At 50.2% G+C, this 72,089-nt stretch overlaps 1 protein-coding gene and 2 long non-coding RNA genes across 3 annotated transcripts; 2 read left to right on the top strand and 1 right to left on the bottom strand.

Moving 5' to 3' along the window:
- Positions 1-4,966: 4,966 nt before the first annotated feature.
- Positions 4,967-8,527, top strand: LOC142302394 (uncharacterized). Its single transcript, XR_012752953.1, has 6 exons — positions 4,967-5,046; positions 6,366-6,467; positions 6,809-6,886; positions 7,455-7,561; positions 7,896-7,959; positions 8,069-8,527. It is a non-coding gene; the product is annotated as an uncharacterized LOC142302394 (long non-coding RNA).
- Positions 8,528-27,418: 18,891 nt separating this feature from the next.
- LOC142302401 (uncharacterized) lies at positions 27,419-31,274 on the top strand. Its single transcript, XR_012752954.1, has 7 exons — positions 27,419-27,647; positions 27,774-27,858; positions 29,118-29,219; positions 29,561-29,638; positions 30,207-30,313; positions 30,648-30,711; positions 30,819-31,274. It is a non-coding gene; the product is annotated as an uncharacterized LOC142302401 (long non-coding RNA).
- Positions 31,275-37,427: 6,153 nt separating this feature from the next.
- On the bottom strand, positions 37,428-46,929 carry LOC142257351 (uncharacterized). The gene is made up of 3 exons (XM_075329476.1): positions 46,873-46,929; positions 39,582-41,615; positions 37,428-37,508 (listed from the first exon to the last, which is right to left on the bottom strand). The coding sequence occupies exons 2-3, from the start codon at positions 41,607-41,609 to the stop codon at positions 37,428-37,430; spliced, it is 2,109 nt and encodes a 702-aa protein (XP_075185591.1). The 5' UTR covers positions 41,610-41,615; positions 46,873-46,929.
- Between the last annotated feature and the right edge of the window lie 25,160 nt (positions 46,930-72,089).

A 72,089-nucleotide genomic window follows, 5' to 3' on the forward strand; every position in this document is an offset into this window, starting at 1 on the left:
CCGGACACCGCCGGCGGGGAACACAAAGCGCACTTCTACCAGCCGATAGAACGGTAAGATCCTGTTTGTGACACCAAGTTGTCGCGGGCGGGGGGTGCGCTGCGCTCGCACTGAACGCTCGGGTCCGGCGCTGCTGCTCGGTGGCTCGAGCGGTGGGCCGGATCCGGGGGACTCGAGCGGCGCTCCTCGCCCGTGAGTGAAAGGGGGTAGTTTGGTTTGGGGATTTGAGTCCGTGACGCCACCCACGGTTTGTGGTGAAGGTGGGCACCACCGCTGCTGGTGACGGGGATACCGAGAGCGTTGTTAGGGAGCAGCTGGGATGTTTTCCCCCTCCGTGGGTAGGGGTTGGTGGACCCGGGGCCCAGTGAGGTGTCAGGGAGGCAGGGCTGGCGAGGTGCATGTCGCGGGGACAGCACGGCGCGGTGCCGGATGGCATTGGTGTACTCACTCAGCAACAGATACACGCAAAGTCTCTGGTAAACCAAACGGCTGGATGGACGGGTCCCGCAGCCGGCTGCTGTGGCTTTCCCGGACAGTTGATGGCGGCTCTCTTTCCCTGCACCTGTTTATGTGTTCGGCTCCGATGGCTTCCCACCGGTAACCCGCTCCCCAGCGTATAGGTGCCGTAGGAGCCCTTTTGCCTGCAGGCTCTGGCCCTTGGAACTCTAGCTGTGGCGGTAGCTGTATTTACTTTTCTGGTCGGACAGTTGCCTTCTATCGGGTCTTTGCTGCTAGGAAACCCCTGGGGTTCCGGTCACTGACGGATTCGACCTTTAACGGCGGCTCCAAGCCTGGTCAGGATCCGCAGGCCCTGCCTGTGCGTGCTGGCTTCACTTCGCTCCCCGGTTCGGTACCGGCGGGCCACCGCCCGTCCCCGGTCCAACGGTTCCGCGTTGATCCACCTCTCCTGCAGACGGCCACCACCGTCTGCCAACCTTGCTGTATGTGCCCGGGCCAAGCACCCGGACACGGTCAGTTTGCTCCTCCACTACCACTTCACTCCTTCACTTCCCTCACTGAACTCTCAACTCCACTGCCTTCCTTTTCCCGCCTCCAGGACTGTGAACTCCTCAGTGGGTGGGGCCAACCGCCTGGCTCCACCCCACCTGGTGTGGACATCAGCCCCTGGAGGGAGGCAACAAGGATTTTGTGTGTGGCTGATGTGCCTGTCTCAGGGTGGGGGTGTGTGTTGCAGTACCTGTGACGACCTGGCTAGTCCAGGGCGCCACACCCAGTTTATTGTGAAGGGTTGCAGGGAGCAGTCTTTAGGAGGCAGGAAATAGGGAACTTACAGTTGGTAGTTGAGGTGCTGGATGAGGCTGTACTGATGTGGAGGGTCAGTAAACACAGAGTCCTTTTGTAAACCAAACTGCCAGTGTCCGGGAGCCGTGGGCGAGTAGTGTCCGGGTTCCACACACGGTGCAATGAGCAGGGGCCCCTTCGTAGTCTGCTTAACTTCTCTGGTTGGAGCGGGGAGTCCACTCCCTTACACTAGTCCGGGTTCCCGATCACGATGCCGGCGGGCCACTACCCTGCCCCGGTCCACTTCGGGTCCTTCCTAATGCCGAACTTGTTCCCGCAGTCCTGGGGCGCCAACCCCTGACCGCTCTGCTCCTTTCTCTGCAGACTCCTCTGACACACAGCTTGCTCTTTTTCTTTCTCTCCAGCAGCCCGGGAGACACACACCTCACTGCTCTGCCTCTCTCCTACAACTGAACTCAACTCCTCCCCTCCCGATCTCTTCACTTCCTACCCTAGGGGGGGAAGGGCGGCTGCTCATATGCACCATGCGGGGGGGGGGGGGGGGGGGGTGGAATTACCAAGGAGGATGCACTCTTCTGTGACAACATGGCTAGGCCAGGGCGTCACACCTACAGCTCCCTATACACAGTATAATGGGCCCACAGCTCCTCTATACACAGTAAATGGGCCTACAGCTCCTCTATACACAATATATATTTATTTTATTTTATTTATATTTACATTATTTTATTTATTATATATATTTATTTTATATTGATCATTCTCAGCAATAATTTAATAATACTTTTTTATACATATATATATATATATATACACACACACACACGCATATATACACTGTATATATACAGTATATCTATATATATATATATATATATCTCTACATATATATATATATATATATATATATATATATATATATATATATATATATTTATAGCTTAAATACATTGAATATATCCGATAGGTATCAATCCCTTTCACATTACTGAATGTTTTAGGGAATTTAAGCTATGACTGTTTAATATGTGAAAATTATAAATTAGCTGCAAAACATATTTATATTGGCGTAGCTATCCCTTTAAAGGGGTCATTAGTGCAATCTTACACAAACTATTTAGTAATATAAAATGAATAAATTCTGTGTAAAGAGGAAAAATGATTTGGGTCACTTTCTTTTTAAAAGTGCAATATGCATAAAAAAAATAAATATTCAATATATTAAGTGCCTAAGTCCTGTGCAAAGGGAAAGTTGCATATTGTGGCATATTGAGGTCGCTATCCCTTTAAGAAGACTGTTCATGTAATTTCATACAATTAAACCACTTAATCTATCCAATGATTAAATTATATCCAAAAAACATGTATTAGGATATTGTACCAATCAAATAAAAAGCTGGAGTTTTCCCAAAGGTTTATTTAAAAATACATATTTTATTGGGAGTTGTAGAAATCGATAAAAAAATATAATTATTGTCATTTTTGTATATTTCATAAAATTTCCATATATTTTCTTTTGTTATAAGCCGAAGTTTCAAAAAATGATTTGGATTGTTTAAAAAAATAAAAATGTGAGGTCTCTTCACCATGATCACAACATCAGCCATTAGCAGCTGGGCCTGGGGCTGTGATGTCACAATCTAATGGAACTCTGATGTCACCTTCCACTCTATGACATCACAATGGGATTATTCTATGTAAAGCCTGAGCGCAGGGCCAGAGCTGTCTTTTGTGACTCCCTGTTGTTGGTTTCACACAGCTACAGGAATACGAAGGAAAAATAAATCAACGCTACTTCAGCGCGATTTCAACGCTATTTCAAAGCTATTTCAAAGCGATTTCAACGCGATCATGAGGATGTATAGGCGTCCACATTATGGCCAGCGGCTGCTGGTCAAGGCTCTCTCATCCTGCATGTCAATTGGCTCCAAAATTGTGACCCAATTCAAGAAATCCTATCGCAAGAGGACAACACTGATGGGAAATTTCTTCCTGGCCATGAAATCCGCCACCGTTCCAGCGATCAGGAGCTTCAGGTTGGTTGCAAGAAAAAGACGTGACGACAACGTCATCAGCCAAGACAGAGGTGAGAAGAGCCCAACCTACACAGTAGGTGATACTGGATCCACTTCCAGCATTACAGAAAGTGGAGAGAATCCTGCACATCCAGAATGTGCTGGAGATACACACGAGAGGCTGCCAGAAGAAAGACCCCGGGACAGTCTGAAAAGAAAAGCATCAACATCCGAGGACACTCAGTCCGAGATGCTGCCACCGGCAAAAAGAGCCGCTACAGAAAACTTTACGGATCTATGTAGAGAAGGATCCCCGGACCAGAAGACTCCACCAGTCGAGATGACTAATTTCAGGAATCAGGAGGACAACCTGTCTCCAGAGCAATTACTCATCATTAGGAGCAGAGGCCCGGCGGGCATGCTGGATGATGACATCATTAGCATGGCCCAGGAGCTGCTGCAGAATCAGTTTGAGGGTTTTGATAGCCTGCATCCCCCGGCTGTTGTTTTAGTGCCAGGGTGCAGCGTACTGAAGAATGCCGTACAGATCCACTATGATGAGGAAAGGGTGCACTGGCTGACTACCTGCTTCAAAGATGGCAAAATCTTGGTGGCCGACAGCATCAATACTAGAAGACTGTCTCCATCCATCCGTCAGCAGATTATAAACATGTACAATGAAGTGCTCAAGGAGCCCCTAAAACATCTGAGCTTTCTCCTACAGCATTTGCCTACGAGTTTTTGGCAAATGGCGGTGACCCCACAGCTCAGTTCCAGCATCAGAAGATAAGAGCTCATCTACTATCCTGCCTGCAGAACGGCAGGATCAGTGAATTTCCAAAAAAGGTCAGGAAATGACTCCATGTCTATAAACGACATGTAGAGTCTATGACGGTCCAAAAGACCGCCCGACCTTCAACCGGGCATAACCCTGGGCCCAGAGACAAGTCTGCACGGGTAAGTAGCCATGGAATTTCCATTCTGCCTCAATATAGTGAATGTAGAAATATAGTGGCTGTGGGGGGGACTGCATTTATTGGGGGAATCTGATCGTCATTGTTTTTACTTTTTATTAGAAAAAGAGCACAAAGTGAGTAAATTCGCCATCTTGGAGGCCCAGAGATGGATCACAATGGACGCCGCTTCAATACTAGAAAACTGTCAATATCTATCCGTCAGCAGATTATCAACATGTACAATGAAGTGGCCGACGAGCCCCTGAAACATCTGAGCTTTCTCAATGTGGATCAACAGAAAAATTGCTACGACTGTGGGGTGTTTGCTACAGCGTTTGCCTACTAGTTTTTGGCAAATGGCGGTGACCCCACAGCTCAGTTCCAGCATGAGAAGATAAGAGCTCATCTACTATCCTGCCTGCCGAACGGCAGGGTCAGTGAATTTCTAAAACAGGTCAGGAAATGACTCCACGTCTATAAACGACATGTAGAGTCTATCAGAAATGACTCCTGTCTATAAACGACATGTAGAGTCTATGACTGTCCAAAAGACCGCCCCGACCTTTACATAGGAACAACCCTGGGCCCAAAGACAAGTCTGCACGGGTAAGTAACCATGGAATTTCCATTATGCCTCAATATAGTGAATGTAGAAATATGGTAGCTGGGGGGGGGGTGCTGCCATTATTGGGGGCATCTGATCGTCATTGTTTTTACTTTTTATTAGAAAAAGAACACAAAGCGAGTAAATTCGCCATCTTGGAGGCCCAGAGATGGATCACAATGGACACCCTCAGCAAACCCTAAATCACGTAAGTTCCTTCTTACAGGATTAATAATTTGTAGTCTCATATCTTCTCATTATATTTAACTTTCCAGTAAAAGGGGATTTTTCCTTCATTATTTACAAAAAGTCCCAGATTCCTTTGCTGGGAACATATCAGGGACAATCAGAGGACAGGGGTCACATCAGGGGCAGAACTATATAACACCAGGATGGGGGTCATGTAATACCAGGATAGGGGCCATGTAATACCAGGATGGGGGCCATATAATACCAGGATGGGGGCCATGTAATACAAGGATGGGGGCCACGTAATACCAGGATGGGGGTCATGTAATACCAGGATGAGGGCCATGTAATACCAGGATGGGAGCCATAAAATAATAGGATGGGGCCATGAAACAACCGGATAGGTCCACGTAATACTAGGATGGGGGGGCCATATAATACCAACATGGGGGCCATATCATACCAGAATGGGACCAAGTAATACCAGGAGGGAGGCTATGTAATATCAGGATTGGGGCCATGCAATACCAGGATGGGGGCCATGTAATAACAGGATGTGGACACATATACAAAGATGGGGGACAAAGATACAAGCATGGGATGGGAAAGCTGATTGTTGAGGGAAAGAGGGTCTTTCCTTCCTCACCCAGATTTCTATGCTCTGCTCTACCTCTTTCTATCAGAACCCAGCTTTCCATACTCTGCTATACATCTTTCTCTCAGAACCCAGCTTTCCATACTCTGCTATACTTCTTTCTCTCAGAACCCAGCTTTCCCATACTATGATATCATGGGAAAGCTGGGTGTTGAGGGAAAGATGTATAGCAGAGCATGGAAAAGCTGGGTGATGAGGTAAAGATGCATATCAGAGCATGGGAAAGTTGGGTGCTAAAGGAAAGATGTATAGCAGAGCATGAGAAAGCCGGCTCCTGAAGGAAAGATATATAGCAGAGCATGGAAAACCTTAGTGTTGAGGGAATGATGTATAACAGAGCATGGGAAAGCTGGGTTGTGAGGGAACGATGCATAACACAACATAGGAAAACCAGGTGGTGAGGGAAAGATGCATAGTGGAACATAGGAAAGTTGGGGGGGGGGCCTAGGTCCAAATATTGCATTAGGGTCCATCAAACTGTAGTTACGCCACTGGGTCACATCCATGAAAAAGCCTTAAATATCTCTGGTGGAATGAAAGCTGCATTCTGATTGGTTGCTATGTATACGGCCAGGTTTCCTGTCAGATATGTTTGAGCGTCTGTCTCATTGTATCCTCATTGTATACTGATGTTCTGTCACTTTTTGTATAAATATATTTTTGTGTTTTCTGTTTCACCAAAGTAATGGACAAAGCGAGGCGCAGAGTCCGACCCTCACCTGATCTCAGCAGTGACTCCCGACCAGAGACGGATCACATCATGCGACCACAAAACCTTATATAAGGTAAGATCACCAGTGTGTAATGTGAGTAATGACAGGAGCTGATAAAAACAGCGGCCATGACGCCACATTGTGTTGACACAGAGTAGTGAAGATTCTCCTGGAAGATGAGAGGAGAAGTAACCATTAGTAATCTGCATGCAGCCACCACTAGGGGGAGCTCCCATTCACCACAATACACAGCCTCCACTGCTAATCCTAGTGGCATGCAGATTTTTGACCAGTGACAGAGAGCAGAGAATTTGGAGCTGTTTGTCAGAAAAACTGAGCTCCAGCTCCGAAAAATATAGTATGAGATTAATAAATGCAGAATTATAAAGTGATGTCTGTTATTCTGTACACAGGGATGTGAACAAGAACAACTTCAAAGACGCGGCTATAATAAATGTCGGAGTGTCACCATAGACCCAAATATAATCCAGGTAAGAAGAATATAATAACTGGAAGAGTATGGGAGTAGGAGGAGTAGCCAACACTAGAGAGGAAAGAGAGCGGATTCAAAAGGATCTAGACTTACTAGAACAATGGGCTGAGGAGGACAGAATGGGGTTTACCAGGGAAAAATGCAAAGTCCTACATCTGGGAAAAAAAAATGTAAAAAGCAAATATAGTATGGGAGGAATAGAACTAGGTGATAGCATCGGGGAAAGGACTGGGGCAAAATAGTAGATCCCAAATTCAACATGAATCTGGGATGTACAGTCCATCAGGACTGGGAAAATATCAGGGACAATCAGAGGACCGTAGTCACATCCATGAAAAGACACTAGGCCTCATTTATCAACACTGTCCATAGCAACCAATCAGAGCTCAGCTTGCATACCTTAAACATCTCTGTTAGAATGAAAGCTGCGTTCTAATTGGTTGCTATGTGTAAGGACATGTTTCCTGTCAGATATGTTGGAGCATCTGTCTCCTTGTATCCTCATTGTATATTGATGTTCTGTCACTTTCTGTATAAATATATTTATGTGTTTTCTGTATCACTAGAGTCTGTAATAGACAAAGCGAGGCGCAGAGACGACCCTCTCCTGGTCTCAGCGGTGACTTTCGACCAGAGACGGGTCACATCGAGCGACCACAATACATAACATAAGGTAAGATCATCAGTGTGTAATGTGATTAATGACAGGAGCTGATAATAACAGCGGCCATGACGCCACATTGTGCTGACACAGAATAGTGAAGATTCTCCTGGAAGACGAGAGGAGAAGTGACCATTAGTAATGTGCGTGCAGCCACCACTAGGGGGAGCTCCCATTCACCACAATGCACAGGCTCCACTGCTCCCCCTAGTGGTACCCAGATTTATGACCAGTGACAGAGAATTCAGAGCTGTGTATCAGAAAAACTGAGCTCTAGCTCCGAAAAATATAGTATGAGATTAATCAATGCATAATTATAAAGCGTATTCTGTTATTTTGTACACAGGGGTGTGAACAAGAACAAGAACAACCCCCAAGACGCGGGACCCATGGACCCCAATATATTCCAGGTAAGATGAATATAATAACTGGTGGTGACCAGATGGGGGTAAATCGTGTGCCCCTCTCTGATGTGTAATATTCGGCTACTCCATTACCAGTTCTGTTTCTTCTTCCTAGAGATCACTGCTCCGGAGCGGGGGGGTCCGCTATGCCCCCACAATGAAGATGGGGTACGGCCAGGGAAGACGACTATGACAAGTCAATGATGTGGCAGCCGCCATGTCAGGAGCAGATGACGCTCCTCAGTACAGGGCAGATTCCGGGCTCGGTCTCTGTTCTCATTACTTTCCGCAGTCAGATGTAATCACAGAGTAAGTGACTCTTCTGCTGCGTCCACCACGATCGACGGCACATGCTGCCATTATCCAGCACATGGGCGGCACGGTGGCTCAGTGGTTAGCACTGCAGTCTTGCTGGTGTCCTGGGTTCAAATCCCACCAAGGACAACATCTGCAAGGAGTTTGTATGTTCTCCCCGTGTTTGCGTGGGTTTCCTCCGGGGTCTCCGGTTTCCTCCCACACTCCAAAGACATTACTGATAGGATGTAAAGCGCTGAGGAATTAATGGCGCTATATGAGTGAATAAATATTATTATTATTATTATAACCGGCCGTGTACGAGTCTCCTTCATCTGCATATTTAGTATGGAAGGTGGTGACCCCAGGATATTTTGGGGTGCAGTATTGTAATAGTGTTACTGTCTTTTATATATGTAACCGCGCTTGTTCCCAGCTGCCATACACATGTTCTGTATACAGAGTAGACGCCTCATAATATATTGTATATACTGATCAGAGGGTTTCTGGTCGGCCATGATTTTCTTCCCTCAGAATGAGTTTATGGCTCCTGCCTGATAACAATAATCAGATTCCTCCCATCAGAGAAGCAGACTTATTTCCCTCCAAGCTTCTGCCTACAAAACACCCTAGAATTAGTTTTTATTGTGACGCCCCTGGACTATCAGGTTGTCACAGGGTACTGCACAAGCTGCCCTTCCGAGCAGTATCCACCTCCCTCTTGGTTCTGGGTCCCAGTCTTATGGTGTTGCCTCCAACAGCAAATCAAATCCTAGAGACACCTTGCACCACACCCACCAGACACACCAGTGGACGGCTTGAGTGGAATAGAGTCGCCCACCTGGGGGAGTCAGGGAGGGAAGTTCAGGAGTGTAGCCTGTCAGTTAGTAGTGAGTGGAGTGAGTAGAAGCCCTCGAGCTGTGAGGAGCTCAGAGGAGGTTGGGAGTAGTGGCCCCAAAGAGAAACTGTCTAGGTTGCAGACGATGGTCTGGACCTAGAGGAGTCGGACCCCCGGTCGCAGGGGATTGCGGCTAGGTGCCTCGACCTGTCAAGGAGGACGGTCAGCAGCCTGGCACTATCACCGGAACGGGACCGAAGGCATGGCGGGGTACACGGACCCTAGGTCGGACAGAAGATTCAGGCAACCCAGCAATTAACCTGGGGAGAACGGAGCCTTTATGATCTGTTTCCACTCACTCCAGAATCGGGGCACTAGCCTAACGAGGGGGTTAGGGCCTTCCAAACAAACGGTACAGAAAATCCCAAGCGTGAGCCCTGAGAGTAGGCTCCTACACAGAGGGGAGTGGGGGCCGGCAAGTTTCAGACTACTGGGCCACCACGTTGAAGTTAAACTTAGTGCCAGGAGGCAGGTCACGGATCACCAGGCAACACCATAGGGGACGGGACCCGAACGAGCTCCCATCAAGCGACAGCGATACCTGGAGATTTGGATTACCCAGTTGTCAGCGTCTACTTATTGACTGAGTGAGTACCTGAGTGACCCCTGCATCCCACGGCATCCCACCGAGCCCTGGGGCCTTCCCCTGCCCGTGGAGGGTGACGACATCTAGCTGCCCCACTCCATCACACTGGGTACCCCCAACAGCAGCGGCAGTACTCCCAATTACCGTACACCACGGGTGGCATCAAAAACTATATCTCCACTGTAAATACTCCCCCTGTCCATTTGAGTGTGGCCCCTAGCCCCCGGGTCCGGAGACCCTTAAGCCACGAATAACCACCCCCCGGATCCGAGCGGTTCGACCGCTGAAGGGGTGGCACATTATCACAGGCAGAAATGGCCAGAAACCACTTATCAATGTCTTTCCAGCATTAGGAGGTCTCAAGTGGAGGACTACTGCATGACATCCATATTACACAGTAACATATGGGCAGAGCTTGTCTTCATGGTGAACATTACCTGTCTGGTAGATCATCCATAGAAGTGTAAAGGCCCCGTCACACACAACGAGATCATTAATGAGATCGTTACTGCGTTACTATTTCCGTGACGTAGCAGCGATCTCCTTATCTGTGACACCTACCAGCGATCAGGCCCCTGCTGTGAGATCGCTAGTCGTTGCTGAATGGTTGGGACCATATTCTTCAAAGGCGACGTCCTGCTGGGCAGGACGCATCGCTGTGTTTGACGCCTACCAACGACTTCCTAACACAGTCCCAGCGCCCGCCGAGATCGTTATACAGGTCGCTGATCGTTACTGTGTCGTTGGTAAGATCTGACTGTGTGACATCTCACCAGCGACCTCCCAGCGACTTACCAGCGATCCTTATCAGGTCACATCGTTTTTGGGATCGCTGGTAAGTCGTTAAATGTGACGGGGGCTTAACTGGTGGAGGCTCAAATTCCCGATCCCCATCACTGCTGAGAATAAGAGGCCGCATGAAAGCTCCCTGCGCTTCTCACTATTCCTGTAGACCAGGGGACTCCCATCTGCGGCTCCCAGGCCAGCCATGTGGGGCTCGTGGCTGTCAACAACATTCTATGAAGAGCAGGTCTTCAAATAATAACTTTTGTGAGCAGCCTCGCACAGAAAAGCAGATCTGGATGTTTAACTGGCAGAATCCTTCCATCCCAACATGAGGAGTGCATAAAACTGGATGTAATAGTGCGGTGGGTGAGAGAATACTGAAGATAACTGAGGATCAGTGCAGGATAAGTAATGTAATGTAATAGGGTGACCAGTACCCTACCGCCCCCAGGCTGATGTGGTGACCAAGAGTACTGCAATTGTTAATCTTAACTGTATTGTTCTGATATGTTTTGCTGCATTGTATTTGATGCATGTGTGGCGCCCTGGACAAGCCAGGGGCCACAGGTAACAACACACACACACCTCCCCACCCCCAGCAGGTCACAGCAGTCATCTCCAGTGAGACCTGATTTCCTCCCTCGGGTTCAGACAGACACACCAGGTGGGCGGAGACGGGCAGATGGACATGCCCACCGAGGGGTCTAGCTGGTCTGAGGCAGGAAACAACGCAGACAAGTCCAGGCAGAGGAAGGGAGAGGAGGTGTGCAGAGTGGCAGAAGCATTCAGGGGCCTAGGTTGGAGCCTAGGACCCTCTTGAAGTCAGTCGGGCAGGCGGTAGTGGCCGTCTGCAGGGGCCGGGAAGACAGTCATGGTGGAACCGTAGGTAGCCGGGACAGGGTGGTAGCCCGTCCGGTACTGAACCGAAGAGCCGACTGGAAACCGGAGCACAGGAGGAGCATACAAAGAAAGTGCAGGAAAGGACGCACACTATTAGCCTGGAGTCAGGGGAGAAACTACAGCAGCCAGCTGCGGGACCCGTCCATCCAGCCGTTTATTTTACCAGAGACTCCGTGTACGTTACTGGCTGAGTGAATACCACCGTGCCGTCTGGCACTGCGCTGGCCCTCACGACCCTGCACCTCGCCAAGCCCCGCAATCCACCTCCCAGTTGCCATCACCGGGCCCCGGGACCACCAAACCCCCCTACCCACGGAGGGGAGAGAAACATCTCAGCTGCTCCCTGTCATCGCTCCCGGGATCCCAGTCCAGAGCAGCGGTGGTGTCCCATTATCACCATAAACCGTGGGTGGCGTCACGGACTACATCCCCAAACAAAACCACCGCTTTCACTCACGGGCGAGGAGCGCCGCTTGAGTCCCCGGATCCGGCCCCCCGCTCGAGCCACCGAGCAGCAGCAGCAGCCGGCACCGAGCCGCAAGCGCGGTCGAGTAGCGCACCCCCCGCCCGCGGCACATGAGTTTTCCTGTATAACATATCCGGCTCTGCCACTAGGTGTCACTAGGGCCTTTAAGGTGAGGGAATGTTGAGGGAGTGACAGGAGCTAAGTGAGGGGAGGTGGGTCCCCAGCACAGGAGAAGACATAGGAGAAGGAACCTCTGGTTACAAGGCAGATAGGGAGATGCTGTTGTAGTGTGCAGAACACAAGAAAGAAAGGAGCGGAAGGGTCAGAAGAGCAGAGTGGAGTGAACAGGGTGGAGGTGGCTGAAGCAGGACAGAGACAGGACAGAAAGGAAAAGGAGAAGAAAGCAGTAAAGATATTTCAAGGGGTCTCATCTGCAGTGGAGTGTAAGTCCAGTGTGTCATGGAGACATAAAAGGAGAAGTTGGGGCGCCTCTACCTTACGCTAGCATCTGCCAGTACCTGCGGGAAAGCAGTTGCAGCGGGAGGGCAAGTGCATCCATCCATCTGTGAGCCGAGCTGAACAAATCACCATCATGCTAGGGGAGTGGGGTTGAAGCGGGAGGATAAGTCGCCCCATTATGGCCGTCCCTGTAGAGTGGAGCCGGTTGCAGAAACAATTGTATATGAAGAATGATGATGATGACGTCTCTGTCCTAAGAAAATGGAAAGTAAATGTAAAGCACTTGCTCAGTAAAATCGTTTAAGTTTTACCTGGTGTTTGTCTGCTTATTGAGCGTATGGAGTGTGAGGCCCATGGAAGTGAATGGGAGCTAGCTGAAGATACAGAAGCGCAGTAGTCAGCAGGTACCACCTCCACCCCTACCACATACACACCACTATGCTCCCCCCTGTGTCTGTGTAACGCCCTGGACTAGTCAGGGTGTCACAGGAAACTGCACTCCTGCCCTTATAGTGCAGAACCCACCCTCCATGGTTCTGGGATCCTAATCTTTGGTGTTGCTTCTATCAGCATTCAAATCCTAGTCACCTCACACCACACCCTGTCAGGCACACCAGTGGGTGGTCTAGCTGGCATAGGACCACCCGCCTAGGGGTCAGGCAGACTGGTGAGAGGGACTTAGGTCAGTTCAGTGTCAGCTTTCAGTGAGAGAGGAGCTGAAGTGGCAACTCCTGGGGAGCTGGGAGAGGAGTTGAGTGGTAGCCCTCGGAAAGTGAGGGGCTAGAAGCGGGAGGAGAGGGAGAGTTGGAGCTCCCTGGGAGACATTGGCTAGGTCGCAAACGGTGGTCTGGGACAAGGAGGAGTCGGAGACCCGGTCGCAGGGTATTGGAGAAAGGAGCCAGGCTTAGTTTTGGAGAACGGTCGGCATCAGAGTATATAGTAACCGGATTGGTACTGACCACGGCGGGGTACTGGACCCTAGATCAGGGAGTAGCTTCCTGCAACCTGATAATTAACTTGTGAAGGATAGTCTCTCTATGAACTGTCCCCAAGAGCTCAGAGATCGAAGGCACCAACACAAAGAGGGGGATAGGGCTTTGCAACCCACGCAGCCCACTGAAATCCCAAGTGTCAGCCATCGAGCGCACACCTCCCCTACCTAAGCATAGGGAGTGGGACCCTGAAAGCTTCAAGCTGAGGGGTCACTCAGAACATCTATAAATAGTGCAGGGAGGCAGGTCAAGACCACCAGCAACATCCAAGGGAGTGGAATCCCGGACGAGCTCCCCCCCGGAGAGGCAGCGGTGCCCAGAGACTTGGTTTACTATTGTGTCGGAGTTTGATCCTGAGTGAGTATGCTGCATTGCCCCCACTGCGTCCGGCTCGCTGCGCGGCCTGCACCCCCCATGTCTGCACCACCACCACCAGAGTCCCGGGGCCTTCCCCTACCCGTGGAGGGAACGTCATCTGGCTGCCCCGCTCTATCTCCTCCAGGTACTCCCATTGGCAATGGCGGTACTCCCATTTACCGCGAACCACGGGTGGGGTCACAAATTCTTATCCCCTGTAAAATGCCTCGCTTTTCATTTGAAGTGGCCGTGAGCCCCCGGGTCTGGAGACCCTCGAGCCGTAGCAACCCCCGGAACCGAGCGGTTCGACCGCTGCAAGGGCAGCCCATGTGTACTGTGCCGGGGGGAGGGGGGTTTGAGGTCTGCCATGACCCATGCCTACGACTGCCCCTCTCCGGAAATTTACAGTAATGTATGTTCACAGTGACTGCACCAGCAGAATAGTGAGTGCAGCTCTGGAGTATAATACAGGATGTAACTCAGGATCAGTAATGTAATAAAGCCAAAAGAAAAAGAAAAACCAGCTCACGTGCAAGACGTGTACGGATCAAAAAAACCAACAGGGAACAATCAAAAAGGGAAAGGATCCAGCACTGAAAATTAACTCATTTAATGCATATTAAAATACCAATTGTGAACATGGAGGAGACAAAAAACACCCCTAAATCTGGTTTACATGCTCCGAGGAACAACATCTTATTCATAGCCAATGATTAGGTTATGATTAAGAGGTTGTGCTGGATCCGGTGGTGTAGCTAGTGGTTCAGCTCAGTGGGGGCGACATCTGAATGGGCCCCTAACCTGGTAACAACTATAGTATCACGCCTTAATAATGGGTATAGAGGAACCTCAGCAGATGACCGCGCTGTTACTGAAAATAAATCTACACAAAGGCCAACGCTGATATTACCGCCATATGGTGACCATATAGTGGTAGATATCAGTGCTGCAGTACATGTGAGAGATTATAGTACAGTTATAGGTGGTGACTTACAGCTAATGTTCTTTCACATTCACTTTTCTCATCTTTTCTTTCCGGCCCAGCCCGACATGACGACTTCTCCAGCCAGGGCTTGTCTGCAGAAATTACAACACAGACTCATCTGGCTTCTCACATTTCCAGCCCCGACCCCATCTATTCCAGACCTGCACAAACCCCTCATCCTCCTGATACCCCAATACTGAGCCACTGCTATCATATGTGCCCCTATTACTGCATCTGTCGCGGGTGGGGAGGGCGCAGCCACTTGCGCTCTCGCTCGCGCTCGGGTCCGGCGCTGCTGCTGCTGCCTGCTGCTCGGTGGCTCGAGCGGTGGGCCGGATCCGGGGACTCGAGCGGCGCTCCTCGCCCGTGAGTGAAAGGGGTAGCTTGGTTTGGGGATTTAGTCCATGACGCCACCCACAGGTTGTGGTGAGGTTAGGGCACCACTGCTGCTGGTGACGGGGATCCCGGGAGCGATGGTAGGGAGCAGCTGGGATGTTGTTTTCCCCCTCCGTGGGTAGGGGTTGGTGGTCCCGGGGCCCGGTGAGGTGACGGGGAGGCAGGGTTGGTGAGGTGCAGAGTCGCGGGGACAGCGCAGCGCAGTGCCGGATGGCACGGTTGTACTCACTCAGCCACAAATGTACACAAAGTCTCTGGTAAACCAAACGGCTGGATGGACGGGTCCCGCAGCCGGCTGCTGTAGCTTCTCCCGGACGGTTGGTGGGGGCTGCCTTTCCCTGCACCTGTGTGTATGTTCGGTCCCGATGGATTCTCACCGGGAACCCGCTCCCCAGCGTATATATGTGCCGGAGGAGCCCTTTTGCCCGCAAGCTCTGGCCCTTGGAACTCTAGCTGTGGCGGTAGCTGTATTTCCTTTTGCTGGTCGGACGGTTGCCTTCAATCGGGTCTTGGCTGTTAGGAAACCCCTGGGGTTCCGGTAAATGACGGATTTGACCTCTAATGGCGACTCCAAGCCTGGTCGGGGTCCGTAGGCCCTGCCTGTGTGTGCTGGCTTCACTTCGCTCCCCGGTTCGGTACCAGCGGGCCACCGCCCATCCCCGGTCCTACGGTTCCGTGTTGATCTGCCTCTCCTGCAGACGGCCACCACCGTCTGCCAACCTTGCTCTTAGTGCCCGGTCCACACACCCGGACACGGTCAGTTTGCTCCTCCACTTCTCCTTCACTCCTCTCTCCTTCACTTCCCTAAGTGAACTCTACTCTGACTTCATCTTCCCGCCTCCAGGACTGTGAACTCCTCAGTGGGTGGGGCCAACCACCTGGCTCCACCCCACCTGGTGTGGACATCAGCCCCTGGAGGGAGGCAACAAGGATTTTGTGTCTGGCTGATGTGCCTGTCTCGGGGTGGGGGTGTGTGTTGCAGTTCCTATGATGACCTGGCTAGTCCAGGGCACCACATTCCCCCTTGGTTAAATGCAGACCGTCCGCGGGCTGCCCGTCCACCACCAGTTTTATTTTGCAAACTGTAAAAAGAATAAATAACATGTAACGGTAAACATTAAGCATACTTCAGGTCATCTTGAATGTTGCAAAACACATATTTATACACTTTTAATAACAACGGACGGACGGCTTCCGCTCTCCCACCCAAGCAACCTAGCCCTGATGCTGCCCCTAGGAAGTGGGCAGCACCCCTTGACCCCAGTCCAGATCCAGGCTGCCCGAGTGGGAACGGGTACGGTGTCTCGCACCCGGCTGTCATTTCAGGGGACCCCACGTCCATGGGGGACCCCTGACCCGCGGAGGATCGCCACCGGTTGCGGTAGTGGCGGGCCTGGGCCATCACTTTCCTCCAGGCCCATCCTCCAAACCTGCCTCTCCGGAGGCAGCAACGGAAAACACCCCAACCTATTTACAATCCCACAAGTTCGTCGGTGCCCTGCAAGTTCTCAGGCATGTCCATGAAAAGTTCCTCATGCCAACGGTAACAAAGGGTCCCCACGGGGACAACTTGCCGGCAACGGCCGGATCAATCATGGTGTCAGTCAGGTTATTTACTCGGTTTGAGTCATTCATTTAACAGGGTAACGGTACTGGTGGTCCCAACGGGGACAACTGTGCAACGAAGGGACCGCTGCCTTATTCCGACTCTTCCTCTGAGGTGGCCTCACCCTCCGCTGCCAATATTTCAAACATGTGGTGACAGGCCTGTTGGGAAAGGGCCGCCCGGTATCCATTTCCACTGGCGCGCGGGACATAGAAAGCCACCGGCCCACTGCCGTGACGAAGATTCTCACCCACTTCCTCGGACTCCGAAACTGGCTCTGTATCAGGCCCGGAATCATCACCCTTAACCCCCTCACGGCCAGGCGCCTCCTCTAGGTCCAGGCAGACTGCCCGGGTCTTCTTCTCCTCCGTGCCAGGTGGGTCGTTACCAGTCGCAGCGGCATCCGGGCCTGTAGCCTCCTCCAGCTCTCCGACCTCCGGGCCCTCGGCACTCAGCATCTCGGGCCCCACCGCCGTAGCAGGGGGCAGCAGGTCAGTATAGCAATAGAGTCTGGCTCACTTATATTAGTAGGTGCCTCCGAGGAAAATCACAGTGTAGCAAAAACAGTAACTCGGGCACACAAAAGATAAGAGTCTGAGGCAAGATGATGCTTGAAAAACAGTTTGCTTGTTTTAATTGATACAAAAAATCCAGAAATTCCAACGTTTCGGCCTCAACACATAGGCCTTCGTCAGTGAATTTCTATGATATAAGTATACAGAAAGGAAAATAAGATTAGTTATTGCATAAAGAAAATAATGTATTCTGTCATACATGTACAATACACGAGCATACCAAATGAAAGGGTAAAAAGGCAATATAAACAAGCTTCTAGGTACTGATAGTTATTCTATGCTAAGGAACAGAACATAATGTACCAATATTCAATATCTTGGAACAGTGTTCACTAAAGGAGGTGACTGTCAACGTGACCGCCAATAAGGAAAAAATAACACATACCCTTAATACTATATGATAGTTAATGTTCTGAATAGGCACAATGGAGGTATGAAGTCCCTGGTGATATGGTCTGTGGACACATAGGTGAATGTCACATTAGAATCAAAATCAAGGACAAAAAGACATAGTGTATAAGGGCACAAACCTTTTGAAAGGAGACTAAGTGATCAAAAAGAGGTAATGATAATAGGGATATCAATCGCATTCCTGAGGGGAAGAAAGTTATGAGGATCAAGGTCAAAGAAAAGTATGAGTCATGGAAACGACTATAGCCTAATAGGAACCTGAGTAAGTGGACTATACCCGGTAGTGGAGAAACTCCTGTGTGGTGAACGGTCCCCCTGTGAACTCCTGCAGTATAATATGTGGAGGTGAAAAGTCAGCCTATATAAATGGTGCCTGATTGCCTGGGTGGGACTACTCCACCAGGAAGTCCTGTGTATGGAACGCAGGGCCACGCTGTGGCACGCACGCCACGCAAGTGCGGAAGAGCCAGGAGGGCTGATTGGCGCATGCGTTAGCGGCGTCCACAGCCAATCCGTGTACGTGCATGGTGAGGAGAACAAAAAGCATGTGATGCAGGGCAGCCCGGATATCTGGTGCATGACCCACAAGTCGCGATCGTTGAACGCATGATCGCCCATGCGCAGAAGGGCCTAGAGGCCGAACGGCACATGGACAAGCAGCGGCCACGAAAGGTGAATGGTGTGGGGAAGTGGGAGGAGTGGGCCAAGCGCGTGCGCAGACCGGCCGGGGTTGCGGCCGCGACCGCGCACGCGCGGGCACACTGAACCTCAGAGTAATGCTGGTGAAGACTGCCGACAGGATATTCAGTGCCGTGGAGAGATCGTGAGGGTGCTACAGCGCCTGTAAAATAAAGACATAAAAGGGTTAAGAAAGCGACACTTGTATAAAATTCATATATGAGAATATGTAGTATGATAATATATAGTCTCTATAGGAGATAATATAGAAGAAGAATATAAAGAACAGTAAAATGTGAAAACGAAAGGGACCATGGAAAAAAGCGAAACAGAAGGGAAGTCAGCTGAAATAAAGAAAAAGGGTCATATAGTAATAGATAGGGAAATAATGGAAAAAATGAAAAATTATAAATTAAAGAAAAAGGAAAAAGGAATTCAGATGGATAAATGGAATCTTAAAGGAAAACAGAATAAAGGAAAGAGAAAACAGATGCACAAATAAGATTAGGATATTGGACATTGGACATTGGACATTGTATTCACGGTTTAATCCAAAAGGTTCTAACGTCTGCAAGGTATAGATCCAATATGCCTCCCGTTCTTTTAACCTCCGTATCCTATTACCACCTCTCCTGAGTTGAGGTACTTGCTTCAAAACTTGATACCTCTGAACTCTGAGATATTGGGATAGGCCTGGCGCAACAGTGACCCGTGTTTCAGGATAATGCCCTTAATCTGTGCCTGAAAGGGGTGGTAGGTTGCTACAAAAGTAGCTCTAGGGCCTTGTATCGGACTAGTGTATTTATTAGAGGCTTCAGGTATCGCAATTCTCTGTGGATATCCCCTGGCAAGAAACTTATCACTCATTTGCGTACGGCGTCTCTCTCGTGTGTCGGGGTCTGATACAATGCGATTCACTCTTTTAATCTGGGATAATGGTAGTGCCCGTTTGATGTGGCTGGGATGTGTACTGGTGTAATGCAACAGGCTGTTTTTGTCTGTAGATTTAGTATAGAGATCAATTGAAATAGTACCATTAGATGATTTCTGGACAAGGACATCGAGGAAATTGATCTTATGCTGGTCGGAATGTAAGGTGAATTTTAGGTTAAGTAAACAGCTATTGAGATCCGAATAGAATGTATCAAGACCGGATGGATCACCATGCCATATCATAAAAATGTCGTCTATGTACCTTCGCCATGTAATTGCATGTGACGAAAACATGGGATGGGAGTAAACGAAAGTCTCCTCGAAATGTGACATGAAAATATTAGCATATGGCGGTGCTACGTTCGATCCCATCGCGGTCCCTTGGATTTGTATGTAAAATTGGTCTTGGAAAAGAAAGAAGTTGTTGTGTAGTATTAATGTCAAGAGGTCAATGACCAATTTCTTTTGGTGTAGAGATAGTGTATCCTGCTTGTCAAGAAATGAGTCGACGGCCTCAATGCCCTGTTGGTGACTAATGCTTGTATATAAACTCGTCACGTCCAGAGTGACCAGAATGTCATCCTCCGAGACGCTATTGGTTATTCTGAGGAAATGGAGGACATCATTGGTATCTTTGATGTATGATCGAATGGATGGTACCATGGGATTCAGAATCTTTTCAAGCGTGTTGGCCAGGGGCGATAGAATGGAGTCTGTGGAGGCCACAATAGGGCGTCCGGAGGGTTGATTCAGGTTTTTGTGAATTTTGGGTAAGGTGTAGAATACCGGTGTGATGGGGAAATCCTTCAATAGGAATTCTGATAATTTTTTATCAATGGTTCCCAATTTCACATGTTCATCAATAAGGTGTTGAATGAGAACCCGGATCTTAGGTGATGGATCTCGTGAGACTGGTTTATAAGTAGTGTGGTCATTAAGCTGACCATGTATCTCAGAAATGTAGTAGGATTTGTCCATCACTACAATGGCCCCGTCTTTATCGGCCGGTTTGATGACTAGTTTCTGGTTACTCCTAAGTCCATTAAGAGCTTGGGTTTCCTTAGGTGTGAGATTATGACGAACCTGTAGATGACCATTTTTAATGTCATTAATGACCTTCCTGGTATCAGAGCTGACTAAACCAATGTAAGTTTCCACCGGATGATATGTTTTTGGTGGTTGAAAGGAACTAGGTACAGTTAATTTGAGGTCCTTAAGTTGAAACATTCCTGGGGAGATAGTGGGAGGAGTAGTATCACTGGAATCAATGGACTGAAAATGTGTTTTTAATCTAAAGGATCGGAAGAACCGTCTGAGTTCCTGATCGAGGTTGAATGCGTTAAATGTTGGGGTGGGGCAGAATGAGAGACCCTTTTGTAGTACAAGGGACTTTGTTGGCGATAAGTGGTAGGATGAAATGTTATACAGGATGTTGGTCCTACCTGAGAACGAGTCGTGACTTTGTACGGGGCCCCTTGGTTTCCTTTTCCCTCGCCTCGTCTTTCTCTTTGGGGACGACGTGGCCCTAAAAATGAAGAGGAAGATCCACGGGACTGACTGTGATCACTATCAGAGCTGGTGGAGCCCTGATATGTCCCATAGTAGGACTGTCGTCTGTCCTGAGGCTCCTGGAATCTCCATTTATAGATACGGTTTTTTGAATAGTCCTCCTGATCCCTAATGTATTTTGATCTCTTCCGGTCTTGTAGAGTCTTTTTGAAATCCACAACATCCTGCGTCCGCGTTTTCATGGTGTTCCATTCCGCAGGTGGAAGAGTGTTGGATAATTGGTCCTCAATGCTTCGGATCCTTTCCCCAACGTCTATGAGTTCCTGTTGTAGGAAGTCAATGGTAAGTATAATAATGTCCATAGAGCATTTATTGAGTATACTTTCGAACTTGTCACAGTAGGTAGTGTTATCAGCAAATAGTGTGCGACGAAGAGGGACCCGTAACCCACGGGGTATTCTTTTGGCTTTATGGTATTCCGCCAATACCCTCAATTTTCTACCCTCCTTTGTCCCCTGTGGTTTTTCTATTACCCACTGTGTGCTCTGTTCTCCTTTCCTTTTTCTCTAATTTTTCTTTTATTATCCTTTCTATATTTTCCCTCTCTCTGTATCCTTCTGTCATCTCCTTATATCTTCACGGTCCTCCCAGGTCCATCTTGCAACCTCTATGGCTTCTAACCTGGCTCTACATAACCTCTTCTTCATTTATGCCCGATGGATTAGTAAAATAACTGTCTATTTTTAGGCATTTACTCCCTCTCACACATCTCACACATGTGAATTCTTGGAAATCTCACACATGTGAATTCTTATAATTTCTTCCCTACGACCCTTTAGGTATGTTATATATATTTTTGAGTATCTCTTATGGTGGTTTTCCTTATTGGCGGTCACGTTGACAGTCACCTCCTCTAGTGAACACTGTTCCAAGATATTGAATATTGGTACATTATGTTCTGTTCCTTAGCATAGAATAACTATCAGTACCTAGAAGCTTGTTTATATTGCCTTTTTACCCTTTCATTTGGTATGCTCGTGTATTGTACATGTATGACAGAATACATTATTTTCTTTATGCAATAACTAATCTTATTTTCCTTTCTGTATACTTATATCATAGAAATTCACTGATGAAGGCCTATGTGTTGAGGCCGAAACGTTGGAATTTCTGGATTTTTTGTATCAATAAAAACAAGCAAACTGTTTTTCAAGCATCATCTTGCCTCAGACTCTTATCTTTTGTGTGCCCGAGTTACTGTTTTTGCTTTTTGGGGCAGCAAGTCAGGCAGGTTAGCGCTGGGGAGCCCCATGGATAGTGGCAGGGACGGTACAAGGGTCAGGATCGGACCGGGTCTCCCAGCCGCAGCGGCCGGTCCCTGTGGGACATGGAGACGTGGGTCACTCACCAGCTCCGTCACGTCGGCTCCCATTTCGTGCATCTGGGCAATCACAGCCAGCGCTTCCACCTCAGTGGTCCACTGCTCTGCCAGGAGACGTATCGGATTCCGATGACGTTGGTTAGACTCAGTTACTCGGGCCCTCATCCACGCCACGATCCCGGGCACGGGCTGCTAGGCCTCGGGCGGTGCAAGCGGGGTTGACATGGTATCGTGGCATCGGAGTTGTTGACAGGGTCCTGGCGTCCCTGCTTTTATGGCCTCGGTTTACATGCGGCCGGACGGCATCCTTCCCCCCTTGGTCTTCTCTCGGCACCTCCTCTTCAGGGGCAGAGCTTCGGCTTTCGCGCTTCCACTGCTCGAGAAGACGCTCGAGCGGGAAAATCTTCGCGCCCAAGATGGCGGATTCTGAAATTTTTCGGCCGGACACTGCTGGCGGAGCACAAGGCGCACTTCTACCAGCCGGTAGAACGGTAAGATCCCGTTAGTGCCGCCAAGTTGTCGCGGGCGGCGGGGCACGGTGCTCGCCACCGCTCGCGTCCAGCGCTGCTGCTGCTGCTCGGTGGCTCGACCAGTGGGCCGGATCTGGGGACTCGAGCAGCGCTCCTCGCCCGTGAGTGAAAGGGGTAGCTTGGTTTGGGGATTTAGTCCGTGACGCCACCCACAGGTTGTGGTGAGGTTAGGGCACCACCGCTGCTGGTAACGGTGATCCCGGGAGCGATGGTAGGGAGCAGCTGGGATGTTGTTTTCCCCCTTCGTGGGTAGGGGTTGGTGGTCCTGGGGCCTGGTGAGGTGACGGGGAGGCAAGGTTGGTGAGGTGGCAGGGTCGCGGGGACAGCGCATCGCGGTGCCGGATGGCACGGTTGTACTCACTCAGCCACAAATGTACGCAAAGTCTCTGGTAAACCAAACGGCTGGATGGACGGGTCCCACAGCCGGCTGCTGTAGCTTCTTCTGGACGGTTGGTGGTGGCTGCCTTTCCCTGCACCTTTGTGTATGTTTGGTCCCGATGGATTCCCACCGGGAACCCGCTCCCCAGCGTATATATGTGCCGGAGGAGCCCTTTTGCCCGCAGGCTCTGGCCCTTGGAACTCTAGCTGTGGCGGTAGCTGTATTTCCTTTTGCTGGTCGGACGGTTGTCTTCAATCGGGTCTTGGCTGTTAGGAAACCCCTGGGGTTCCGGTCACTGACGGATTTGACCTCTAATGGCGACTCCAAGCCTGGTCGGGGTCTGTAGGCCCTGCCTGTGTGTGCTGGCTTCACTTCGCTCCCCGGTTCGGTACCGGCGGGCCACCGCCTGTCCCTGGTCCTACGGTTTCGCGTTGATCTGCCTCTCCTGCAGACGGCCACCACCGTCTGCCAACCTTGCTCTTATTGCCCGGGCCACACACCCGGACACGGTCAGTTTGCTCCTCCACTTCTCCTTCACTCCTCTCTCCTTCACTTCCCTAACTGAACTCTACTCTGACTTCCTCTTCCCGCCTCCGGGACTGTGAACTCCTCAGTGGGTGGGGTCAACCGCCTGGCTCCACCCCACCTGGTGTGGACATCAGCACCTGGAGGGAGGCAACAAGGATTATGTGTCTGCCTGATGTGCCTGTCTCGGGGTGGGGGTGTGTGTTTCAGTACCTGTGACGACCTGGCTAGTCCAGGGCGCCACACCCAGTGTATTGTGAAGGGTTGCAGGGAGTAGTCTTTAGGAGGCAGGAAGTAGGGAACTTACAGTTGGTAGTTGAGGTGCTGCATGAGGCTGTACTGATGTGGAGTGTCAGTAAACACAGAGTCCTTTTGTAAACCAAACTGCCGGTGTCCGGGAGCCGTGGGCGAGTAGTGTCCGGGTTCCACACACGGTGCAATGAGCAGGGGCCCCTTCGTAGTCTGCTTAGCTTCTCTGGTTGGAACGGGGAGTCCATTCCCTTACACTAGTCCGGGTTCCCGATCACGATGCCGGCGAGCCACTACCCTGCCCCGGTCCACTTCGGGTCCTTCCTAATGCCGAACTTGTTCCCGCAGTCCAGGGGCTCCAACCCCTGAGCGCTCTGATCCTTTCTCTGCAGACTCCTTTGACACACAGCTTGCTCTTTTTCTTTCTCTCCAGCAGCCCAGGAGACACACACATCACTGCTCTGCCTCTCTCCTACAACTGAACTCAACTCCTCCCCTCACGCTCTCTTCACTTCCTACCCTGGGGGGAAGGAGGGCGGCTGCTCATATGCACCATGTGGGGGGGTGTGGAATTACCAAGGAGGATGCACTCTTCTGTGACTATCTGGCTAGGCCAGGGCGTCACACCTATAGCTCCCTATACACAGTATAATGGGCCTACAGCTCCTCTATACACAGTATAATGGACCTACAGCTCCTCTATACACAGAATAATGGGCCTACAGCCCCCTATACACAGTATAATGGGCCCACAGCTCCTCTATACACAGTAAATGGGCCTACAGCTCTCTATACACAGTATAATGGGCCTACAGCTCCTCTATACACAGTATAATGGGCCTACAGCCCCCTATACACAGTATAATGGGCCTACAGCTCCTCTATACACAGTATAATGGACCTACAGCTCCTCTATACACAATATATATTTATTTTATTTATATTTACTTTATTTTATTTATTATATATATTTATTTATATTGATCATTCTTACTAATAATTTAATATATATATATATATATATATGCACAGTATATACATATATATATAAATATATATATATATATATATATATATATATATATACACGTATATATACACTGTATATATACAGTATATCTATATATATATATGTATATATATATATATATATTTATTTATAGCTTAAATACATTGAATATATCCGATAAGTATCAATCCCTTTCACATTACTGAATGTTTTAGGGAATTTAAGCTATGACTGTTTAATATGTCAAAATTATAAATTAGCTGCAAAACATATTTATATTGGCGTAGCTATCCCTTTAAAAGGTCCATTAGTGCAATCTTACACAAACTATTTAGTAATATTTAATGAATAAATTCTGTGTAAAGAGGAAAAAGTATTTGGGTCCCTTTCTCTTTAAAAGTGCAATATGCGCAAAAAAAATAAATATTCAATATATTAAGTGCCTAAGTTCTGTGCAAAGGGAAAGTTGCATATTGTGGCATATTGAGGTCGCTATCCCTTTAAGAAGACTGTTCATGTAATTTCATACAATTAAACCACTTAATCTATCCAATGATTAAATTGTATCCAAAAAACATGTATTAGGATATTGTACCAATCAAATAAAAAGCTGGAGTTTTTCCAAAGGTTTATCTAAAAATACATATTTTATTGGGAGTTGTAGAAATCGATACAAAAATATAATTATTGTCATTTTTGTATATTTCATAAAAATTCCATATATTTGCTTTTGTTATAAGCCGAAGTTTCAAAAAATGATTTGGATTGTTTAAAAAAATAAAAATGTGAGGTCTCTTCCCCATGATCACAACATCAGCCATTAGCAGCTGGGCCTGGGGCTGTGATGTCACAATCTAATGGAACTCTGATGTCACCTTCCACTCTATGACATCACAATGGGATTATTCTATGTAAAGCCTGAGCGCAGGGCCAGAGCTGTCTTTTGTGACTCCCTGTTGTTAGTTTCACACAGCTACAGGAATACGAAGGAAAAATAAATCAACGCTACTTCAGCGCGATTTCTAAGCGATTTCAACGCTATTTCAACGCGATCATGAGGATGTTTAGGCGTCCACATTATGGCCAGCGGCTGCTGGTCAAGGCTCTCTCATCCTGCATGTCAATTGGCTCCAAAATTGTGACCCAATTCAAGAAATCCTATCGCAAGAGGACAACACTGATGGGAAATTTCTTCCTGGCCATGAAATCCGCCACCGTTCCAGCGATCAGGAGCTTCAGGTTGGTTGCAAGAAAAAGACGTGACGACAACGTCATCAGCCAAGACAGAGGTGAGAAGAGCCCAACCTACACAGTAGGTGATACTGGATCCACTTCCAGCATTACAGAAAGTGGAGAGAATCCTGCACATCCAGAATGTGCTGGAGATACACACGAGAGGCTGCCAGAAGAAAGACCCCGGGACAGTCTGAAAAGAAAAGCATCAACATGCGAGGACACTCAGTCCGAGATGCTGCCACCGGCAAAAAGAGCCGCTACAGAAAACTTTACGGATCTATGTAGAGAAGGATCCCCGGACCAGAAGACTCCACCAGTCGAGATGACTAATTTCAGGAATCAGGAGGACAACCTGTCTCCAGAGCAATTACTCATCCTTAGGAGCAGAGGCCCGGCGGGCATGCTGGATGATGACATCATTAGCATGGCCCAGGAGCTGCTGCAGAATCGGTTTGAGGGTTTTGATGGCCTGCATCCCCCGGCTGTTCTTTTAGTGCCAGGGTGCAGCGTACTGAAGAATGCCGTACAGATCCACTACGATGAGGAAAGGGTGCACTGGCTGACTACCTGCTTCAAAGATGGCAAAATCTTGGTGGCCGACAGCATCAATACTAGAAGACTGTCTCCATCCATCCGTCAGCAGATTATAAACATGTACAATGAAGTGCTCAAGGAGCCCCTAAAACATCTGAGCTTTCTCAATGTGGATCAACAGAAAAACGGCTATGACTGCGGGGTGTTTGCTACAGCGTTTGCCTACGAGTTTTTGGCAAATGGCGGTGAACCCACAGCTCAGTTCCAGCATCAGAAGATAAGAGCTCATCTACTATCCTGCCTGCAGAACGGCAGGATCAGCGAATTTCCAAAACAGGTCAGGAAATGACTCCATGTCTATAAACGACATGTAGAGTCTATGACGGTCCAAAAGACCGCCCGACCTTCAACCGGGCATAACCCTGGGCCCAGAGACAAGTCTGCATGGGTAAGTAACCATGGAATTTCCATTCTGCCTCAATATAGTGAATGTATTTATTATTATATTATATATATATTATATTTATATTATTTATTGGGGGAATCTGATCGTCATTGTTTTTACTTTTTATTAGAAAAAGAGCACAAAGCGAGTAAATTCGCCATCTTGGAGGCCCAGAGATGGATCACAATGGACGCCGCACAATACTAGAAAGCTGTCAATATCTATCCGTCAGCAGATTATCAACATGTACAATGAAGTGGCCGACGAGCCCCTGAAACATCTGAGCTTTCTCAATGTGGATCAACAGAAAAACGGCTATGACTGTGGGGTGTTTGCTACAGCGTTTGCCTACTAGTTTTTGGCAAATGGTGGTGACCCCACAGCTCAGTTTCAGCATGAGAAGATAAGAGCTCATCTACTATCCTGCCTGCAGAACGGCAGGGTCAGTGAATTTCTAAAACAGGTCAGGAAATGACTCCACGTCTATAAACGACATGTAGAGTCTATGACTGTCCAAAAGACCGCCCCGACCTTCACATAGGAACAACCCTGGGCCCAGAGACAAGTCTGCACGGGTAAGTAACCATGGAATTTCCATTATGCCTCAATATAGTGAATGCAGAAATATGGTGGCTGGGGGGTGGGGGGGGGGCTGCCATTATTGGGGGCATCTGATCATCATTGTTTTTACTTTTTATTAGAAAAAGAGCACAAAGCGAGTAAATTCGCCATCTTGGAGGCCCAGAGATGGATCACAATGGACACCCTCAGCAAACCCTAAATCACGTAAGTTCCTTCTTACAGGATTAATAATTTGTAGTCTCATATCTTCTCATTATATATAACTTTCCAGTAAAAGGGGATTTTTCCTTCATTATTTACAAAAAGTCCCAGATTCCTTTGCTGGGGACATATCAGGGACAATCAGAGGACAGGGGTCACATCAGGGGCACAACTATATAACACCAGGATGGGGGTCATGTAATACCAGGATAGGGGCAATGTAATACCAGGATGGGAGCCATATAATACCAGGATGGGGGCCATATAATACCAGGATGGGGGCCACGTAATACAAGGATGGGGGCCACGTAATACCAGGATGGGGGTCATGTAATACCAGGATGGGGGCCATGTAATACCAGGATGGGAGCCATAAAATAATAGGATGGGGGTCATGAAACAACCGGATAGGTCCACGTAATACTTGGATGGGGGGGCCATATAATACCAACATGGGGGCCATATCATACCAGAATGGGGCCAAGTAATACCAGGAGGGAGGCTATGTAATATCAGGATTGGGGCCATGCAATACCAGGATGGGGGCCATGTAATAACAGGATGTTGACACATATACGAAGATGGGGGACAAAGATACAAGCATGGGATGGGAAAGCTGATTGCTGAGGGAAAGAGGGTCTTTCCTTCCTCACCCAGCTTTCTATGCTCTGCTCTACTTCTTTCTCTCAGAACCCAGCTTTTCCATACTATGATATCATGGGAAAGCTGGGTGTTGAGGGAAAGATGTATAGCAGAGCATGGAAAAGCTGGGTGATGAGGTAAAGATGCACATCAGAGCATGGGAAAGTTGGGTGCTAAAGGAAAGATGTATAGCAGAGCATGGGAAAGCCAGCTGCTGAGGGAAAGATATATAGCAGAGCATGGAAAACCTTAGTGTTCAGGGAATGATGTATAACAGAGCATGGGAAAGCTGGGTTGTGAGGGAACGATGCATAACACAACATAAGAAAACCAGGTGGTGAGGGAAAGATGCATAGTGGAACATAGGAAAGTTGGGGGGGCCTAGGTCCAAATATTGCATTAGGGTCCATCAAACTGTAGTTACGCCACTGGGTCACATCCATGAAAAGGCCTTAAACATCTCTGGTGGAATGAAAGCTGCATTCTGATTGGTTGCTATGTATACGGCCAGGTTTCCTGTCAGATATGTTTGAGCGTCTGTCTCATTGTATCCTCATTGTATACTGATGTTCTGTCACTTTCTGTATAAATATATTTATGTGTTTTCTGTTTCACCAAAGTAATGGACAAAGCGAGGCGCAGAGTCCGACCCTCACCTGATCTCAGCAGTGACTCCCGACCAGAGACGGGTCACATCATGCGACCACAAAACCTTATATAAGGTAAGATCATCAGTGTGTAATGTGAGTAATGACAGGAGCTGATAAAAACAGCGGCTATGACGCCACATTGTGTTGACACAGAGTAGTGAAGATTCTCCTGGAAGATGAGAGGAGAAGTGACCATTAGTAATCTGCATGCAGCCACCACTAGGGGGAGCTCCCATTCACCACAATGCACAGGCTCTACTGCTCACCCTAGTGGCATTCAGATTTTTGTCCAGTGACAGAGAGCAGAGAATTTCGAGCTGTTTGTCAGAAAAACTGAGCTCCAGCTCCGAAATATATAGTATGAGATTAATCAATGCAGAATTATAAAGTGATGTCTGTTATTTTGTACACAGGGATGTGAACAAGAACAACTTCAAAGACGCGGCTATAATAAATGTCGGTGTGTCACCATAGACCCAAATATATTCCAGGTAAGAAGAATATAATAACTGGTAGAGTATGGGAGTAGGAGGAGTAGCCAACACTAGAGAGGAAAGAGAGCGGATTCAAAAGGATCTAGACTTACTAGAACAATGGGCCGAGGAGGACAGAATGGGGTTTACCAGGGACAAATGCAAAGTCCTACATCTGGAAAAAAGAAATGTAAAAAGCAAATATAGTATGGGAGGAATAGAACTAGGTGATAGCATCGGGGAAAGGACTGGGGCAAAATAGTAGATCCCAAATTCAACATGAATCTGGGATCTACAGTCCATCAGGACTGGGAAAATATCAGGGACAATCAGAGGACCGTAGTCACATCCATGAAAAGACACTAGGCCTCATTTATCAACACTGTCCATAGCAACCAATCAGAGCTCAGCTTGCATACCTTAAACATCTCTGTTAGAATGAAAGCTGCGTTCTAATTGGTTGCTATGTGTAAGGACATGTTTCCTGTCAGATACGTTGGAGCATCTGTCTCCTTGTATCCTCATTGTATACTGATGTTCTGTCACTTTCTGTATAAATATATTTATGTGTTTTCTGTTTCACTAGAGTCTGTAATGGACAAAGCGAGGCGCAGAGACGACCCTCTCCTGGTCTCAGCGGTGACTTTCGACCAGAGACAGGTCACATCGAGCGACCACAAAACATAACATAAGGTAAGATCATCAGTGTGTGATGTGATTAATGATAGGAGCTGATAATAACAGCGGCCATGACACCACATTGTGCTGACACAGAATAGTGAAGATTGTCCTGGAAGACGAGAGGAGAAGTGACCATTAGTAATGTGCGTGCAGCCACCACTAGGGGGAGCTCCCATTCACCACAATGCACAGGCTCCACTGCTCCCCCTAGTGGTACCCAGATTTATGACCAGTGACAGAGAATTCGGAGCGGTGTTTTAGAAAAACTGAGCTCCACCTCCGAAAAATATAGTATGAGATTAATCAATGCAGAATTATAAAGCGTATTCTGTTATTTTGTACACAGGGGTGTGAACAAGAACAAGAACAACCCCCAAGACGCGGGACCCATGGACCCCAATATATTCCAGGTAAGATGAATATAATAACTGGTGGTGACCGGGGGTAAATCGTGTGCACCTCTCTGATGTGTAATATTCGGCTACTCCATGACCAGTTCTGTTTCTTCTTCCTACAGATCACTGCTCCAGAGCGGGGGGTCCGCTATGCCCCCACAATGAAGATGGGGTACGGCCAGGGAAGACGACTATGACAAGTCAATGATGTGGCAGCCGCCATGTCAGGAGCAGATGACGCTCCTCAGTACAGGGCAGATTCCGGGCTCGGTCTCTGTTCTCATTACTTTCCGCAGTCAGATGTAATCACAGAGTAAGTGACTCTTCTGCTGCGTCCACCACGATCGACGGCACATGCTGCCATTATCCAGCACATGGGCGGCACGGTGGCTCAGTGGTTAGCACTGCAGTCTTGCTGGTGTCCTGGGTTCAAATCCCACCAAGGACAACATCTGCAAGGAGTTTGTATGTTCTCCCCGTGTTTGCGTGGGTTTCCTCCGGGGTCTCCGGTTTCCTCCCACACTCCAAAGACATTACTGATAGGATGTAAAGCGCTGAGGAATTAATGGCGCTATATGAGTGAATAAATATTATTATTATTATAACCGGCCGTGTGTACGAGTCTCCTTCATCTGCATATTTAGTATGGAAGGTGGTGACCCCAGGATATTTTGGGGTGCAGTATTGTAATAGTGTTACTGTCTTTTATATATGTAACCCCCGCTTGTTCCCAGCTGCCATACACATGTTCTGTATACAGAGTAGACGCCTCATAATATATTGTATATACTGATCAGAGGGTTTCTGGTCGGCCATGATTTTCTTCTATCAGACTTTGAGTTTATGGCTCCTGCCTGATAACAATAATCAGATTCATCCCATCAGAGAAGCAGACTTGTTTCCCTCCAAGCTTCTGCCTACAAAACACCCTAGAATTAGTTTTTATTGTGACGCCCCTGGACTATCAGGTTGTCACAGGGTACTGCACAAGCTGCCCTTCCGAGCAGTATCCACCTCCCTCTTGGTTCTGGGTCCCAGTCTTAGGGTGTTGCCTCCAACAGCAAATCAAATCCAAGATACACCCTGCACCACACCCACCAGACACACCAGTGGACGGCTTGAGTGGAATAGAGTCGCCCACCTGGGGGAGTCAGGGAGGGAAGTTGAGGAGTGTAGTCAGTCAGTTAGTAGTGAGTGGAGTGAGTAGAACCCCTCGAGCTGTGAGGAGCTCAGAGAAGGTTGGGAGTAGTGGCCCCAAAGAGAAACTGTCTAGGTTGCAGACGACGGTCTGGACCTAGAGGAGTCGGACCCCCGGTCGCAGGGGATTGCGGCTAGGTGCCTCGACCTGTCAAGGAGGACGGTCAGCAGCCTGGCACTATCACCGGAGCGGGACCGAAGGCATGGCGGGGTACACGGACCCTAGGTCGGACAGAAGATTCAGGCAACCCAGCAATTAACCTGGGGAGAACGGAGCCTTTATGATCTGTTTCCACTCACTCTAGAATCGGGGCACTAGCGTAACGAGGGGGTTAGGGCCTTCCAAACAAACGGTACAGAAAATCCCAAGCGTGAGCCCTGAGAGTAGGCTCCTACACAGAGGGGAGTGGGGGCCGGCAAGTTTCAGACTACTGGGCCACCACGTTGAAGTTAAACTTAGTGCCAGGAGGCAGGTCACGGATCACCAGGCAACACCATAGGGGACGGGACCCGAACGAGCTCCCCTCAAGCGACAGCGATACCCGGAGATTTGGATTACCCAGTTGTCAGCGTCTACTTATTGACTGAGTGAGTACCTGAGTGACCCCTGCATCCCACGGCATCCCACCGAGCCCTGGGGCCTTCCCCTGCCCGTGGAGGGTGACGACATCTAGCTGCCCCACTCCATCACCCTGGGTACCCCCAACAGCAGCGGCAGTACTCCCAATTACCGTACACCATGGGTGGCGTCAAAAACTATATCTCCACTGTAAATACTCCCCCTGTCCATTTGAGTGTGGCCCCTAGCCCCCGGGTCCGGAGACCCTCAAGCCACGAATAACCACCCCCCGGATCCGAGCGGTTCGACCGCTGAAGGGGTGGCACATTATCACAGGCAGAAATGGCCAGAAACCACTTATCAATGTCTTTCCAGCATTAGGAGGTCTCAAGTGGAGGACTACTGCATGACATCCATATTACACAGTAACATATGGGCAGAGCTTGTCTTCATGGTGAACATTACCTGTCTGGTAGATCATCCATAGAAGTGTAAAGGCCCCGTCACACACAACGAGATCGTTAATGAGATCGTTACTGCGTTACTATTTCTGTGACGTAGCAGCGATCTCGTTATGTGTGACACCTACCAGCGATCAGACCCCTGCTGTGAGATCGCTAGTCATTGCTGAATGGTTGGGACCATATTCTTCAAAGGCGACGTCCTGCTGGGCAGGACGCATCGCTGTGTTTGACGCCTACCAACGACCTCCTAACACAGTCCCAACGCCCGCCGAGATCGTTATACAGGTCGCTGATCGTTACTGTGTCGTTGGTAAGACCTGACTGTGTGACATTTCACCAGCGACCTCCCAGCGACTTACCAGCGATCCTTATCAGGTCACATCGTTTTTGGGATCGCTGGTAAGTCGTTAAATGTGACGGGGGCTTAACTGGTGGAGGCTCAAATTCCCGATCCCCATCACTGCTGAGAATAAAAGGCCGCATGAAAGCTCCCTGCGCTTCTCACTATTCCTGTAGACCAGGGGACTCCCATCTGCGGCTCCCAGGCCAGCCATGTGTGGCTCGTGGCTGTCAACAACATTCTATGAAGAGCAGGTCTTCAAATAATAACTTTTGTGAGCAGCCTCGCACAGAAAAGCAGATCTGGATGTTTGACTGGCAGAATCCTTCCATCCCAACATGAGGAGTGCATAAAACTGGATGTAATAGTGCGGTGGGTGAGAGAATACTGAAGATAACTGAGGATCAGTGCAGGATAAGTAATGTAATGTAATAGGGTGACCAGTACCCTACCGCCCCCAGGCTGATGTGGTGACCAAGAGTACTGCAACTGTTAATCTTAACTGTATTGTTCTGATATGTTTTGCTGCATTGTATTTGGTGCATGTGTGGCGCCTTGGACTAGCCAGGGGCCACAGGTAACAACACACCCCCCCCCCCAGCAGGTCACAGTAGTCATCTCCAGTGAGACCTGATTTCCTCCCTCGGGTTCAGACAGACACTCCAGGTGGGCGGAGTCAGGCAGATGGACACGCCCACCGAGGGGTCTAGCTGATCTGAGGCAGGAAACAACGCAGACAAGTCCAGGCAGAGGAAGGGAGAGGAGGTGTGCAGAGTGGCAGAAACAGTCAGGGGACTAGGTTGGAGCCTAGGACCCTCTTGAAGTCAGTCAGGCAGGCGGTAGTGGCCGTCTGCAGGGGCCGGGAAGACAGTCCTGTTGGAACCGTAAGTAGCCGGGACAGGGTGGTAGCCCGTCCGGTACCGAACCGGAGAGCCGACTGGAAATCAGAGCACAGGAGGAGCATACAAAGAAAGTGCAGGAAAGGACGCACACTATTAGTCTGGAGTCAGGGGAGAAACTACAGCAGCCGGCTGCGGGACCCGTCCATCCAGCCGTTTGTTTTACCAGAGACTCCGTGTACGTTACTGGCTGAGTGAGTACCACCGTGCCGTCTGGCACTGCGCTGGCCCTCACGACCCTGCACCTCGCCAAGCCCCGCAATCCACCTCCCAGTCGCCATCACCGGGCCCCGGGACCACCAAACCCCCCTACCCACGGAGGGGAGAGAAACATCTCAGCTGCTCCCTGTCATCGCTCCCGGGATCCCCGTCCAGAGCAGCGGTGGTGTCCCATTATCACCATAAACCGTGGGTGGCGTCACGGACTACATCCCCAAACCAAACCACCCCTTTCACTCACGGGCGAGGAGCGCCGCTTGAGTCCCCGGATCCGGCCCCCCGTTCGAGCCACCGAGCAGCAGCAGCAGCCGGACCCGAGCCGCAAGCACGGTCGAGCAGCGCACCACCCGCCCGCGACACATGAGTTTTCCTGTGTAACATATCCGGCTCTGCCACTAGGTGTCACTAGGGCCTTTAAGGTGAGGGAATGTTGAGGGAGTGACAGGAGCTAAGTGAGGGGAGGAGGGTCCCCAGCACAGGAGAAGACATAGGAGAAGGAACCTCCTGTTACAAGGCAGATAGGGAGATGCTGTTGTAGTGTGCAGAACACAAGAAAGAAAGGAGCGGAAGGGTCAGAAGAGCAGAGTGGAGTGAACAGGGTGGAGGTGGCTGAAGCAGGACAGAGACAGGACAGAAAGGAAAAGGAGAAGAAAGCAGTAAAGATATTTCAAGGGGGCTCATCTGCAGTGGAGTGTAAGTCCAGTGTGTCATGGAGACATAAAAGGAGAAGTTGGGGCGCCTCTACCTTACGCTAGCATCTGCCAGTACCTGCGGGAAAGCAGTTGCAGCGGGAGGACAAGTGCGTCCATCCATCTGTGAGCCGAGCTGAACAAATCACCATCATGCTAGGGGAGTGGGGTTGAAGCGGGAGGATAAGTCGCCCCATTATGGCCGTCCCTGTAGAGTGGAGCCGGTTGCAGAAACAATTGTATATGAAGAATGATGATGATGACGTCTCTGTCCTAAGAAAATGGAAAGTAAATGTAAAGCACTTGCTCAGTAAAATCGTTTAAGTTTTACCTGGTGTTTGTCTGCTTATTGAGCGTATGGAGTGCGAGGCCCATGGAAGTGAATGGGAGCCAGCTGAAGATACAGAAGCGCAGTAGTCAGCAGGTACCACCTCCACCCCTACCACACACACACCACTATGCTCCCTTCTGTGTCTGTGTAACGCCCTGGACTAGTCAGGGTGTCACAGGAAACTGCACTCCTGCCCTTATAGTGCAGAACCCACCCTCCATGGTTCTGGGATCCTAATCTTTGGTGTTGCTTCTATCAGCATTAAAATCCTAGTCACCTCACACCACACCCTGTCAGGCACACCAGTGGGTGGTCTAGCTGGCATAGGACCACCCGCCTAGGGGTCAGGCAGACTGGTGAGAGGGACTTAGGTCAGTTCAGTGTCAGCTTTCAGTGAGAGACGAGCTGAAGTGGCAACTCCTGGGGAGCTGGGAGAGGAGTTGAGTGGTAGCCCTTGGAAAGTGAGGGGCTAGAAGCGGGAGGAGAGGGAGAGTTGGAGCTCCCTGGGAGACCTTGGCTAGGTCGCAGACGGTGGTCTGGGACCGGAGGAGTCGGAGACCCGGTCGCAGGGTATTGGAGAAAGGAGCCAGGCTTAGTTTTGGAGAACGGTCGGCATCAGAGTATATAGTAACCGGATTGGTACTGACCACGGCGGGGTACTGGACCCTAGATCAGGGAGTAGCTTCCTGCAACCTGATAATTAACTTGTGGAGGATAGTCTCTCTATGAACTGTCCCCAAGAGCTCAGAGATCGAAGGCACCAACACAAAGAGGGGGATAGGGCTTTCCAACCCACGCAGCCCACTGAAATTCCAAGTGTCAGCCATCGAGAGCACAGCTCCCCTACCTAAGCATAGGGAGTGGGACCCCAAAGCTTCAAGCTGAGGGGTCACTCAGAACATCTACAAATAGTGCAGGGAGGCAGGTCAAGACCACCAGCAACATCCAAGGGAGTGGAATCCCGGACGAGCTCCCCTCCGGAGAGGCAGCGGTGCCCAGAGACTTGGTTTACTATTGCGTCGGAGTTTGATCCTGAGTGAGTATGCTGCATTGCCCCCACTGCGTCCGGCTCGCTGCACGGCCTGCACCCCCCATGTCTGCACCACCACCACCAGAGTCCCGGGGCCTTCCCCTACCCGTGGAGGGAACGTCATCTGGCTGCCCCGCTCTATCTCCTCCAGGTACTACCATCGGCAACGGCGGTACTCCCATTTACCGCGAATCACGGGTGGGGTCACAAATTCTTATCCCCTGTAAAATGTCCCCCTTTTCATTTGAAGTGGCCGTGAGCCCCCGGGTCTGGAGACCCTCGAGCCGTAGCAACCCCCGGAACCGAGCGGTTCGACCGCTGCAAGGGCGGCCCATGTGTACTGTGCCGGGGGGAGGGGGGTTTGAGGTCTGCCATGACCCATGCCTACGACTGCCCCTCTCCGGAAATTTACAGTAATGTATGTTCACAGTGACTGCACCAGCAGAATAGTGAGTGCAGCTCTGGAGTATAATACAGGATGTAACTCAGGATCAGTAATGTAATAAAGCCAAAAGAAAAAGAAAAACCAGCTCACCTGCAAGACGTGTACGGATCAAAAAAACCAACAGGGAACAATCAAAAAGGGAAAGGATCCAGCACTGAAAATGAACTCATTTAATGCATATTAAAAATACAAATTGTGAACATGGAGGAGACAAAAAACACCCCTAAATCTGGTTTACATGCTCCGAGGAACAACATCTTAATCATAACCAATGATTAGGTTATGATTAAGAGGTTGTGCTGGATCCGGTGGTGTAGCTAGTGGTTCAGCTCAGTGGGGGCGACATCTGAATGGACCCCTAACCTGGTAACAACTATAGTATCACGCCTTAATAATGGGTATAGAGGAACCTCAGCAGATGACCGCGCTGTTACTGAAAATAAATCTACACAAAGGCCAACGCTGATATTACCGCCATATGGTGACCATATAGTGGTGGATATCAGTGCTGCAGTACATGTGAGAGATTATAGTACAGTTATAGGTGGTGACTTACAGCTAATGTTCTTTCTCATTCACTTTTCTCATCTTTTCTTTCCGGCCCAGCCCGACATGACGACTTCTCCAGCCAGGGCTTGTCTGCAGAAATTACAACACAGACTCATCTGACTTCTCACATTTCCAGCCCCGACCCCATCTATTCCAGACCTGCACAAACCCCTCATCCTCCTGATACCCCAATACTGAGCCACTGCTATCATATGTGCCCCTATTACTGCATCTGTCGCGGGTGGGGAGGGCGCAGCCACTTGCGCTCTCGCTCGCGCTCGGGTCCGGCGCTGCTGCTGCTGCGTGCTGCTCGGTGGCTCGAGCGGTGGGCCGGATCCGGGGACTCGAGCGGCGCTCCTCGCCCGTGAGTGAAAGGGGATAGTTTTAAGTTGGGGATGTGGTCCGTGACGCCACCCACGGGTTGTGGTGAGGTTGGGACACCACCGCTGCTCTGGACAGGGATCCCGGGAGCGATGACAGGGAGCAGCTGAGATGTTTCTCTCCCCTCCGTGGGTAGGGGGATTTTGGTGGTCCCGGGGCCCGGTGATGGCGACTGGGAGGTGGATTGCGGGGCTTGGCGAGGTGCAGGGTCGCGGGGGCAGCGCAGTGCCAGACGGCACGGTGGTACTCACTGTTAAATAATGGGTTTAGGGCGACAACTGCATAGCCAGTATATAATGATTGGAGCGAAGATAGGTCAAAAACATATTATGAATTTATTCAGATAAGAGTTGGAGGGTTACAGTCATTAGAGAAAAATAACTGTCTTGGCTTGAGTTAATAGATGGAGACAGATAGAAAAAATAACAGTTCATATGCCTTACATAGCTGTGATGTAGTAAGCCGTCTCTCTGTCTGTAGATCGTCTGGTCGGGTTGGTGAGTCCGTCTTTCTCCTCCCTCCTTCTCCTCTACCTTTGAAGTGTGGGCTTCTTTTATAGCCCAAACCCCTCCTCCTGATTGCCCTTATCTCTTTACATGGTAACACAAAAACTAACTATCCTTATTTTAGGTTGAGCATTACATCATGTCACGTGGTACGTTTTACCCGCGAAATAAGTGTACCTGCGCACTAGAGACTTGTAACAAAACCTACTTCAACTTATTTATAAACCTTTGAAGCTCGCTGAACTTTGACCTTAGAGTAACAGTAAGACGTTTCTCATAGCTATTTCAGCTCTTAGCCCAACATTCCAAACAGAATATAGCTCTTCTTTGACAACTTTGACAAACAATGTCAGATGGCTTAGATGAACAACTAGCAGATGACTTTGGTTTTACCATCTCAAACTCTTGGTTAACATTTTCCAACTTACAGACTCTCCTTAAAGGGATGGGGCAATATACATACATTATATGAATGCATGTAATCCAGTCTATGAATCAAATCTCCATAAACTCACTATTTTACAGTCCCCCCTTATATGGAAGTTTGATGAACCCCGGGAAACCCTAACTCAATCGTGTCATCATTCGTATCACATACATTCTTGTTGGAAATTCTAGACCAATATTTGACTTGATAAACCAATCTGCAACTTTCTGTCAAAAAGTCATCTTGCGATTTAACATTCCTCTAAGAATGTTATCTTCCTTTTTCATTTCTATTTTTATGTTCCTATATATCTTCTGAATTCTACACATCACAAAAACTTGATATATAATACACATCAAAACTAATAAAAATATGATTATGATGGGATTAAATAAAACATTACCCAACCGCTGACTGAAAAGATGACTGAGACCAGGAATGTACAGATTTACTAAAACTCTTCCACCAAGTTCTACCTGACATTCCATTCCATTCGTGTTCAATATCACTTAATTCACCTTGTTCATGTCTGAATATAATTTCTGCTTCCTTTAACTGTTTCGTTAATAAATCTAACAAACCCTTGTCTTTCTTTATTTCACTTGTCCACATATCCCAAGGAAAATCATTTATCTGTGATAAATTGAATTGTATCGGAAATGCCGTTAAGTTTCTCTTTCCTATAGAAGTGATATTAAAACTTCCTTCCTTCTTTGAAAGAGATCTCACATTTCCTTCTATACAATACAAACCCATAGGTAGGTTTTCCTTATGTACACAAGCAGAATAGATAACAGAAACCTTCTCTGCCTCAGACATGACCTGAAAACATATCTTAGTTGGACTTACTGGAGTCACCAGATCATGTATTGTCTGTACAGTCTCTATTCTCGCATGACAAGAAGAATGATTATGAAAACATGAATGATAAATCACCTTATCCTGTCCAGGTAAACACATCACCTTAGAAACAAAATGCAAACATGAAGAAATGTCTACTTGTTCAGTGTTCACTCCATCAAATGCAAAATCTGTGTACTGCAGTTGATAGAACACTTGTTGTGTGTTGCTCACAGGTATACCCAAAACTGTAACAGGAACAATAGTCCCCTCTCTTCCAATCACCGGGATTAGCGATGTGCCAACACAAATGTTTCGTTCACATCCTAACCACTTATTTACCCACAAATCCGTATGATTCAATGCAAAATCATACTCTACAGGTAAATTTCGCAGTATTCCCAGTGGAGTAATTCCACTCTGTAAAGCTTGTGCAATCAACTTTAAATTAGAAGAGTACTCTACCTGTATCTCCAGGCACGCTTTAGCTACTTGTGTTTCGTGTGTGCTTTCCACGAGAGCTAATGTAGCATCCTGTAGATGTGACACGGAAGAGCCTAGTACAGCAGCTGTATTCATTACCATCTTTTCAAGAAGTTGATTCAGACTCTTCTGAACCTTTACACCTTTTCCTCCAATAAAACCAATATTATCCAAATCTGACTTAAGTGTCTGTATATTCATGGCATTAGTCAGACTTCCCACTGTCCCAATTCCTCCCAGAATTCCTTCTAACACTCCTCTCTTACTCCTAGTCTGAGTAGTTCTTTTCCCAAACCATTGTTCTATCCCCATCTCCATGTTTATGAGATGTGATTGACACTGAGGAAACCTGGTAGAGATCTTCCAATGAGACATATTGAAAGTCCACACCATTGTCATAAATTCTCCATCCCTTAATAAGGACTTGGACTGAAATTGATTAATTTGGAAAGGAGTAGATGGCATGAACCTCGTGTCTGTGCATGCACTATCTGCTGCTGACCAAATATTCACACTAACGTCTTTACAATGTCTGTAATGTGTCTTTGTTTCAACGCAACACTGGTAAATTCCAGAGTCCCTGGAAGATGGATTTTCTATGGAAAAAATGAACGTATCATCCATCCACCTGATATTACCAATCTGACCTCTGTGAATGACATTAATTGGACTGTTTAAAAAACTTCCCAAAAATGATGAATTTTTGGTCCATGTCAACAAAGACTCAGAAGGCAATTTCAACCTTGTGTTACATTTTAACATTATGGGTAATGTATTTACTTTGTTATGTACTGTCTGTGGTGAAACCCTTATTTCCGGAACTATAGTGTTAGTAACGGTAAACACTACAGATACCTGAACTTGCACAGGTTCCCGTGTTATCTGGAAATTCCATGTTTTGACCCAATCTTTATCTCCTTCTGTGATGGAGAGTAAAGAAGGATCCAGAATTTTCCCAAAAACCTGAGTTTTTAACAAAATTTCTGTTTTGGATCTTCCAAACTTTCCCTTTGCAATCATGTCATTTGTAATATCACCGGACCATACAGCAGGTTCATCACCTCTGATCTCTATGTTCCAGTATAGTACATCTGTAGGAGAACATTCCCATGTACCAGTTTTATTATTGTGTACATATTCTCCTTGTAATTGTGTGAATCTAGTTTTAGGTCCTGCAATCGCATGTAATATTATGTCTGTGTCGTGTATGAAATGTAATTCAATGCAACATTTTGTTCCATATCCCATGCAGATATTTCCTGTTATCTCCACAGAATCGTCCGTGATGTTCTCTGTCAGTAAGTTCCGTGTATCTGATCCTCTTGGTCTTCGAGAATGTTGAATCTCTCTAGTCTGTTCATTCACATCATTGGCGATTGTTCCTTGATGTAACATGTAAACAATGACGAAAATAAAGCAAAGCAGCAGGAACGTAGATCCCATCACGTAGAAGCTTGTCTTGAGCTTGGGAAGATGTTCTTTCTCCAGAAGGCTTGATGTCATCTTTCCTTCACAGTCTTTAGGTTCTTTATTCCAGTTCGTATAGGAATCCATTTCTTCCTGGAAAGAAATGCAGTATCATTATTTTGTCACAAATATTTTGCACTGGTCAACGTGAACCCACACTTTTTGTGTTTTCCGGGTCTTTTTTACCACATTTGACACTCGGTGCACAAGAATCATGACTTGTCCCATAGTCTCAAGGACTTCAAATGGACCTTCCCAATTACACTCCCATGGACCACTCTTGCGAAAAGTTTTGATCATCACTAGAGCACCTTTCTTGAATTTGGACTCATAGGGTGGCTCCATTTTCTGCATTCTCGATGCCGCATATGGCAGAATCGCTTTCAGGTTCTCCTGTAGCGATCTCAACCATTGGGACCTTGAGATAGCATCTTTTTGTGGAGTGGATAAAAATGGCTCATGTGGGAACCACAATGGCATTTTTCTTCCCGTCATCAACTCAAACGGAGTGAATTGAGTTGTAGAAGAGATTGAACCTCTTATACTCATGAGTATGAAAGGAACCTTGTCAACCCAAGTGTTACCTTTGTCCAAAAGCATCTTTGCAATTCTGGACTTGATTGTCCTATTCATTCTTTCCACAATTCCCGCAGATTGTGGATGATAGGGGACATGAAATTGCTGTCGCGCCCCTAGAATAGCACAAGCAGTTTGCATGATTTTACCTGTGAAGTGGCTACCTCGATCGGAGGTAATCATCCTTGGGATCCCCCAAGTACAAAAGACATGTTGTACCAATTCCCTTGCTGTGGACAAAGCATCATCTTTCCTAACAGGTAATATTTCTACCCATTTTGAGAACACATCTACCACAATCAATGCATACCTGAGACCATGTTTACCTGAGGGTAAAGGACCAATATAGTCTATCTGCAGTGTAGACCATGGACCATCTGCAGGTGCGATCCGTAGAAGTGGTGGCTTCTGTCCTTTAGGTCTTGGATTTATTTGGGCACAAATGAGACATGATAGTACAACACTTTGAACTGTTTCGTCCATTTTTTCCCAATAAAATTTCTCCTTGAGAATGACTAACAATTTCTGTTGTCCCAAGTGACCTAAACTCTCATGGTTGTATCGAGTGAATGCTACCTGTAGATGTTTTGGTACAACTGGACGCAATTCTTCATTTGAACTGTGACACAAAACCCCATTTTCACAGATGAAAGGAGGCTTTGGATCATCCAGAAAAATAACAAGAGAAGGATCTTTTCTCTGTTCTTCTGCAAATGAAGGTATGTACGTGTCTGTTCTTTGAACCGCTGAAATCTCAGAAGGTTCAGAGTCAAACACTTCCTCTCCTGTCAGGGCAGCTTCTTTGGCTAGAGCATCTGCGGTTGCATTTCCTACAGATAACTCATCATCAGATCTTTGATGTGCAGCGACTTTAACTATAGCAAATCTATTTGGGGCCCTAGATGCCATCTCAAAAATTGATTCTAGAGTTTCGCGGTGCAACAAGGCTTTGTTGGACGAGTCCACATAGCCTCTCCTTTCCCAAACAGGCAGGTAATCGGTTAGGGATCTGACAACATAGGAGCTATCACTGTAGATTACCATTGGAGTTTGATCATCAGCTTCATTCAGCTGTAGGACCATTCTTACCACTTCTATCTCTGCCCTTTGAGCTGAGAAATGACTTGGTAACTTGTGTTTTACCACTTGTCCTCGCTTGGAATAGAAAATTCCATATCCTGTGTGATAGTGTCCTTCCAGAAAAAATCTAGAACCGTCTACAAACACAGGTTCATCTGCGTCTTCCGACTGTCGTCTGAAGAGAGATGGACTTGGTTCATGGAACGTTTCTATGCAATCATGGGTTTGTCCTTCATACTGCATCAATTGAGGAAGAACATACTTGGCCTTGTAATCTACCTCAATTTGATTTGGAGACAATGAGAGCAACCAATGGGCAAATCTCTGATTTGACACACCTGGGATGTTTTTCTCAAAGAGAAGTTTCAGTGTGGAATGTGGCGTTTGGAGAATAACCTTATGGAACCCGATGATGTGTTGAGTGATTTTTATCGCAAAATACACTCCCACCAGGTGTCTTGCGCACACCTCAAACCCCCTCTCAACAGGTGAGAGAAGCTTAGAGAAGTACCCCAAGATTCTCCATTCCCCCCCTTGCAGCTGCAGCAAAACCACAGAGATACTTGTCTCTGAAGTGTGTGCTTGAAGCGCAAAAGGTGCGTTCCTTTCCACCATACTTAACGCAGGTGCGTGTTGTAGATCATGTTTCAATTGTGTGAAGACTTTTTCCTGTTCAACACTCCAGGGACCAAAATAATCATCATTGTCACCTTTTAAAAGATCATACAAAGGTCTGGCTTTGTCAGCAAAATTTTCAATGAAATCCCTTGAGTAATTTACAAGCCCTAAAAAATGTCTTAGTGCCTTGTGTGATGTTGGAATTGGAAGAGATGCAATTGCCTCTATTCTGTCCTGTAGGGGTCGCCGTGTACCTGGACTTAGCAGAACTCCTAAAAACCTGACCTCAGTCTGCATCAGCTTGACCTTTTTGGTATTCAGTTTTAAACCTGCATCATGCAGCAGCTCAAACAATTCTGCAAGCAAGATCACGTGCATCTCCTTGTCCTCCGTACTCAACAAGATATCGTCCACATATTGCAATAAACATTCCGGACGAGAAAATTTCGACAAAACGTTCGCTAGCGCCTGATGAAAAATGCTTGGCGACATACTTGCCCCCTGAGGAAGACGACAGCATACAAATTGCTGATCGAGGTGGTTGAATGCAAGCTTATATTGGCAACTTTGCTCAATCGGTATACTGAAAAAAACATTACTGATATCCAATACTGAGAAATACCTTGCCTTAGCATCCAATCTCGACATCATGTCATGTGTATCAGCTACAATCGGTGCTACATTGGGAGTACACTTATTGAACATCCTTAAGTCCAACAACATCCTATAGCTACCATCGCTTTTCAGAACACACCACAATGGATTGTTACAAACAGAATTTGCCTTACGTATGACACCTTGAGCCAACAATTCCTGTATAATCTTCGACATCGGAGCAACTGACTCCGGAGGCAACTTATACTGACGCTGTGGAGGTGGGTCTCGGCCTTCAATTTTGACAACTACATCCTTCATTGTTCCAACCTCATTCCTGTACTGAGCCCATAAAGAAGGAAACCGCTGTACTAACTCAGTCAATACTTCATCACCACCAGTTTCAGGCCACAAATGATCTGCTGACACTACATCGGTCAAACAAATGGTCCCGACATGACTATATTCATCTGGATCAATAACTACCGCCTTACAACCGTTAGAAGCTTTCCAAACTGTTTTGTTACCCAAATCAATAATCCAGCCATGCTTTTCCATAAAATCAGTGCCAATTATATTCTCAGTATCCTGACAACACCAAATATCCATTTTCGTTTTCAAAAAACCAGGTATTTCCAAAGAAACATACTGCGCTAAAGTCACATTTGTTCCATTTTTACCACTGAAACCAACAATTGTGCATACAGGGGAATCTGGCTTTAAATGTAAATCAACATTTGTGACACTCAATTGCGCACCTGTATCAAGGAGAAATGTTACTTCCTGACCTTCAAGATTTACCTTTAAAAATGGTCGACCACAGCTATCCATTGAAACTCGAGTGACGAATTCCAGTGGATGGAGCCTGGGGACCGGCTTTGCGAGTCAGGAGGATGGAGAAGGGAGAAGAGCAGCAGGTGTCTTGCCCCTTCCATCCAATCCCTGTATGGTCATTTCCCTTATCTGTCTGGTCAGAGGTGCATATGGTGATTGGTTATTTCTGTTGTCAGTATGAGTGGGCGTATATGGTGATTGGTTATTTCTGTTGTCAGTATGAGTGGGCGTGTATGAAGGTGGAGGTGCTGAAGATGGGGGAGGTGCACTGGATGTGTTTGGCATCAGTCCATTTTCCTTACCCAGCCTTTCCTCAGCTCCCGCCCTCAGGAATTTCTTGCATTCCCACTTCAGGTGTCCGGGTTGGCCGCAAAAAAAGCAGTGAATTGTGCTTTTCCTGTTACCCCCCCCTGAATTCTTGTTTTTAGAATTCAACACCGGTCTTTTGTTGTTTTTGATCTGCTTTTCCTGGGATACTAATGTGTCAGTGTTCCCTTCTATCATGGCTATTTTTGATTTTACCTGATTTTGCTTCATTCGTCTACGTATTCTATCAATAAATGATGTGGCCTCTTGTAGACTTTCCATTCTAGAAGCTATTTCGAATGAAGCAGGGTCCAAATATTTAAACTTTTTAACAAAGGCCTTGATCATGGAAGGCGGTTCTTGATCAGATCCGATTTCCATTATCATTCTGTAGGCCTGTTCAAATTTGACTACAAAGACAAATGGATCCTCCTGTATGTGTGTCTTAAGGTTTTCTAACAATTCGACTGTTGGGATAGCCTCTCCTGTGGTAAAGAGAATTAACTTTCTCAGCCTATCTTCCTTTGTGTCATGGATCAGGTCATTGTGTTCGTCTGTCCTAGGTGTTGCTTGTAACCTTTTTGCCATGTGGGAGGGAAGCCATACCCTGAAAATCTTGTTTCTCTGTTCATTTGTTAGATTATATTTATCCGAATGTGACTCAAAAATGTCCGCATTATGGAAGGCGTCCATTTTATCATCATATTTGGGTATGTCTTTAATGATTTTCATTAATTGGTCATGGATTTTAATGTTAAGACGGGCGGCCTTATCATGTAACTTCTTTTTCCGAAGTTCCTCCTCATTCAGAGTCCCGTCCTCGGCCGTATCCAGCCCGTCCGGTACGTCTGAACCTAAACCTGATGCAGGTGACTGGGAAGCATCTGTCTTGTTCTGTCTCGTATTAACAGATACATATTTAATATCTTTCCGTAGTTTTGATATTAAATCTGCTCTTGTTTCCAACTGATCCTCCAGATGTTCGATATGTTCTGCTAATATCGAACAATTTGGACAATCTGTTGTCTCTGCCTCTGTGACGTGTGTGTCTGTTGTATTGGGCGTGTCTGTTGTTATGGGTGTGTCAGTCACCATGCAGATAGTGTGTGCATATGGCTGTGCCCCACCCACCATGGAGTTGTAAGTGTATACCATACCCAATACATTCTGTATCTTTTTCTGTAACCGATTTACAGTAAAAAACTTCTTATCTAACTTAGTATTCTCAAGTTCACATTGCCGGTACAGATTTGACCATAACTGTGCGTCACTATGTGTATGATCAAATGAATACTCTACATGACAGTTACTAAAATAATCATGAATAAAATCCATTTCTCACCAATATGTGATGCTTGTCCTTGAATGGCTTCAACCGTCTTATGGATGGATGGTCCTGAGATGGCTCCAACCGTCTTATGGATGGATGGTCCTGAGATGGCTCCAACCGTCTTTTGGATGGATGGTCCTGAGATGGCTCCAACCGTCAAGGCTTGACACATACGACCTCCGTGCAGCTTTGTCACGTTAAACCTCTCTTAGGTTCTGATGTGGACACAGTGTATCGTCTTTTGCCTGCAGCTTGGGCAGAGAGATTACTCCCAAACTCACAGACCCCCCTTCTTGGACAAAGGGCAGGGAATGACGTGAGAGAAAAAAAGAGTCCTAATCGCTGTGAATAGGCAGCGTGAAAAAAATCACCTCGCACAGAAAACAGCTGTGTTTCACAATCATTCAGGCTGGTGCTCGCCAAATGTTAAATAATGGGTTTAGGGCGACAACTGCATAGCCAGTATATAAATGATTGGAGCGAAGATAGGTCAAAAACATATTATGGATTTATTCAGATAAGACTTGGAGGGTTACAGTCATTAGAGAAAAATAACTGTCTTGGCTTGAGTTAATAGATGGATAGACAGATAGAAAAAATAACAGTTCATTTATCTTACATCGCTGTAGTGTGTAAGCCGTCTCGGGATGATCTGTAGATGTCTGGTCGGATGAGTCCGTCTTTCTCCTCCCTCCTTCTCCCTCCTTCTCCTCAACCTTTGAAGTGTGGGCTTCTTTTATAACCCAAACCCCTCCTCCTGATTGCCCTTATCTCTTTACATGGTAACACAAAAACTAACTATCCTAATTTAGTTGAGCATTACATCATGTCACGTGGTACGTTTTACCCGCGAAAAAAGTGTACTTGCGCACTAGAGACTTGTAACAAAACCTACTTCAACTTATTTATAATCCTTTGAAGCTTGCTGAACTTTGACCTTAAAGAAACAGTAAGAAGGTTCTCATAGCTATTTCAGCTCTTAGCCCAACATTCCAAACAGAATATAGCAATATGCTGACAACTTTGACAAACAATGTCAGATGGCTTTGATGAACAACTAGCAGATGACTTTGGTTTTACCATCTCAAACTCTTGGTTAACATTTTCCAACTTACAGACTCTCCTTAAAGGGATGGGCGAAATATACATATATTTATGAATATATGTACTCCAGTCTATGAATCAATCTCCATAAACTCACTATTTTACAGCGTCAAAAACTATATCTCCACTGTAAATACTCCCCCTGTCCATTTGAGTGTGGCCCCTAGCCCCCGGGTCCGGAGACTCTCAAGCCACGAATAACCACCCCCCGGATCCGAGCGGTTCGACCGCTGAAGGGGTGGCACATTATCACAGGCAGAAATGGCCAGAAACCACTTATCAATGTCTTTCCAGCATTAGGAGGTCTCAAGTGGAGGACTACTGCAGGACATCCATATTACACAGTAACATATGGGCAGAGCTTGTCTTCATGGTGAACATTACCTGTCTGGTAGATCATCCATAGAAGTGTAAAGGCCCCGTCACACACAACGAGATCGTTAATGGGATCGTTACTGCGTTACTATTTCTGTGACGTAGCAGCGATCTCGTTATGTGTGACACCTACCAGCGATCAGACCCCTGCTGTGAGATCGCTAGTCATTGCTGAATGGTTGGGACCATATTCTTCAAAGGCGACGTCCTGCTGGGCAGGACGCATCGCTGTGTTTGACGCCTACCAACGACCTCCTAACACAGTCCCAACGCCCGCCGAGATCGTTATACAGGTCGCTGATCGTTACTGTGTCGTTGGTAAGATCTGACTGTGTGACATCTCACCAGCGACCTCCCAGCGACTTACCAGCGATCCTTATCAGGTCACATCGTTTTTGGGATCGCTGGTAAGTCGTTAAATGTGACGGGGGCTTAACTGGTGGAGGCTCAAATTCCCGATCCCCATCACTGCTGAGAATAAGAGGCCGCATGAAAGCTCCCTGCGCTTCTCACTATTCCTGTAGACCAGGGGACTCCAACCTGCGGCTCCCAGGCCTGCCATGTGTGGCTCGTGGCTGTCAACAACATTCTATGAAGAGCAGGTCTTCAAATAATAACTTTTGTGAGCAGCCTCGCACAGAAAAGCAGATCTGGATGTTTAACTGGCAGAATCCTTCCATCCCAACATGAGGAGTGCATAAAACTGGATGTAATAGTGCGGAGGGTGAGACAATACTGAAGATAACTGAGGATCAGTGCAGGATAAGTAATGTAATGTAATAGGGTGACCAGTACCCTACCGCCCCCAGGGTGATGTGGTGACCAAGAGTACTGCAACTGTTAATCTTAACTGTATTGTTCTGATATGTTTTGCTGCATTGTATTTGATGCATGTGTGGCGCCTTGGACTAGCCAGGGGCCACAGGTAACAACACACACCCCCCCACCCCCAGCAGGTCACAGCAGTCATCTCCAGTGAGACCTGATTTCCTCCCTCGGGTTCAGACAGACACACCAGGTGGGCGGAGTCAGGCAGATGGACATGCCCACCGAGGGGTCTAGCTGATCTGAGGCAGGAAACAACGCAGACAAGTCCAGGAAGAGGAAGGGAGAGGAGGTGTGCAGAGTGGCAGAAACAGTCAGGGGACTAGGTTGGAGCCTAGGACCCTCTTGAAGTCAGTCAGGCAGGCGGTATTGGCCGTCTGCAGGGGCCGGGAAGACAGTCCTGGTGGAACCGTAGGTAGCCGGGACAGGGTGGTAGCCCATCCGGTACCGAACCGGGGAGCCGACTGGAAACCAGAGCACAGGAGGAGCATACAAAGAAAGTGCAGGAAAGGACGCACACTATTAGCCTGGAGTCAGGGGAGAAACTACAGCAGCCGGCTGCGGGACCCGTCCATCCAGCCGTTTGTTTTACCAGAGACTCCGTGTACATTACTGGCTGAGTGAGTACCACCGTGCCGTCTGGCACTGCGCTGGCCCCCGCGACCCTGCACCTCGCCAAGCCCCGCAATCCACCTCCCAGTCGCCATCACCGGGACCACCAAACCCCCCTACCCACGGAGTGGAGAGAAACATCTCAGCTGCTCCCTGTCATCGCTCCCGGGATCCCCATCCAGAGCAGCGGTGGTGTCCCATTATCACCATAAACCGTGGGTGGCGTCACGGACTACATCCCCAAACCAAACCACCCCTTTCACTCACGGGCGAGGAGCGCCGCTTGAGTCCCCGGATCCAGCCCCCCCGTTCGAGCCACCGAGCAGCAGTAGCAGCCGGACCCGAGCCGCAAGCACGGTCGAGCAGCGCACCCCCCACCCGCGACACATGAGTTTTCCTGTGTAACATATCCGGCTCTGCCACTAGGTGTCACTAGGGCCTTTAAGGTGAGGGAATGTTGAGGGAGTGACAGGAGCTAAGTGAGGGGAGGAGGGTCCCCAGCACAGGAGAAGACATAGGAGAAGGAACCTCCTGTTACAAGGCAGATAGGGAGATGCTGTTGTAGTGTGCAGAACACAAGAAAGAAAGGAGCGGAAGGGTCAGAAGAGCAGAGTGGAGTGAACAGGGTGGAGGTGGCTGAAGCAGGACAGAGACAGGACAGAAAGGAAAAGGAGAAGAAAGCAGCAAAGATATTTCAAGGGGGCTCATCTGCAGTGGAGTGTAAGTCCAGTGTGTCATGGAGACATAAAAGGAGAAGTTGGGGCGCCTCTACCTTACGCTAGCATCTGCCAGTACCTGCAGGAAAGCAGTTGCAGCGGGAGGACAAGTGTGTCCATCCATCTGTGAGCCGAGCTGAACAAATCACCATCACGCTGGGGGAGTGGGTTCGAAGCGGGAGGATAAGTCGCCCCATTATGGCCGTCCCTGTAGAATGGAGCCGGTTGCAGAAACAATTGTATATGAAGAATGATGATCATGATGACGTCTCTGTCCGAAGAAAATGGAAAGTAAATGTAAAGCACTTGCTCAGTAAAATCGTTTGTTTTGCCTGGTGTTTGTCTGCTTATTGAGCGTATGGAGTGTGAGGCCCATGGAAGTGAATGGGAGCCAGCTGAAGATACAGAAGCGCAGTAGTCAGCAGGTACCACCTCCAATCCTACCACACACACACCACTATGCTCCCCTCTGTGTCTGTGTAACGCCCTGGACTAGTCAGGGTGTCACAGGAAACTGCACTCCTGCCCTTATAGTGCAGAACCCACCCTCCATGGTTCTTGCGGCACTATGGTACTCACTCAGCCTGAGACTTGGACACAGTTTGTACGGTAAACCAAACGGCTGGTAGGACGGTCCCACAGACGGCTGCTTTGCTTCCCCGGTAGGTGACGGTGATGTCCCTCTTCCTTGCACCTGTATGTACGGATGGTTGCGATGGGTCCCCACCGGTAACCCGCTCCCCGGCTTCAAGCTGGGCCGGAGGAGCACTACACTTTGCCCGCAGGTGCTGGCCCTCAGAGACTGGTGCCCTGGCGGTGGCGGTGCCTCTGTTGTACAAATTGGACTGTTGCCTTCTATCGGGACTTGGTTGTTGGGGGAATCTACGTCCCCTTCACTGACGGATTCGGCAAATTTGGCGACTCCTAGCCTTGCCGGGGTCCGAGAGGCCCCTGCCCTGGTGCTGACTGTCTTTCGGAACACTGCTCCAGACCACCAGACCACCGGGCACACAGCCAACGGGGTCCTTCCAGGAACTTCCAAACGGTCCCCCTCCGGACAGTCACCGCCGTCGCTGACCTTGCTGTTCTGGCCCTACACAAAGCTGGGCTCTCAGGCTTGCACACTCTCTGCTCTGTCACCACTTCTTGCTTTCCTCCTTTACTACTCTTCTTTCCTCCACTTTCACTTCTTGGTTGTTTACCCTAGCCCTCCCCGGGCTTTCTGCCTGGTACTTCCTGCCTCCAGAGTTGTGAGCTCCTTGGTGGGCGGAACCAACCGCCTGGCCCACCCCCTGGTGTGCATCATCAGACTCCTGGAGGAAGGCAACAAGGATTTTTGGTTCAGCTTAGGTGTGCCTACCTGGGGTGTGGGGTGTGGTGGTGTGTGACCTGTGTCCCCTGGCTTGCCCAGGGCGACACATTCCCCCTTAGCAAAACGCAGACCGTCCGCGGGCTGCCGTCCTACACCGGTTTTATTTTTCTGTAAAAGGGATAACAGGGTTAAACAAACAATAAATGACATTTTTAATAACTTCTTCCCAAGACGGGAGGCACATTTTACTTTTAACGTTTCAACGGTATACGGTCACAGTTTCCGCTCTCTCCCACCCAAGTAACCTGGCCCTGATGCTGCCCCTAAAACCCAGGCAGCACCCCTTGACCCACAGTCCAGCACACGGTACCCGAGCGGGATCTGTCCTTCCCTCCAGAGGGTAGCCACCGGTTCCTTTGGTGGCTGGGCCCTGGCCTGCTCTGCTCAGGGCCCTCCCTCCAACCTGCCTCTCCGGAGGCGGCCTGCGGAAACGGTAACGGTACCCAACATATTTACAAGCCACTAACGTTTGTGGTTGCCCTGCAGAGTTCACGGGCTTGTCCATGGATAGTTCCCATGCATTTTTTTTAAACTTTAAACGGTCCCCACGGGGACAACGGTGCCGGCTCCAGCCGGTTGCAAATCACACGGTGAATCAGGTGAAAACTCGGATAATCATTTTTCATCATCTTTCAACTTTGGCAAACTTTCAAACTTTTTCAAACAAGCAACAACACTCTCTTACATTTGCGGACCCCTTTTACTCATAGAACGGTCTCCCTGTACCTAAGTGGGGGTCTACCTAGGTTGGAACGGGTGGACCTTCGGAGCCCGGTGTCAGTGGTGCTAGATAGTGGGGTAGAGGGAACAATCGGTTCCTCCTCCCTGCTATAGTGTGGAGCAGGCGGAGGTGCAGGGGAGCTGGGTGCAGGTTCATCCCTGGGCACTGGCATTGGTTCTGGCTCACGGTTAACCGCTTCCACTACCTCTTCATCCACGGGTTGTGGGAACAGTATCACTGGAAGGATCACCGCGCCGTTCTGTGTAGGCCAGTTTGCTGGGAAGTCACCCATTACAGTGTGGATTACCTCTGCTGCCTTCTCCACTGGTGGAGGAACCGGTACTTCAGCCTCTGCCTTCAACGCTGGGGGGCATTTTTTTAGATGGTCCCGGGAAACTGTGGCCAGGGTGCTCCCTTGGTCACGACTGATCTGGTAGGTCTTCCCATCTCCCCATTCTGTGGGTTGTATGACGTAAGGGACTTGCTCCCACTGATCATCCAGCTTGTGGGCTTTTCTCTTTCGTTTCAGTACCACATCTCCTGGCTGGAAAGGACCTGCGGGCGCCTTCTGATTGAACCGGTGCTCTTGCTGTTCTCGACTTCGACTGAGGTTTTTCTCCACATACTCCTGGATTTGCCGGTACTGTGCCCTCCTCCGACTTTCCCACTCTGCCGTTGAAGGGAGTGCTTCCGGGGCCTCCAACCCCATCTCCAGATCCACCGGCAGGCGGCCAGGCCGAGCCCTCATCAGATATGCTGGGGTGCACTTCGTCGAGCTGGACGGGATATTATTGTACATGTCGACCAAGTCGGGCAACTTTTCCGGCCACATGTTCCGTTCTTCCAGCGGCAGCGTCTTGAGGAGTCCCAGGACCAAGTGGTTCATTTTCTCGCACATGCCGTTGGTTTGGGCGTGGTACGGGGTGGTCCGAATCTTCTTGCAGCCGTACAACTGGCAGAATTCGTGAAACACTTCTGCTTCAAAAGCCGGGCCTTGGTCTGTCAGCACCTTCTCGGGGTACCCGTGGGGTCGGCAGAAATAAGCCTGGAACGCTCGAGCAGCGGTTCGACCAGTTAGGTCCTTAACAGGGACGACCACCATAAATCTTGAATAGTGGTCTACCATGGTCAATGCATAGGTGTACCCACTTCGGCTAGGGGTGAGCTTGACATGGTCCAGGGCGACCAGCTCCAGCGGCTGATGGGTAACGATGGGATGTAATGGTGCCCTCTGGCTAGTCTCGTCCTTTCTCCTCAGTGTACAAGGACCGCACTCTCGGCACCAGGCTTCCACCGATTCCCGCATCCCACTCCAATAGAACCGCTCCCTCAACAGCATCTCCAGCTTTTTCCACCCGAAGTGGCCAGCACCATCATGGTATGCCCGCAGGACAGTAGCGACCTCAGCTTGAGGGACGATCAACTGGCATATTTTCTCATGGGTTTTTGGGTTGATCAGCTCACGGCACAGCCTTCCTTGGTGTAGGTAGAGCCGTTTTCATTCTTTCCACAAGCGTTGAGCTTCGGCTGGAGCGCTAGGGTCCATTCCCATGGCACCCTGTTCCACCAGAGTCTTGACAAGGCGGACAGCCGGCGCTTGGTCCTGGGCGTTCTGCCACTCTTGACTGGGCCGCGGGTCCAGATCCACCCTTTGCTGACATACTTGTACCCTCTCAGTAGGCGGCTGGTGAAACGCAGGCAACTCAATCTCCTCGAGGTCGTCATCCTCACACCCCTCTTCTGACAAATGGGGCATCCGGGAGAGTGCATCTGCATTGATGTTGACACGACCAGCTCGGTACTTTATGGTGAAATCATAGTTGGCTAACCGGGCTACCCACCGCTGCTCCAGCGCGCCCAACTTGGCCGTGTTCAGGTGAGTCAGCGGATTGTTGTCCGTGAATGCGGTGAACTTTGCTGCCGCCAAATAGTGCCAGAACCGCTCCGTGATAGCCCACACCAACGCCAGTAGCTCGAGCTTGAAAGAGCTATAGTTCTCAGGGTTCCTTTCGGTCGGCCGGAGTTTTCGGCTGGCGTAGGCAATCACCTTCTCCTTTCCATCCTGGACCTGGGAGAGGACCGCTCCTAGCCCCACGTTACTGGCGTCCGTGTGGAGGATGAATGGGCGCCCGTAGTCAGGGTACGCCAGGACCTCTTCTCCGGTCAGGGCCGTTTTCAGCTGGCAAAAGGACTCCTCATGCTTGTCCTCCCACGACAGTGGGGCTCCGACGGGTTTACCACCTTTGGTCTGTCCCACGAGGAGATCTTGCATGGGGGCGGCCATCTTCGTGCACCCCTTTATAAATCGCCGATAGTACCCCACCAGACCCAGAAACTGCCTTACTTCTCTCACTGTAGTGGGCCTCGGCCAGCTTTGGATGGAAGTGATCTTCTCAGGGTCGGGGGCGACACCATCCGCACTCACCACGTGCCCTAGATATTGCACCCTGGGTTTCAGCAGATGGCATTTTGAGGGCTTCAACTTCATCCCGTACTTGGCAAGGGACGCGAACACCTCGGCCAGGTGTTCCAGATGGGCTTCATACGTCTGGGAATAAACAATCACATCATCCAAATACAGCAGGACGGTCTCGAAGTTTAAATGTCCCAGACAGCACTCCATCAGCCGTTGGAAGGTCCCGGGGGCATTGCACAGCCCAAACGGCATGCTATTGAATTCGCAGAGCCCCATCGGGGTGGTGAAGGCGGTCTTCTCCCGGTCCTCTGGGGCCACGGCCACTTGCCAGTATCCGCTGGTGAGGTCAAGGGTCGAGAAGTAGTTTGCAGTTCTTAGTGCAGCCAAAGATTCTTCAATACGAGGCAATAGATAGGCATCTTTATGGGTTATCTGGTTGATCTTCCGGTAGTCCACACACATCCGCATGGTACCATCCTTCTTCTTGACCAGTACCAACGGAGCGGCCCAGGGACTACAACTGTCCCGAATAACCCCTGCCTCCTGCATATTCTTCAACATATCTTTGGCACACTGGTAATGTGCAGGGGGAATAGGTCTATACCTCTCTTTGATAGGGGGATGTTCACCCGTGGGAATGTGGTGTTGGACCCCCTTGATCTGCCCAAAGTCTAGGGGGTGCTTACTGAAAACCTGTTCGTACTCCTGCACCACCCTGTGTACCCCTGCCCTGTGATGTGTAGGGGTATCATCAGTGCCCACATGTAGCTGTTGGTGCCACTCCTTGGTGTCCCCCTGGTGTGGGGAAGTGCTGGTGGTAGGTGGGAGTGTGGATGGACTGGCTTCCTGGATAGTGTGAGGGTCCAGGGTGAGCAGCTTGGCAATGGTGGCATACCGGGGGAGCCTGACTTCTTCCTCCCCACAGTTCAACACTCTCACAGGCACTCTCCCTTTCTTCACATCCACCACCCCTCGGGCGGCTACTACAGTGGGCCAGTGCTCGGAAGGCATGGGCTCCATCATCGCAGGGTAGTCACGCCCCTGAGGCCCTACTGCTGCCCTACACCAGATCATCATCTCACTCCTAGGGGGCACAGTCAATGGAGCAACATCCATCACTCGCACTCCACCAATCTCCCCTCCGGTTGAGCTTACATGCTGGCGGTACATCAGGGCGCGGATCTCACGCTGCACAGCCCTCTGCCGGCTCCCCGCCGCCGTGGCGGCTAGCTGTTGCAATAGGTTCAACACATCAGCCATGCAGTGTTCCATCACATTGGTTCCCAGCACTATTTTCGGGTTATGATCACTAGGCTCATTCATGATCACAATCATACCCTGGTGTTGCAGTTCAGCCTGCCCCACTGTCATAGCCACCTGTTTATACCCCACCTGGGTCAATGGAAGTCCATTAGCGGCAATCAAATTTATACTATTGTCTGGAGGCGCCAGCTCGTCTGTGGCCCAATATCGCTGATACAACGTGTACGGTATGGTAGTTACCTGTGATCCAGTGTCCAAGAGAGCCATCACTGGTATGCCGTCCACAGCCACGGGGATGATGGGGCGGGCCCCGACATATCGGTCTCGCCAGTCCGGGGGGCCACGGTGTTCTACTCCTGAGGATTGGCCCGGGGCCCCAGGGGTTGCTCGTTTAACGGGCACTGTCGGTAATAATGGCCCGGCTTACGGCACTTGTAGCAGATTGGAGGTCTGCTCCGCGGGTTGTTAGCGCTTCTCCGCTGCATCCAGGGAACATCTTCGGGACTGTCAGCAAGCTGTATCTGTGCTGGAGGCTGGGATCTGGTCAGAGGTTGTAGCGCAGCAAGGATCTGGGCTGCCAGTTCTTCCACTGTGCTGCTCGAGGCTGCAGGTATTAAGGAGGTTGGTTTGGCTGGGGCCGCCACAACGGGAGCTGTCTCAACGGGCCACGGGACGGGTTCCAGAGCTTCAGCAGCTGGGGGCTGTAGTGCTTTGATAGCCCGCTCCTTTAACACAGCAAAGTCCACATCAGGGTGTTCCAGGGCCCACAGCCGGAGTTGTTTACGATCCTCAGGGGACCTCATCCCCTGCGCAAATTGCTCCACTAACATCTTGTTGCTATCCGCCTCATTAATAGAGTTCACCCGCTTCAGCGTGCGGAGGGCGGTCTGCAGACGTAGAGCATAGTCCCGAATGCTATCCCCAGCTCGTTGCCGGCACTGGTAAAACTGCATCCTCAGCTCAGCTTCAGTCCGGGTCTCGAAGGCAGTCTGTAGCTTCTCGAAGATGGTGGCTACAGAGAGCCGGTCCCCCTCGGCCCAGGTCTCCGCTTCCTGCTCCGCCGCACCGGTTAACTGGCCTAGCACTATCGCTGCACGTTGCTTATCAGTCAGGGGGTACAGCTCTAGCAACGGGTTAAGCTTTTTCCGGAAGGCCTGTAAGGCATCCGGTTTCCCGTCATACTGCGGTAGCCAGGCAGCTCCGGGCGCATAGGGCAAGGAAAACGGCATGACCTGAGCAAGCGCGGGGGCCGCGGCACCTCCCGCCGGTACGGCCGGGACCTGGGCAGGCCCATTCCCATCCGCGGGTGCCGCTGCGGCTGCGACCACCGCTCCTCCAGCGGCTCCGTCGGGCGCAGACATCTTGTTTCCGTCCCCCTTAGCTCTTTCCGGCCCCTCCTCTCTCGGGGCGGGGTTTTGGCCTTCGCGCCTCTACTGCTCGAGAAGACGCTCGAGCGGGAACTTTTCGCGCCAAAGATGGCGGCTTCTGAAATTTTTCTGCCGGATACCTCCGGCGGTAACAAGGCGCACCTCTACCAGACGGCAGAGCGGTAAGATCCTGTTCGTGACGCCAAGTTGTCGCGGGCGGGGAGGAGGGTGTCAGCACACCGCGCTCACCCCTTCTGCTCGGGTCCGGCAGCTGCTCAGTGGTGGCTCGAGCGGTGGGCCGGATCCCGGGGTTTCTCGAGCGGCACTCCTCGCCCGTGAGTGAAAGGGGGGTTGTTTGGGGTGTTGGGATAATGTCCGTGACGCCACCCACGGTTGTGGTGATGTGTAGCACCACCGCTGCTCAATGCGGGGATCCCGGGGATGGTGATGGGGAGCAGCCAGGTGTTGTGTTGCCCCTCCGTGGGTAGGGGTTGGTGATCCCGGGGCCCGGTGATGGCTTGTGAGGTGCAGGGCCTGGTGGGCGCAGGGACGCGGGGGCAGCGCTGTGCCTTGCGGCACTATGGTACTCACTCAGCCTGAGACTTGGACACAGTTTGTACGGTAAACCAAACGGCTGGTAGGACGGTCCCACAGACGGCTGCTTTGCTTCCCCGGTAGGTGACGGTGATGTCCCTCTTCCTTGCACCTGTATGTACGGATGGTTGCGATGGGTCCCCACCGGTAACCCGCTCCCCGGCTTCAAGCTGGGCCGGAGGAGCACTACACTTTGCCCGCAGGCGCTGGCCCTCAGAGACTGGTGCCCTGGCGGTGGCGGTGCCTCTGTTGTACAGGTTGGACTGTTGCCTTCTATCGGGACTTGGTTGTTGGGGGAATCTACGTCCCCTTCACTGACGGATTCGGCAAATTTGGCGACTCCTAGCCTTGCTGGGGTCCGAGAGGCCCCTGCCCTGGTGCTGACTGTCTTTCGGAACACTGCTCCAGACCACCGGGCACACAGCCAACGGGGTCCTTCCAGGAACTTCCAAACGGTCCCCCTCCGGACAGTCACCGCCGTCGCTGACCTTGCTGTTCTGGCCCTACACAAAGCTGGGCTCTCAGGCTTGCACACTCTCTGCTCTGTCACCACTTCTTGCTTTCCTCCTTTACTACTCTTCTTTCCTCCACTTTCACTTCTTGGTTGTTTACCCTAGCCCTCCCCGGGCTTTCTGCCTGGTACTTCCTGCCTCCAGAGTTGTGAGCTCCTTGGTGGGCGGAGCCAACCGCCTGGCCCACCCCCTGGTGTGCATCATCAGACTCCTGGAGGAAGGCAACAAGGATTTTTGGTTCAGCTTAGGTGTGCCTACCTGGGGTGTGGGGTGTGGTGGTGTGTGACCTGTGTCCCCTGGCTTGCCCAGGGCGACACAGTAGCCCTTGGAAAGTGAGGGGCTAGAAGCGGGAGGAGAAGGAGAGTTGGAGCTCCCTGGGAGACCTTGGCTAGGTCGCAGACGGTGGTCTGGGACCGGAGGAGTCGGAGACCCGGTCGCAGGGTATTGGAGAAAGGAGCCAGGCTTAGTTTTGGAGAACGGTCGGCATCAGAGTATATAGTAACCGGATTGGTACTGACTGTGAGGTAAATCCGGAGATATGACGATAAATCATGATATTCAAGTTATGTCAGGAAGCCCTCTCCTGGTGTCACCCCCCCTTTCCTTCACACAACTTGTTTAGCAACCCATCCCATGGCCATCTCCTGTGATATGGAAATTAGGTGATGTGGGAACAAAGGACACAGGATGACTCCCTGCCGTCACCCTGTAACAAGAGTTGTATCTCATTATAAGGCTCTGGAACTAGCCAGACAGAACGACTCCAGTAAAAAATGGTTCATATCTCGCAAGCCATATTTCCGATAATGGGTGTGTCAGTCACCATGCAGATAGTGTGTGCATATGGCTGTGCCCCACCCACCATGGAGTTGTAAGTGTATACCATACCCAATACATTCTGTATCTTTTTCTGTAACCGATTTACAGTAAAAAACTTCTTATCTAACTTAGTATTCTCAAGTTCACATTGCCGGTACAGATTTGACCATAACTGTGCGTCACTATGTGTATGATCAAATGAATACTCTACATGACAGTTACTAAAATAATCATGAATAAAATCCATTTCTCACCAATATGTGATGCTTGTCCTTGAATGGCTTCAACCGTCTTATGGATGGATGGTCCTGAGATGGCTCCAACCGTCTTATGGATGGATGGTCCTGAGATGGCTCCAACCGTCTTTTGGATGGATGGTCCTGAGATGGCTCCAACCGTCAAGGCTTGACACATACGACCTCCGTGCAGCTTTGTCACGTTAAACCTCTCTTAGGTTCTGATGTGGACACAGTGTATCGTCTTTTGCCTGCAGCTTGGGCAGAGAGATTACTCCCAAACTCACAGACCCCCCTTCTTGGACAAAGGGCAGGGAATGACGTGAGAGAAAAAAAGAGTCCTAATCGCTGTGAATAGGCAGCGTGAAAAAAATCACCTCGCACAGAAAACAGCTGTGTTTCACAATCATTCAGGCTGGTGCTCGCCAAATGTTAAATAATGGGTTTAGGGCGACAACTGCATAGCCAGTATATAAATGATTGGAGCGAAGATAGGTCAAAAACATATTATGGATTTATTCAGATAAGACTTGGAGGGTTACAGTCATTAGAGAAAAATAACTGTCTTGGCTTGAGTTAATAGATGGATAGACAGATAGAAAAAATAACAGTTCATTTATCTTACATCGCTGTAGTGTGTAAGCCGTCTCGGGATGATCTGTAGATGTCTGGTCGGATGAGTCCGTCTTTCTCCTCCCTCCTTCTCCCTCCTTCTCCTCAACCTTTGAAGTGTGGGCTTCTTTTATAACCCAAACCCCTCCTCCTGATTGCCCTTATCTCTTTACATGGTAACACAAAAACTAACTATCCTAATTTAGTTGAGCATTACATCATGTCACGTGGTACGTTTTACCCGCGAAAAAAGTGTACTTGCGCACTAGAGACTTGTAACAAAACCTACTTCAACTTATTTATAATCCTTTGAAGCTTGCTGAACTTTGACCTTAAAGAAACAGTAAGAAGGTTCTCATAGCTATTTCAGCTCTTAGCCCAACATTCCAAACAGAATATAGCAATATGCTGACAACTTTGACAAACAATGTCAGATGGCTTTGATGAACAACTAGCAGATGACTTTGGTTTTACCATCTCAAACTCTTGGTTAACATTTTCCAACTTACAGACTCTCCTTAAAGGGATGGGCGAAATATACATATATTTATGAATATATGTACTCCAGTCTATGAATCAATCTCCATAAACTCACTATTTTACAGCGTCAAAAACTATATCTCCACTGTAAATACTCCCCCTGTCCATTTGAGTGTGGCCCCTAGCCCCCGGGTCCGGAGACTCTCAAGCCACGAATAACCACCCCCCGGATCCGAGCGGTTCGACCGCTGAAGGGGTGGCACATTATCACAGGCAGAAATGGCCAGAAACCACTTATCAATGTCTTTCCAGCATTAGGAGGTCTCAAGTGGAGGACTACTGCAGGACATCCATATTACACAGTAACATATGGGCAGAGCTTGTCTTCATGGTGAACATTACCTGTCTGGTAGATCATCCATAGAAGTGTAAAGGCCCCGTCACACACAACGAGATCGTTAATGGGATCGTTACTGCGTTACTATTTCTGTGACGTAGCAGCGATCTCGTTATGTGTGACACCTACCAGCGATCAGACCCCTGCTGTGAGATCGCTAGTCATTGCTGAATGGTTGGGACCATATTCTTCAAAGGCGACGTCCTGCTGGGCAGGACGCATCGCTGTGTTTGACGCCTACCAACGACCTCCTAACACAGTCCCAACGCCCGCCGAGATCGTTATACAGGTCGCTGATCGTTACTGTGTCGTTGGTAAGATCTGACTGTGTGACATCTCACCAGCGACCTCCCAGCGACTTACCAGCGATCCTTATCAGGTCACATCGTTTTTGGGATCGCTGGTAAGTCGTTAAATGTGACGGGGGCTTAACTGGTGGAGGCTCAAATTCCCGATCCCCATCACTGCTGAGAATAAGAGGCCGCATGAAAGCTCCCTGCGCTTCTCACTATTCCTGTAGACCAGGGGACTCCAACCTGCGGCTCCCAGGCCTGCCATGTGTGGCTCGTGGCTGTCAACAACATTCTATGAAGAGCAGGTCTTCAAATAATAACTTTTGTGAGCAGCCTCGCACAGAAAAGCAGATCTGGATGTTTAACTGGCAGAATCCTTCCATCCCAACATGAGGAGTGCATAAAACTGGATGTAATAGTGCGGAGGGTGAGACAATACTGAAGATAACTGAGGATCAGTGCAGGATAAGTAATGTAATGTAATAGGGTGACCAGTACCCTACCGCCCCCAGGGTGATGTGGTGACCAAGAGTACTGCAACTGTTAATCTTAACTGTATTGTTCTGATATGTTTTGCTGCATTGTATTTGATGCATGTGTGGCGCCTTGGACTAGCCAGGGGCCACAGGTAACAACACACACCCCCCCACCCCCAGCAGGTCACAGCAGTCATCTCCAGTGAGACCTGATTTCCTCCCTCGGGTTCAGACAGACACACCAGGTGGGCGGAGTCAGGCAGATGGACATGCCCACCGAGGGGTCTAGCTGATCTGAGGCAGGAAACAACGCAGACAAGTCCAGGAAGAGGAAGGGAGAGGAGGTGTGCAGAGTGGCAGAAACAGTCAGGGGACTAGGTTGGAGCCTAGGACCCTCTTGAAGTCAGTCAGGCAGGCGGTATTGGCCGTCTGCAGGGGCCGGGAAGACAGTCCTGGTGGAACCGTAGGTAGCCGGGACAGGGTGGTAGCCCATCCGGTACCGAACCGGGGAGCCGACTGGAAACCAGAGCACAGGAGGAGCATACAAAGAAAGTGCAGGAAAGGACGCACACTATTAGCCTGGAGTCAGGGGAGAAACTACAGCAGCCGGCTGCGGGACCCGTCCATCCAGCCGTTTGTTTTACCAGAGACTCCGTGTACATTACTGGCTGAGTGAATACCACCGTGCCGTCTGGCACTGCGCTGGCCCCCGCGACCCTGCACCTCGCCAAGCCCCGCAATCCACCTCCCAGTCGCCATCACCGGGCCCCGGGACCACCAAACCCCCCTACCCACGGAGTGGAGAGAAACATCTCAGCTGCTCCCTGTCATCGCTCCCGGGATCCCCATCCAGAGCAGCGGTGGTGTCCCATTATCACCATAAACCGTGGGTGGCGTCACGGACTACATCCCCAAACCAAACCACCCCTTTCACTCACGGGCGAGGAGCGCCGCTTGAGTCCCCGGATCCAGCCCCCCCGTTCGAGCCACCGAGCAGCAGTAGCAGCCGGACCCGAGCCGCAAGCACGGTCGAGCAGCGCACCCCCCACCCGCGACACATGAGTTTTCCTGTGTAACATATCCGGCTCTGCCACTAGGTGTCACTAGGGCCTTTAAGGTGAGGGAATGTTGAGGGAGTGACAGGAGCTAAGTGAGGGGAGGAGGGTCCCCAGCACAGGAGAAGACATAGGAGAAGGAACCTCCTGTTACAAGGCAGATAGGGAGATGCTGTTGTAGTGTGCAGAACACAAGAAAGAAAGGAGCGGAAGGGTCAGAAGAGCAGAGTGGAGTGAACAGGGTGGAGGTGGCTGAAGCAGGACAGAGACAGGACAGAAAGGAAAAGGAGAAGAAAGCAGCAAAGATATTTCAAGGGGGCTCATCTGCAGTGGAGTGTAAGTCCAGTGTGTCATGGAGACATAAAAGGAGAAGTTGGGGCGCCTCTACCTTACGCTAGCATCTGCCAGTACCTGCAGGAAAGCAGTTGCAGCGGGAGGACAAGTGTGTCCATCCATCTGTGAGCCGAGCTGAACAAATCACCATCACGCTGGGGGAGTGGGTTCGAAGCGGGAGGATAAGTCGCCCCATTATGGCCGTCCCTGTAGAATGGAGCCGGTTGCAGAAACAATTGTATATGAAGAATGATGATCATGATGACGTCTCTGTCCGAAGAAAATGGAAAGTAAATGTAAAGCACTTGCTCAGTAAAATCGTTTGTTTTGCCTGGTGTTTGTCTGCTTATTGAGCGTATGGAGTGTGAGGCCCATGGAAGTGAATGGGAGCCAGCTGAAGATACAGAAGCGCAGTAGTCAGCAGGTACCACCTCCAATCCTACCACACACACACCACTATGCTCCCCTCTGTGTCTGTGTAACGCCCTGGACTAGTCAGGGTGTCACAGGAAACTGCACTCCTGCCCTTATAGTGCAGAACCCACCCTCCATGGTTCTTGCGGCACTATGGTACTCACTCAGCCTGAGACTTGGACACAGTTTGTACGGTAAACCAAACGGCTGGTAGGACGGTCCCACAGACGGCTGCTTTGCTTCCCCGGTAGGTGACGGTGATGTCCCTCTTCCTTGCACCTGTATGTACGGATGGTTGCGATGGGTCCCCACCGGTAACCCGCTCCCCGGCTTCAAGCTGGGCCGGAGGAGCACTACACTTTGCCCGCAGGTGCTGGCCCTCAGAGACTGGTGCCCTGGCGGTGGCGGTGCCTCTGTTGTACAAATTGGACTGTTGCCTTCTATCGGGACTTGGTTGTTGGGGGAATCTACGTCCCCTTCACTGACGGATTCGGCAAATTTGGCGACTCCTAGCCTTGCCGGGGTCCGAGAGGCCCCTGCCCTGGTGCTGACTGTCTTTCGGAACACTGCTCCAGACCACCAGACCACCGGGCACACAGCCAACGGGGTCCTTCCAGGAACTTCCAAACGGTCCCCCTCCGGACAGTCACCGCCGTCGCTGACCTTGCTGTTCTGGCCCTACACAAAGCTGGGCTCTCAGGCTTGCACACTCTCTGCTCTGTCACCACTTCTTGCTTTCCTCCTTTACTACTCTTCTTTCCTCCACTTTCACTTCTTGGTTGTTTACCCTAGCCCTCCCCGGGCTTTCTGCCTGGTACTTCCTGCCTCCAGAGTTGTGAGCTCCTTGGTGGGCGGAACCAACCGCCTGGCCCACCCCCTGGTGTGCATCATCAGACTCCTGGAGGAAGGCAACAAGGATTTTTGGTTCAGCTTAGGTGTGCCTACCTGGGGTGTGGGGTGTGGTGGTGTGTGACCTGTGTCCCCTGGCTTGCCCAGGGCGACACATTCCCCCTTAGCAAAACGCAGACCGTCCGCGGGCTGCCGTCCTACACCGGTTTTATTTTTCTGTAAAAGGGATAACAGGGTTAAACAAACAATAAATGACATTTTTAATAACTTCTTCCCAAGACGGGAGGCACATTTTACTTTTAACGTTTCAACGGTATACGGTCACAGTTTCCGCTCTCTCCCACCCAAGTAACCTGGCCCTGATGCTGCCCCTAAAACCCAGGCAGCACCCCTTGACCCACAGTCCAGCACACGGTACCCGAGCGGGATCTGTCCTTCCCTCCAGAGGGTAGCCACCGGTTCCTTTGGTGGCTGGGCCCTGGCCTGCTCTGCTCAGGGCCCTCCCTCCAACCTGCCTCTCCGGAGGCGGCCTGCGGAAACGGTAACGGTACCCAACATATTTACAAGCCACTAACGTTTGTGGTTGCCCTGCAGAGTTCACGGGCTTGTCCATGGATAGTTCCCATGCATTTTTTTTAAACTTTAAACGGTCCCCACGGGGACAACGGTGCCGGCTCCAGCCGGTTGCAAATCACACGGTGAATCAGGTGAAAACTCGGATAATCATTTTTCATCATCTTTCAACTTTGGCAAACTTTCAAACTTTTTCAAACAAGCAACAACACTCTCTTACATTTGCGGACCCCTTTTACTCATAGAACGGTCTCCCTGTACCTAAGTGGGGGTCTACCTAGGTTGGAACGGGTGGACCTTCGGAGCCCGGTGTCAGTGGTGCTAGATAGTGGGGTAGAGGGAACAATCGGTTCCTCCTCCCTGCTATAGTGTGGAGCAGGCGGAGGTGCAGGGGAGCTGGGTGCAGGTTCATCCCTGGGCACTGGCATTGGTTCTGGCTCACGGTTAACCGCTTCCACTACCTCTTCATCCACGGGTTGTGGGAACAGTATCACTGGAAGGATCACCGCGCCGTTCTGTGTAGGCCAGTTTGCTGGGAAGTCACCCATTACAGTGTGGATTACCTCTGCTGCCTTCTCCACTGGTGGAGGAACCGGTACTTCAGCCTCTGCCTTCAACGCTGGGGGGCATTTTTTTAGATGGTCCCGGGAAACTGTGGCCAGGGTGCTCCCTTGGTCACGACTGATCTGGTAGGTCTTCCCATCTCCCCATTCTGTGGGTTGTATGACGTAAGGGACTTGCTCCCACTGATCATCCAGCTTGTGGGCTTTTCTCTTTCGTTTCAGTACCACATCTCCTGGCTGGAAAGGACCTGCGGGCGCCTTCTGATTGAACCGGTGCTCTTGCTGTTCTCGACTTCGACTGAGGTTTTTCTCCACATACTCCTGGATTTGCCGGTACTGTGCCCTCCTCCGACTTTCCCACTCTGCCGTTGAAGGGAGTGCTTCCGGGGCCTCCAACCCCATCTCCAGATCCACCGGCAGGCGGCCAGGCCGAGCCCTCATCAGATATGCTGGGGTGCACTTCGTCGAGCTGGACGGGATATTATTGTACATGTCGACCAAGTCGGGCAACTTTTCCGGCCACATGTTCCGTTCTTCCAGCGGCAGCGTCTTGAGGAGTCCCAGGACCAAGTGGTTCATTTTCTCGCACATGCCGTTGGTTTGGGCGTGGTACGGGGTGGTCCGAATCTTCTTGCAGCCGTACAACTGGCAGAATTCGTGAAACACTTCTGCTTCAAAAGCCGGGCCTTGGTCTGTCAGCACCTTCTCGGGGTACCCGTGGGGTCGGCAGAAATAAGCCTGGAACGCTCGAGCAGCGGTTCGACCAGTTAGGTCCTTAACAGGGACGACCACCATAAATCTTGAATAGTGGTCTACCATGGTCAATGCATAGGTGTACCCACTTCGGCTAGGGGTGAGCTTGACATGGTCCAGGGCGACCAGCTCCAGCGGCTGATGGGTAACGATGGGATGTAATGGTGCCCTCTGGCTAGTCTCGTCCTTTCTCCTCAGTGTACAAGGACCGCACTCTCGGCACCAGGCTTCCACCGATTCCCGCATCCCACTCCAATAGAACCGCTCCCTCAACAGCATCTCCAGCTTTTTCCACCCGAAGTGGCCAGCACCATCATGGTATGCCCGCAGGACAGTAGCGACCTCAGCTTGAGGGACGATCAACTGGCATATTTTCTCATGGGTTTTTGGGTTGATCAGCTCACGGCACAGCCTTCCTTGGTGTAGGTAGAGCCGTTTTCGTTCTTTCCACAAGCGTTGAGCTTCGGCTGGAGCGCTAGGGTCCATTCCCATGGCACCCTGTTCCACCAGAGTCTTGACAAGGCGGACAGCCGGCGCTTGGTCCTGGGCGTTCTGCCACTCTTGACTGGGCCGCGGGTCCAGATCCACCCTTTGCTGACATACTTGTACCCTCTCAGTAGGCGGCTGGTGAAACGCAGGCAACTCAATCTCCTCGAGGTCGTCATCCTCACACCCCTCTTCTGACAAATGGGGCATCCGGGAGAGTGCATCTGCATTGATGTTGACACGACCAGCTCGGTACTTTATGGTGAAATCATAGTTGGCTAACCGGGCTACCCACCGCTGCTCCAGCGCGCCCAACTTGGCCGTGTTCAGGTGAGTCAGCGGATTGTTGTCCGTGAATGCGGTGAACTTTGCTGCCGCCAAATAGTGCCGGAACCGCTCCGTGATAGCCCACACCAACGCCAGTAGCTCGAGCTTGAAAGAGCTATAGTTCTCAGGGTTCCTTTCGGTCGGCCGGAGTTTTCGGCTGGCGTAGGCAATCACCTTCTCCTTTCCATCCTGGACCTGGGAGAGGACCGCTCCTAGCCCCACGTTACTGGCGTCCGTGTGGAGGATGAATGGGCGCCCGTAGTCAGGGTACGCCAGGACCTCTTCTCCGGTCAGGGCCGTTTTCAGCTGGCAAAAGGACTCCTCATGCTTGTCCTCCCACGACAGTGGGGCTCCGACGGGTTTACCACCTTTGGTCTGTCCCACGAGGAGATCTTGCATGGGGGCGGCCATCTTCGTGCACCCCTTTATAAATCGCCGATAGTACCCCACCAGACCCAGAAACTGCCTTACTTCTCTCACTGTAGTGGGCCTCGGCCAGCTTTGGATGGAAGTGATCTTCTCAGGGTCGGGGGCGACACCATCCGCACTCACCACGTGCCCTAGATATTGCACCCTGGGTTTCAGCAGATGGCATTTTGAGGGCTTCAACTTCATCCCGTACTTGGCAAGGGACGCGAACACCTCGGCCAGGTGTTCCAGATGGGCTTCATACGTCTGGGAATAAACAATCACATCATCCAAATACAGCAGGACGGTCTCGAAGTTTAAATGTCCCAGACAGCACTCCATCAGCCGTTGGAAGGTCCCGGGGGCATTGCACAGCCCAAACGGCATGCTATTGAATTCGCAGAGCCCCATCGGGGTGGTGAAGGCGGTCTTCTCCCGGTCCTCTGGGGCCACGGCCACTTGCCAGTATCCGCTGGTGAGGTCAAGGGTCGAGAAGTAGTTTGCAGTTCTTAGTGCAGCCAAAGATTCTTCAATACGAGGCAATGGATAGGCATCTTTATGGGTTATCTGGTTGATCTTCCGGTAGTCCACACACATCCGCATGGTACCATCCTTCTTCTTGACCAGTACCAACGGAGCGGCCCAGGGACTACAACTGTCCCGAATAACCCCTGCCTCCTGCATATTCTTCAACATATCTTTGGCACACTGGTAATGTGCAGGGGGAATAGGTCTATACCTCTCTTTGATAGGGGGATGTTCACCCGTGGGAATGTGGTGTTGGACCCCCTTGATCTGCCCAAAGTCTAGGGGGTGCTTACTGAAAACCTGTTCGTACTCCTGCACCACCCTGTGTACCCCTGCCCTGTGATGTGTAGGGGTATCATCAGTGCCCACATGTAGCTGTTGGTGCCACTCCTTGGTGTCCCCCTGGTGTGGGGAAGTGCTGGTGGTAGGTGGGAGTGTGGATGGACTGGCTTCCTGGATAGTGTGAGGGTCCAGGGTGAGCAGCTTGGCAATGGTGGCATACCGGGGGAGCCTGACTTCTTCCTCCCCACAGTTCAACACTCTCACAGGCACTCTCCCTTTCTTCACATCCACCACCCCTCGGGCGGCTACTACAGTGGGCCAGTGCTCGGAAGGCATGGGCTCCATCATCGCAGGGTAGTCACGCCCCTGAGGCCCTACTGCTGCCCTACACCAGATCATCATCTCACTCCTAGGGGGCACAGTCAATGGAGCAACATCCATCACTCGCACTCCACCAATCTCCCCTCCGGTTGAGCTTACATGCTGGCGGTACATCAGGGCGCGGATCTCACGCTGCACAGCCCTCTGCCGGCTCCCCGCCGCCGTGGCGGCTAGCTGTTGCAATAGGTTCAACACATCAGCCATGCAGTGTTCCATCACATTGGTTCCCAGCACTATTTTCGGGTTATGATCACTAGGCTCATTCATGATCACAATCATACCCTGGTGTTGCAGTTCAGCCTGCCCCACTGTCATAGCCACCTGTTTATACCCCACCTGGGTCAATGGAAGTCCATTAGCGGCAATCAAATTTATACTATTGTCTGGAGGCGCCAGCTCGTCTGTGGCCCAATATCGCTGATACAACGTGTACGGTATGGTAGTTACCTGTGATCCAGTGTCCAAGAGAGCCATCACTGGTATGCCGTCCACAGCCACGGGGATGATGGGGCGGGCCCCGACATATCGGTCTCGCCAGTCCGGGGGGCCACGGTGTTCTACTCCTGAGGATTGGCCCGGGGCCCCAGGGGTTGCTCGTTTAACGGGCACTGTCGGTAATAATGGCCCGGCTTACGGCACTTGTAGCAGATTGGAGGTCTGCTCCGCGGGTTGTTAGCGCTTCTCCGCTGCATCCAGGGAACATCTTCGGGACTGTCAGCAAGCTGTATCTGTGCTGGAGGCTGGGATCTGGTCAGAGGTTGTAGCGCAGCAAGGATCTGGGCTGCCAGTTCTTCCACTGTGCTGCTCGAGGCTGCAGGTATTAAGGAGGTTGGTTTGGCTGGGGCCGCCACAACGGGAGCTGTCTCAACGGGCCACGGGACGGGTTCCAGAGCTTCAGCAGCTGGGGGCTGTAGTGCTTTGATAGCCCGCTCCTTTAACACAGCAAAGTCCACATCAGGGTGTTCCAGGGCCCACAGCCGGAGTTGTTTACGATCCTCAGGGGACCTCATCCCCTGCGCAAATTGCTCCACTAACATCTTGTTGCTATCCGCCTCATTAATAGAGTTCACCCGCTTCAGCGTGCGGAGGGCGGTCTGCAGACGTAGAGCATAGTCCCGAATGCTATCCCCAGCTCGTTGCCGGCACTGGTAAAACTGCATCCTCAGCTCAGCTTCAGTCCGGGTCTCGAAGGCAGTCTGTAGCTTCTCGAAGATGGTGGCTACAGAGAGCCGGTCCCCCTCGGCCCAGGTCTCCGCTTCCTGCTCCGCCGCACCGGTTAACTGGCCTAGCACTATCGCTGCACGTTGCTTATCAGTCAGGGGGTACAGCTCTAGCAACGGGTTAAGCTTTTTCCGGAAGGCCTGTAAGGCATCCGGTTTCCCGTCATACTGCGGTAGCCAGGCAGCTCCGGGCGCATAGGGCAAGGAAAACGGCATGACCTGAGCAAGCGCGGGGGCCGCGGCACCTCCCGCCGGTACGGCCGGGACCTGGGCAGGCCCATTCCCATCCGCGGGTGCCGCTGCGGCTGCGACCACCGCTCCTCCAGCGGCTCCGTCGGGCGCAGACATCTTGTTTCCGTCCCCCTTAGCTCTTTCCGGCCCCTCCTCTCTCGGGGCGGGGTTTTGGCCTTCGCGCCTCTACTGCTCGAGAAGACGCTCGAGCGGGAACTTTTCGCGCCAAAGATGGCGGCTTCTGAAATTTTTCTGCCGGATACCTCCGGCGGTAACAAGGCGCACCTCTACCAGACGGCAGAGCGGTAAGATCCTGTTCGTGACGCCAAGTTGTCGCGGGCGGGGAGGAGGGTGTCAGCACACCGCGCTCACCCCTTCTGCTCGGGTCCGGCAGCTGCTCAGTGGTGGCTCGAGCGGTGGGCCGGATCCCGGGGTTTCTCGAGCGGCACTCCTCGCCCGTGAGTGAAAGGGGGGTTGTTTGGGGTGTTGGGATAATGTCCGTGACGCCACCCACGGTTGTGGTGATGTGTAGCACCACCGCTGCTCAATGCGGGGATCCCGGGGATGGTGATGGGGAGCAGCCAGGTGTTGTGTTGCCCCTCCGTGGGTAGGGGTTGGTGATCCCGGGGCCCGGTGATGGCTTGTGAGGTGCAGGGCCTGGTGGGCGCAGGGACGCGGGGGCAGCGCTGTGCCTTGCGGCACTATGGTACTCACTCAGCCTGAGACTTGGACACAGTTTGTACGGTAAACCAAACGGCTGGTAGGACGGTCCCACAGACGGCTGCTTTGCTTCCCCGGTAGGTGACGGTGATGTCCCTCTTCCTTGCACCTGTATGTACGGATGGTTGCGATGGGTCCCCACCGGTAACCCGCTCCCCGGCTTCAAGCTGGGCCGGAGGAGCACTACACTTTGCCCGCAGGCGCTGGCCCTCAGAGACTGGTGCCCTGGCGGTGGCGGTGCCTCTGTTGTACAGGTTGGACTGTTGCCTTCTATCGGGACTTGGTTGTTGGGGGAATCTACGTCCCCTTCACTGACGGATTCGGCAAATTTGGCGACTCCTAGCCTTGCTGGGGTCCGAGAGGCCCCTGCCCTGGTGCTGACTGTCTTTCGGAACACTGCTCCAGACCACCGGGCACACAGCCAACGGGGTCCTTCCAGGAACTTCCAAACGGTCCCCCTCCGGACAGTCACCGCCGTCGCTGACCTTGCTGTTCTGGCCCTACACAAAGCTGGGCTCTCAGGCTTGCACACTCTCTGCTCTGTCACCACTTCTTGCTTTCCTCCTTTACTACTCTTCTTTCCTCCACTTTCACTTCTTGGTTGTTTACCCTAGCCCTCCCCGGGCTTTCTGCCTGGTACTTCCTGCCTCCAGAGTTGTGAGCTCCTTGGTGGGCGGAGCCAACCGCCTGGCCCACCCCCTGGTGTGCATCATCAGACTCCTGGAGGAAGGCAACAAGGATTTTTGGTTCAGCTTAGGTGTGCCTACCTGGGGTGTGGGGTGTGGTGGTGTGTGACCTGTGTCCCCTGGCTTGCCCAGGGCGACACAGTAGCCCTTGGAAAGTGAGGGGCTAGAAGCGGGAGGAGAAGGAGAGTTGGAGCTCCCTGGGAGACCTTGGCTAGGTCGCAGACGGTGGT

The sequence above is a fragment of the Anomaloglossus baeobatrachus genome, chromosome 1 (genome assembly GCF_048569485.1).
Source record: "Anomaloglossus baeobatrachus isolate aAnoBae1 chromosome 1, aAnoBae1.hap1, whole genome shotgun sequence".
In the NCBI taxonomy this organism is placed as follows: domain Eukaryota; kingdom Metazoa; phylum Chordata; class Amphibia; order Anura; family Aromobatidae; genus Anomaloglossus; species Anomaloglossus baeobatrachus.

Coding starts and splice junctions, on each gene's coding strand:
- LOC142257351 (XM_075329476.1), bottom strand. CDS start 41,609: ATGGATTCCTATACGAACTGGAATAAAGAACCTAAAGACTGTGAAGGA. Junction 37,509..39,581: donor TACATGATCTGGTGACTCCA/GTAAGTCCAACT, acceptor TAATTTCTGCAG/ACAAGCCCTGGCTGGAGAAG.